The sequence below is a fragment of the Dreissena polymorpha genome, chromosome 14 (assembly GCF_020536995.1).
Source record: "Dreissena polymorpha isolate Duluth1 chromosome 14, UMN_Dpol_1.0, whole genome shotgun sequence".
In the NCBI taxonomy this organism is placed as follows: domain Eukaryota; kingdom Metazoa; phylum Mollusca; class Bivalvia; order Myida; family Dreissenidae; genus Dreissena; species Dreissena polymorpha.
Window position 1 is genome coordinate 11,929,191 of NC_068368.1, and position 72,089 is coordinate 12,001,279.

The 72,089-nt window shown below is 36.1% G+C and overlaps 1 protein-coding gene across 1 annotated transcript; it reads right to left on the minus strand.

Annotated features, from left to right (window-relative positions):
- Positions 1-7,050: 7,050 nt before the first annotated feature.
- Positions 7,051-35,737, minus strand: LOC127858691 (uncharacterized). Its single transcript, XM_052395915.1, has 31 exons — positions 35,641-35,737; positions 35,164-35,351; positions 33,410-33,554; positions 32,932-33,030; positions 31,255-31,359; positions 30,925-31,118; positions 30,669-30,810; positions 29,992-30,093; positions 29,092-29,742; positions 26,918-27,643; positions 25,508-26,236; positions 25,045-25,185; positions 24,263-24,477; positions 23,441-23,626; positions 22,417-22,503; positions 21,901-22,093; positions 20,358-20,587; positions 20,025-20,104; positions 19,530-19,593; positions 18,667-18,960; positions 17,651-17,753; positions 15,429-15,504; positions 14,794-14,933; positions 13,862-13,971; positions 13,021-13,161; positions 12,472-12,679; positions 10,966-11,153; positions 10,239-10,472; positions 9,687-9,801; positions 8,599-8,737; positions 7,051-7,572 (listed from the first exon to the last, which is right to left on the minus strand). Exons 2-31 carry the CDS (start codon positions 35,221-35,223, stop codon positions 7,434-7,436), a joined length of 6,036 nt encoding a protein of 2,011 aa, XP_052251875.1. The 5' UTR covers positions 35,224-35,351; positions 35,641-35,737; the 3' UTR covers positions 7,051-7,433.
- Between the last annotated feature and the right edge of the window lie 36,352 nt (positions 35,738-72,089).

A 72,089-nucleotide genomic window follows, 5' to 3' on the forward strand; every position in this document is an offset into this window, starting at 1 on the left:
GAGTTGGTTGATGCCCCTATTTATCTCGTAGGAAAAACAATTTCGCACTTTCTAGAATGCAACGCATATAGCGTTTTGGTGGTACACAGATGGCCTAGTGCAGCATTTTGGCCATTCTTATTTGAGGCTGGTAATGTACAAATGCACTTTGAGAAGTATATTATTGTGTTTGACAAAGGGCAAACTATTTGTATGAGTAATAACCACTCTGTTTCAGTTCAAGACCTTTTTCAAGAAATGTTCTTGCTATTCGAATTTAACTCTACTATATGTCGTTTATATGTGAATTGGTGATATGAATGTTTTGATTGTTTTGCTATACTTATGGTATAGTTGGGATTTTTCACGTGTTTATATGTGTAGAAATGATTCAATGGATGTTGTTTTTGTATGGCCATTAAGTATGTATAGAAACCATGTTGGTGTATGTCCGTTTGCATCTGGTGCTTACGAAGTCGTGTACAGTACACGAGGAATGGAATATTTGCAAAAAAGAAAGCAAAAACAGTACTTGCAAAAAAGAAAGCAAGGTTAAAAAATAATAGTTTTAAAAGTATAATACTTGCAAAAAAGATAGCAAGGGTAATATTTATTTCAAATTGGAAAATACTTGCAAAAAAGAAAGCAAGGGAAACGGTTTTGTTATAGAAAGTCAATTTAAAATGTTGGTGTGTGTGTTTCGTGTCTGTCTGCCTCTGGGGTAGACGCGATTGTGTGTGGCATTTCGTGGGCTCTTGTAATTCTGGTCTGGTTGTGTTTTCTGATGATGGATTGAAAAGGGCCAATTCTGGGCCGCTGGTTCGGAGGTGCTTAGTGACCAAAGCGGATTTGTAGAGGCTTTGATTCTTTGATTTGAGATTTGTAACGGTTTGTTTTGTGCGTTTTTGGGGGGGTTTGGCGGTTTAGGAACTTTGAATTGAAAGGATGCGATACAAGTTTTTTTGAGGATTGTTCTATAATTATTATTTTCAATAGTAAAACGGTTCAATTGTGCAAGGGCGAACAGGTATTGACATTTTGTAAAACAAATGCAGTTTTATGCCCTGTCTTCTACTTGAAAAAATGTATCTTGGCAGCAACTATTCTAGATATTGCAATATATGTTTTGTTTAGAAACATAACAAATTATAAGAAAATGAATAAATACATTTTAGTTGGCTCAAAGCAGATGAGTTACAGTAGACAATTAGATATTTTGCACCACATCTTTCGTGAAATTTGACTTAAACCTAATGTGTACGGGTTGCATGCATTTCGGTCATGGGAAGCAACTGCTGTTGCAAATAGCGGTGTATCTGATAGTGTTAAAAAAGCATGGGCAGTGGAAGACTGTTGGCGCTTAGGATGGCTACGTGAGAGATTCGGATGAAACACGAACAATTGTTTCTTCTCGTTTGGATTTGTAAATATATATGGTACTTGGTGTTGTATGTTGTTAGTTGTGCGTTGTTTTTTTGCCCCGTTCTTTTTCTGTCGATAAAATACCCTGCTTGTCATGACACCTAAACAAATGTGTTTGTTTTTATTCTAAATGGTTAGATGATAAATAATTTATGTTTGTCATAAAATGTAATGGAATATAAAACATAAATGAATTTATTATCGTTGTGTGAATGAATAAACTGGTTATACAGGTTTTTGAAGGTGATATATGTCCAATGATGCGGAAATCAAGATTTCCTCGTGCACAGATTTGTAGGTTTAGTCATTCGACAGGCAAGCAGGGTAGAGCGAAGACTTGATTTAAATCGTTTTATTTAGTTATGCTCTGTTTGTGTGTTGATGTTAATATTATGTTTTATGTGTTTCAGTGAGTTTTATGAGAGCAGACGGATGACTGACTTGAGATAGAAAGGGGCATTTATTCCGGACATTTTACCATTAGATGTACATGGCTTTCTAAAAAGAATACTTAACGTTTATGATATATAATAACAGCTGATTATTTGTAGATTTCTCTAAAATTAGAGGTTTCAGGAGGTGATTAAGGCACCTAGACACCGGTCTTGACCCATGGGTCCTCATACGTCCCCCTGCCATTAAAAGAAAATTGAAAAATGAGCAGTAGGGTTGCGTATCCCGCTCGCGGTTACACCCTAATCGTTCGTTACCACCGATTATTGTTTGGGGTGTACGTGAAGTCATGTGCACTTCTCTTAAGTACTGGTAAAGAATAAATCTTGTAATTATCGCAGCTGCTTTTATCAAAACTGATGCTGCACTTTATGTACTTTTCGCGAATAGGCGTTGTGGATGGGCATAGGGGGCGTCCTCGGTGCGCTTTGGGCATCGGCGGCGGACGGGCGGTTGTTAGGGCCGTGGCGTCATTGGTTGGGCTTGTGATTTTGAATTGTGTAGTTAAATTGTGTAGTTGTATGATTTTGAGTTTCGGCTTGACGTCTGATGGGTATTAATAATATTCAATTATTCACATGTAACGCATGAGCATTTTTAATGATACGTATAACGACGTGTTCTACAGAATGGATTTAGTATCGTTTCAGTTCTTAAATATATGAGAAGGATGTCGCAACGTTTACTGACGTCTCGAGACTCTTCAACTGAGCGGTGCCATTGGGGTCGATATCTGTTGCACATTGAACACATACGATCGTCAGAAAATTTGTTTCTTGCATTTATGTGTAGAAAGCCCTGTCAGATACAAACACCCACTCCGTGCGTGTGTTTCAGGAAATAAAATACCCTGCTTGTCATGACACCTAAACAAATATGTTTGTTTTTATTCTAAATGGTTAGATGATAAATAATTTATGTTTGTCATAAAATGTAATGGAATATAAAACATAAAACAATTTATACCCGCTAAAATCCGCAAGGAAATTGAATGTCGTAAAAAGCTGGCACACATAAGCTATTTACACGTTTTTTGCACGTGCTTCACGATTATATCCACGAAATAAAATCTAAACCTGTTGTATGTGTATGTAATCGACTAGCACACAAAACCCCCCACAAAATATAGTTTAAAAAGGTGTTCGCTAGCATGCCACGCTTGCTAGAACATGAGCGTTCAGAGGCTGTTGATATGCTGAGATCCGGAAGTGGCGTAACCGACGTCGCGCGTCAGTTTAATTGCGCAAGATCCACGGTTTATCGCCTTCGGTAAAGATACGACGTCACTGGAAGTATTAAAGACCGTCCAATCCCAGGTCAGCCTAAGATAACAACGCCTAGACAGGACGCCAACCTTCGACGCGTTCACAGACGTTAGCGCTCCCGGTCTGCCACACAGAGTGCCAGACAAACAATTGGTATGCGTGGGTAAGTTGTGAACCATATTTTACCATTTTATGATGCTTGTACAATATTTGACAATCCACCGAAGTTAGAGACTGTTAAGTCACTTTTATTTTTCAGGCGACCAATCCATGCCCGAACCGTGATACGTAGACTGCGTGCCGTTGGTTTACGTTGTCGCAGACCTAAACAGGGATACATTTTGACCGATAGACACAAAGCTGCGAATCTTTTTTGGGCACGTATACATCATCAGTGGACCCGACGACAATGCGGTACAGTTCTATTTTCAGATGAATCTAAGTTCAATGTTCAGAACTGTGATGAACGTGTTAGAGTGTATCGTTCGAGAGGTGAGAGGTTCATCGAACAATGCATACAGAAGTTTAATCGTGGCTTTGGTGGCAGCATTCATGTGTGGGCTGGGATTTCCCAATTTCACAAAACTGATCTTGTCATTCTCCATGGCAATGTCACCGCTAGGCGATACATAGACACCGTATTAGCTCCTGTTGTTGCTCCATTTATGCAGCGTAATCTCAGAGGATTATTCCAACAAGACAATGCGCCTGCACAATCAGCTCGACTTACAAGAGCTTTCCTTGCCACGAGTGGAATTGCTGCGTTAAACTGGCCATCGCTATCGCCTGACATGTCTCCCATTGAGCATGTCTGGGCCGAGTTAGGAAGACGCTTGAGAGTCCATCGTCCAGCCCCTAGAAATCTCAACCAGTTACTTCAAGCCTTATTACGCGAGTGGAATAACATTCCCTAACAACAAATTACAAACATTGTGTTATCGATGAAACGTAGATGCACTGCCTGCAGTGCTTCTAATGGAAGTTACGCGCGTTATTGATTTTTGTAAAATTGCGAATTTCAATGTTAAGGGTGTTACCCCTTGATTTGTGTTATTTCCTTTAATTGGTATATTTTTTTCAATAAAAATTTCGGAAGTTGCTTGTAAAAGATCTTTGCTCATTATTGCCAAATATCATACAACTTGAAAAATGTATACTTTACCATTTCGTTACTTTTACAACTGGAGCGTTTTTAAAGTCTCTCAGTGTATATTACAAGACGATGGTACAGTAACCTGTTTTTCTGTTTATCATACCACATTTTCCTAAAATACTGCAAAACAATCCATTTTTTATATTTAAAATGTACGCTGATTTTGCTGATCCGGCTTTTAGAACTTAACATACATGTAGCAACGGCGTTCGAAAAGACGACACGAATAATCACTTTTTTTAAACATCGTATAGAGAAAAAAAGTTGTTTGCGCTACGAATGGGAAGAGTACAACAGATTTAATTATAAACGTCTTGAATTGGAGATCAGGAATGGATTGCAGCGATAAATTTAATCGAAGAACACACTTCACCGAATAGTTTTGAGACGCCATTTTGGAGATGTGTATTGAAATTGACATTTTGATGATGGTGTCAATATTGAAATAAGCTTGTTAAGGTAGCGCACCTCTAATGGGCACATATCCAAATATAATCTAATTAATTAATTTCTTAATCAGCATCATTTCACTGAACTACATGCAAATAGGTAGGCTTTCCATGCTTTTTTAAAAATATACCGTTTTTTTTCATAACCACCCTACGCTCAGCTTTAGTACAGTTTATTTTCACTCCAGGGGTATATAAAAGTTCCATAATTCATTCAAATTTCCAAATATGGGCATGCTGTTGGTGTGTATAGATGCAGTAAACGTGTTTAAAATTTAAACAAGATGAAATTAGTATTCTTTTACAGACATTTTTTTTACAAATTTTTATCTATGGAAGAGCGCCATGAAATGTAAGTGATTTCAGCCAAGTAAAAATTGGGTCGGTTAGAAACAAAGTGTCATAAAATTCAAAATAGTGTCATTTAAGTTATATTTTAAACATAGTTTTTATAGAAACACTATATACAGCAAAAATACCAAGAAATAGACAGATTTACCGTTTACTTTTTGTAAAAAAAAGCAACATGCATCGTTCGTATTTTCAGCAGTTAATCACCCAATTTAGCCATAACGTTGTTTTAATTTTAAAAATTGAAGGATGTGCATAAAAATTTCAACATATTAAACAAAAAACATAGCATATATGCTACATTTAATCAAATTACGCTAGAAAAGAAATAAAACGTGTCGCAAAAAGCATGCGATGTCGGCAGGATTAGAACCTGCGCGGGAAGATTTGTAGTCCATCGCCTTAACCACTAGGCCACGACAACTTCAAATTTGCTTAAATTAGATATTCATAAGTAAACAAGTAAAAAGGCTCGCCAATCTTTGAAGAAATCGCGAAATCGTATTTTTCATATGATATTTGGATCAAAGTCAATATTTATTGTGAAAATAATGTTTTCTAAAGGAATTACGTTTACATATAAAAAATTCGAACTTTGAAAAAAATAAAATGCATCTCTCGGAAATAACCGATCATTGAAGATCGGCAATGATCGTAAAATAAATCGCGGGTAATCATTAGAGGTGCGCTACCTTAAATCGTCTGTTTAAATAGCTGACGATTAGCATACAGTTCTCATTTGTCTTGACTTTCTGTGCATCACTTGCTAGTGCAATGACAATATCGATATTTAAGATTTATTGGCCCATTGATGACGTATTTTAACTTCTGTAATGCGGACCGTGGTTATTTGATAAAAAATTGTGATTAATGACTTTAAACTAGAATAAAATATGTACGTTCTTGGTATCAATTGTTTGTTTTGTTGAACCTGATTCGTGTTGATAGAAATTGTTGACTTTAGTGCAAATCCCACTTAACTCCAAACATTGACCTGATATAAGAACTTCCCGTTGACCATGATATAATTTTTTTTATCAGGCAACGTTAAATCAGGCAGATATCAATGCGGTGGTATGATAAAGAATACAAACTAGTAAAGAGTTTGTAATCAATGTTGAATTTCATGACAGCTTGGCGATCTGCAAATCCCATATTATATGTTGATATCGGGTATCATAGTCATTCAATAAGTCACAAAATGCTCGAAAACATTTATAAAGCAAAATGTGGCTTACATTGATTACTAAAAATACCAGTATGCCATTTTTGCCGTGTCAAGCTGTCAAGATCCAGAAAGTCCTTCATTCACATCGAACATATCCTTCGAATTCCATCCATTGTTGTCATCAGCGGAGATTTAGTGAATAAATAACTCGTATATCATAATGCCAGTTTCTAAATAGCCAAACAAGCCGATTAATGCTGTAAGAAAGTTTTGACACGAGCGTTAACATTCTTTCAAGGGCGCGGCCATCGTTGTTTACATGTTGGTATCACGTGGGCGGACTACTTCCAATCCGTACTTCCCCCTAGTCGATTATTGATTATCTGCGAGGGGTACCGAATGGATTTTTTTCCTGAACGCTTTTGGATACTTTCCAAAATTTAGTTGTGTGACATTCCAAATGTTTATTGTGTATTGTTCATTGATATTTGACGAAATTATATGGCTGTTGTGCGGCTTTAAAGTTCAGAAGGGGGCAATGTGTTTCACAAACACAGCTCTTGGTAAATATATTTTCTAGATCGGAACAGTTTTTTCCTATTAGTATTAGGATCGATTGGTCTTTTTTTGTATATTTGTATCTTTTGTTTATATTTTCATTTATTATCTTAGTTGGATTAGGTTTTTTTTTCTCTACAAAAATCGTCCTATGATTGCTTTTATAAACCAAACATTGAAAGTAAATTTCCGGAATTTTTTTACAAGTTTGTTTGGGGATCTGGAAAAAAAACAATTTAGGAAACATTTCACTAAAAGACTTAAGTGTTTATTAAAATATATTTCTGTTTATCGGAAAAGACATAAACACGTTTAACAAATACAATGAGACATCATTTTCACTCAGCAGAAAACAACGCTTGCGATCGACCTTTACATTTAAAATTATAACGATGTTTAAAAGACCAAAACATGGCTGACATAATTTATTCAATAAAAAAATTATGTTTTTTGTATTGACCTTTTGAAATGACACACTTTTTAATAAGTTCGATATTCGTATTGATGTATCACTTATAGTCGAGTCTAGTATGCAGGATTATGACAAGGGTATTGAAAATTTTCATGCATAAAGCTCTCTCAGTGTGTCGTTAGTAAATGTAATAATGTGTTAGTGTTATATCCAAATGTTACATCTATAATTTTTCTTCGTAGGTTGGATTTGAATGAGGATTGTCGAATGGATTTGCTGACTTCCGGCTTTCCCAACGTTCTACGTCGGCTGCGGGGCTAACGTCATATTGCCCGAACTCTTTCTTCTTGGGGCTCTTGGCTCTGTAAATAGTTATAAATAGTCAGTTGTTAAACAAAGACAGACGAGTACTCTATCAGAATACACAACTACAAGTCGCTTTGTTTCATAAGCATATCTAGATCGGTTAGTATTGGGAAAACTGGTAAATTGGTCAAAACAAGGCCAAGGTCAAGGTGAAAAAAGAGTTTTGGCAGCAGGCATGTGAGAGCAGTGTATATGCTTTAGTCATCCGCCTGGCCTTAAATCAAGGATCTGCAGGCATATTTTGACAAAAGCAATAAAAGAAAAAGAAAAACATGCTAATAAGATAATAAGTTATAATTAATTTGAACAAACCATGGTACACAACGCTAAACAAAAAATGTCGATGTAAAGGCAGAAGGATTTTTTTATTCATATCTTTTTTAAAATGAATGGCTTTAATTACTTATTTTATAATTTCATATAAGATCGACTTTGTTTATAATTGAATAGGTTGTATATTAGCGCTTTTATAGATGGCCTTTCAATATCGTAAAGTTATCAACATGAAAGTTTTGCACTCTTTATTGTGATATGAAATATAAGAGCTAAAGCCTTTACTGTAAGGAATTAACACTTAAACACCTTAACATAATCGAGATATTGGTGTTAGGACCGATCTTCATAAATCTCGTTCGGAAAATCTTAGTTAAATCCTAAAGGAAAGTTCAGATTAAGTTTTCTGTAAGAAGTCTGATGTTCATTGCCACCCCATAGTAATATTTCATACAAATAAACATACATACAAAAATTTAAATAACAATAAAAAAGCCAAATACTTGAGGTTTTTCATGAATTTTAAAAATTCCGTAGGTTGACCTTAAAGAGCTTTGTAAATGCGGACCCTCATTATAACAGAAAACACCTCTACGAATTACTCGCTCCTGCAGAATTAGATGAACACGACTTATCTGCCCCTGCAGGCGTAGACCATTTCCACGAGGATAATGGCAGCGAACACGATTTACCTGTGCCTTCAGAAGTAGATAAGTCCCACGAGGATCATGGCTGCAAACATGAATTACCTGCTCCTGCAGAAGAAGATCAATCCCACGAGAATAATGGCAGCAAACACGGCGCAGACGACCGCTAGGATGATGATCTGCGTCTGCTGTAGTTTTTCTGATTCTGTCCTGGTCATTGGCACCGCAACACAATCAGACGCTGTGGGCAAACAAATAGTCACTCTATGAACATATTCAGAAAAATAGTTAACCAATATTCACTTTATTTCGACAATAACACATTTCAAGACAGAGCTGAGCCGGACGTGTATAATTGGCCCGCGGCCGACATAATGGCCCGACGGCAATTTTCATAGGGCCGAGTGTTTGAGATTGGAAACTTCGATAGGAAAATAATAAATCGCTCCGACCAGACATTCGAAATATTCAGAATAGCTTACACTCGATACAAAAATGTCAAACAAACTGTGTGGTTTAAAATAAAATTAGATTCCGGGATGGAAGAACAGAACATGCAAGTGCATATCGTTCTATTTAATTTGTTATATGAAATTGGATAACGTTTCATTGAGATAAGCTTATCGTTTACTAAATTTTGTGTGTTGATGACTCCTTTTAAATGTTAAAAGGTCCATGATTTGCTTTCATAACATAATAGTGGGGTTTCAGTTTCAATCGATTTGTGTGCTACGTTGTATAATCATATTTTCGATTCTTTCGTAGATAAGTGGCTTCGTTTTTTAATCAGTTTAAGCCGCGCGATCCGATTATTTACAGATATATGAACCCGCCAGTGACACGAATAACAGCCCGCTCGCGACGTCATTTTGTTACTTTATATAGTAACAATATCATGTAATATGAAAATATACACGTCATCGCCACGCAGACAGACGCTATGCGTGAACAAATAATAACTTTTGACACTGACGGACGGACGCTGTGTAAACAAATATTCACTTTGTGCACATATACACGGCACCGCGACACAGGCAGACACTGTACGTAAACAGAAGTATCTTTTAAACCAAAACCTGTAGGCGGAAAGTTTCATACCTGATTAGCCTATGCGGGCTGCCCAAGGTAATCTGGTTCGACACTAAAGGCACATGCATTAAGCCCAATTTTCTAAGAACGCGACTCATTACCTTGACTCTGCGTCCACTCATGGTTATTCACGTCCGCTCGGCAGATCTGACATTGATCCCCGTATTTGCCTTTGCCATCTTCAACGCACAGGTCGTCGATGAAACAGTTGGTGTTCTGAAATTGGGGCGGGGATTTTAGTTGCAATTTATTAATTTCAGCTCTATTACAATAAACGATAGATAGGACATTAGCAGGCTAAGAAATTCTTGTCAACATTCGCTAGTTTTTTATGTAAAACAAGTGCAATGTTGCCTACACATCGAAGGACAAAAAATAAACCATTAAAGATTTAAAGCTGAGGCGGCGTCATTTAACAGTCAATGCAAAGCACAGGAAGTCCAAATAGGTGAACTTCCCCGTTAATTCAGAGTTTTATCGCAAGTTTCTAAGTACATGTATGTTTATAAACGTTCCGTAGCTGCGATGATTAATTATCATATTTAACTTTGCACTTTAGACATCAGTGTTCTTACACACGTGCTCGTAAAGACCTTATCGTTGAGTGTCGTACAGTCATGACAGACGAGCGCTATATATCACATTACACTCACCTTTCGTATACATTTGGTCGTGTACGCCGTATCGTTGAGTGTCGTACAGTCATGACAGAGGGCGCTGTACACAACGTGCACTGACGTCATGGGGCTCGGGTCGCGCCCGTTGTTGCTGATACGTATCCGAGCGCTCCTGGCGACCGGAAGTACGCACATCACCTCATTGATGCTCACGTACACGGCGACTGGAACCGTGCCTCTTTCGTTGGTCGGTGTGATGACGTTGGATACCTGAACAGACATATGAACTAACTAAATGATTGTCCTCTCCGCGGTTGTCATTTTAAGCGCCAAATCAATGGAGCGAATTGAGAACAAAACACCAAAATGAGTTTTTACAATATATACAGACACTTATAGAAATAAGAACTTAGCACAGCTATGTGCCATTAAGACATTTTGAGAAATAACAACACTGCGCCAATATGTGGCTCAACCGTATGTCAATACATTTTGCGAAGCCATTACCACTGTTACTATATAAGCTTTTATAGTAGCGTTCGAACCATAAGAAATAAAACCATGACTATATGTACTTCCTCTGATAATACTGAACATGCAAATCTGGGGCGACATTTAACGTACATTCAGTAAGCCCGGTATTTGTAGACCGATGTTTATGTATTATGAGGTCTAATAGTCCTTAATGCATCACTCGTTTATGAAAAAGTAAATTAGGTCAAATCATTCACGATCTGTCAATAAATTCCAAACAAAAACATACCTCGACGTATTCATAATGACACGTGATCTTTTCGGACTGGACAAAGTTCAGACCGAATATTCTGGCCGCAATGCAATCCTGCGTCTGCGACATGTCGCATAGCAACGGAACGATAGACACGGTGGGGATGGTGTCGCTCGAGATATCGCACTTGACCCCCGAGTAGCCATCATCGCATTGGCACGTACCTATCCGGTAACAATAAGATATATGTACGATATGTGTACGATTATACCGAACAGGACATTATTGAGACTTAACCAATTTATGCCTAGCGTCTAGAAAAAAAGGCCTTGGCAAACAGCGTAGACCCAGATGAGACGCCGCATGATGCGGCGACAGCGGCGTCTCATCAGGGTCTGCGCTGTTTGCTTAAAGGAATTTCTGTAAGAAATATTCTAAAAACAGAAATAAATATACTAGACATCCCTAGTTTTGAAAATAAATCGATCCAAATTAGAAGGATGGAAAAGTCCACTAAGAATATATCGGTTACATTATCGTTGTTTAGCAACACAATAGTCAATTTAGAAAAGTCCCGATCCTTTGCGCAGCATATTATAAATAAAATATAATCATTATTTAAGTTGTAAAAAGAAATCTTCTCATGTCATGTTAGACTGAACGTAATTGTCTTATTTCTTGTCTGTGTTCGCAAATATTTACGAACAACACGTTCGGTCTTTCTAATTAATTTCTACTATCCAAACGACCTAAGGCTCTTGTTGCTTAATTAATATGCATCAGACCTTCAAAGCGATGTTTAAAGGCCGATAACCAACAATTATTTGAAAACGATAAATTACTATCAGTTTTATACGTACCGCATTAAACAGTCAACATATATTCGAGTTAAAATGTAGTTACATCTTGCGGATCTCACGAAAGTTACGGCATTTCCTCACTAATGTTTAGTATTGGCTTACATTACAAGTATGCCTCGCTCTGGGAAAACGGGGCTTAATATAGTGTGCTTAAAGTGTCTTCTTTAATTAGCCTATGCAGTCCACACAGGCTTATCAGGGACGACACTTTCCTCGTTTATGGAATTTTTTGCGTAAAGGAAGTCCCTTAACCAAAATCCAGTTAAGGCGGAAATTGTCGTCCTTGATTCGTCTGTGCGGATTGCACAGACTTATTTGGCACGACACTTTACGCACATGCATAAAGCCCCGTTTTCCTAGAGCGAGGCTTAATTGAATGATTTGTACGTATATTTACCATGGTGTGTTTTGTGATTAATACTTCGGTGATGTTTGGTGCCACTTAAACTGCTTCTAACCCTTAAATCCATGGCAGTTACCGTTAATGGTCGGTGGTCTCAGTAGGAATATGTTTTAATGTTTAGTTTTGTGTAATATGTATTGCCCTATAGTTCTATGAATAAAATACTAGCGCCGTTGTAACAAGGATTACTCGCCAGAAAAAAATGTTCCAGGGATTTCGTTTTCCCTGTATTTAACACAGGCTAACGGATAGCGTAGAATACATGTCGACTTGACTTACCAACTACACATTTTCCATGGGCGCCACAAGGCTCAACACAAGCGTCGTTCAAAACGTCATCGAGGTTGACGTGATCGGGAATTTCCGGTAGACCCGGATTTGAAGTGTTTCTGCTTTCGTTGAGCGCCTTGATGACACGGATGTTATCGACACACTCTACGGAGATGTCCCGCAAAGCGTCAGCGGAGAAATTGAAGTTTCCGGTTTGCTGCCAGAAACGAAATCGTGTATAAAGATTATTCATTTTGTGTGATTAATCATACATGATTTCTACCATTACACAGGCAACGTTGTAAAATCAAACATAATTTTTCGGTTAAGTTTGAATTATTTTACATAAACATTTGAAGTTAATTTCGTCGACCAATATCGATACAACTTGAATTACATTTTCCGATTTAATGGAAGTTTTCGTTTAAATGAGGTCTCTTCTAAACGAGAATCCGGTCTGTGCGGACTGCACAGGCTAATCTGGAATTACACTTTACGCACATGCAATAAGTCCAGTTTTCCCAGAACGGGATTCAATAGTTCGTATAAAGTCATTACCTGATAGTCATGGGCGCAATTCTCGAACTGCTGTGTGAGGTTGGGGCTAATTACTGGCATACAGGACTGCGTCATCTTGTTCTTAGTGATGTGGTCTTTGCACTGCCGCAACGCCTCGACAAGAGATAATTTGTTTTCGTCCTGAAAAAATGCATATACGTAATATTCTTATAACAGTTTTAGTTATGTATATGTAATATGTATATCAGTTCCTTACTGTTAGTTTCCAATCAATGGCGCTCATCAAATGCCGTCAACATTCTTTGTAATAATCAAACATCACCCTTCACTCAATGAAACTGATCACAATTACTATCTTCATTATCATTATTATTTTCATCATCACATCCATCATAAACATCACCAGTAGCATCATCAATATCATTATCAATCAACCAAAATAGTGGTTACACCACCACCACCACCATCAACAACATCCGCACTACAACGAACATCATTATCATCACCACCACCATCGATACCACACTCATCATCATCATCATCATCGTCATCGTCATCATCATCATCACCATCATCATCATCATCATCATCATCATCATCATCATCATCATCATCATCATTATCCTCCTCCTCCTCCTCCTTCTTCTCCAACTCCTCCTCCTCATCCTCATTATCATCATCATCATTATCATCATCATCATCATCATCATCATCATCATCATCATCATCATCATCATCATCATCATCATCATGATATCCTTCGTCACTATTTTCATCACCGACAGCTTCACCACTATCATCATCATCATTATAATCATCATCATCCTCATCCTCATAATCAACATAACAACCACCACCGCCATCACCGCCCTCATTGTACCTCGGGTATATCCACGTTGTCAAAGAGTTCCTTTTGCGCCTGTCGTTTGCTGCGGGTGACGAGCACCGGGAGTTTCGACTGCTGTACGAGAGCTGTCGTGATGTCGTCCCCTGAAATGCGCATGCGTTCAATACTCAAAACTATACGATAATTAGCTTTATGTACATATATGCTGATTATTTTATATTTCTTGCATATTTACACACACTTGTGTCTTCTTATTGTTTGTTAAGAATGTCGCAACAACTTAAATTTCCGTAATTGTTATAAGGGCGTTTATTCGAGAAAAAATGTCATTTTGTAAATTATACAATTTAAACCAACAGTAATTCTGATACATGGTATTTAGAACGATTTTCTAATAAAAAATGCGTGAGCTAAAATATACATTCCCGTTTGAATTTACTAATTTTAATAATAAGTATACCAACGTACTGCAAGATTAAAGTTGTAACATGATACGCGTTGATTTATCTATATTTTTTTCTTATGATACAAACAATATCATCGCCGTTGAACTACTCAATAAAAAAGAAAGAAAAGCAGTTAGTATTCGGTACATCATTCTTGAATCGAACAAATTTTCGTATTATCGTTGTTTGATCGACCAACGCACATCCCACACGCATCAGAGCACCACGTCAATATTTATTGGCCGACCGATAAGCAGCGAGAAATATAACGTTTAGTTTAAGCCTACTTTATTTGATCCCACACCCACTCAACAACCGTCTTATGTATTTTATCCGTTTATACTGGTGATACGGTGCTTAATAAATAAATTGAAAAAAAGTGCAGTTAACCATAGATATTCAGCTGAGAGAAAATTGCATAAGATAACGACAAAGTATTTCATGGAGGATGAATACACAGAGTGAATACTAAATGGAGGGCAAGAGATTCCTCCAGGTTCAAGCGCAAGGCGCACTTACTTGATGTTGTACACTTGATGATGCCATATCCGGCGGAGCACATGGTATCCTTGTCCTTGATGCAGCTACAGTAGGAGGGCGTGTTGACACCTTGGGAGGAGGAGCTTACGCCGTAGAAAAAGTTCTGCTGACCATTCACTCTGCGAACAGACAGGCTCATTTAATACAGGAATATAGATTGTTTCTTAATTATTTGATAGACACACATAGAACCCATTGCCTCTAAAATGTGTGTCAAACCGCTAAATTGATACGTTACCTATACACGAGATCACTGAAAGAATAAATGTGTGTGGTCAAACTATCGCTAAATATATCTGTTAGCATGGTTGCTATGAAATTGAACTGACAAACGCTTGTGATGCACTATGTTAAGCAAACAATGCGTTTATTTTTTAGTGGTAAATATACGTATGTATACTGGTAATGTCGTGTATACATTTATATTAACTTTGTATACGATTAAAAAAATCGCACCAACCAATTTTATAGCAACTCTCAATACATTGAGTTTACTAATCAGAAAACGTTCGCCTTTCTTAAGTATATTTAAGGCTCTTAAACGAAAACGATTTACGGACGTTTAATATGAACAAATTATGTTTATAAATTTGTAGAGATAAGTATTTACGTACTGCCATGTTGCAGAGAACGAGTTGGCATTCGGTGTTAGGTCGTTTCTTCCATTGCCATCGAAAGAGCCACACAACCCTAAAATGTCATAAATGTATACACATTACAAACGATTGAAAACCATACACGCCACATACCCTCCCTCCCCCTCCACTTTTTTTTCAGATTTCGAACATTGTAAAGATACCAACATTTTACAAGAAATCCAGAGCGGTGGCAATAATTTGTCTAAACACCAACCACGTGTTTGTATCATCCATCACCCCCCCCCCCCCCCCCCCCCACACACACACACACACTCAAAACACTCCCCGCACCAATCACGGTAATCACCCTCAATATTCTTCCAATCTGCCGGTTTTCTGGTCACTTTAATTAACGCTCGATTGGTCATTGTCGGCTCGGTACTACTTACATGTACCCCGGGTACTCTTAAGTATACTTACATGTACCCCGGGTACGGTAAATATACTTAGACGTACCCGGTCGATATTACACTGTATCCGAGTTGTGTTCCCGCCCAAAATCCGATGTCGTTACACGCATTACCGATAACCGTAAAACGATATTGTTTATCATTGAAAAATTCTCTTTTAAAAAACTGCATCAACATGCTTTTTTAATATGGGTTTCGATAATAGAGAGACCATTTAACAGAAAATTGACATACACGTGGACATACTTAATTTAAAAGTATAGCTGACAACGACCGATGTAGCTTTAAAATTCCCGAGTACATTTTAGTATATTTACCGTACCCGGGGTACATGTAAGTATACTTAAGAGTACCCGGGGTGCATGTAAGTAGTACCCGAGTCGACAATGACCAATCGAGCTTAATTTACACATCAACAATGCCCACTCAAAAGCCACGCACATTCACTCTTAATACGCCTGCACATATAAGTCACACGCACAGCAATCCGGTAAACCCACATTCAGGCAGTGAGGTGGTGATCCAGATATTGAGGACAGGCATCTACCGGTTACACTCTCTCTGTCAATAACAACACTTAAATACCGCCCACGAACATAAACCGCGCCCCAAATACAAAATCCACGCACCACCTCGTCTACATATATCCACTTTAATCGTCCTGTCTATCAATCATAGAGACGGGTATTTGTCGCTCAATCATAAAACCAACAATATCCACTCATTAAGCATGCAACTGCATCGGGAAGACTGTGATGTTCACCAACGGCTTGTTTATACATGCTCTTTAAATTACTATTCACAAAAGGCCCCAAACCCTTAAGATATAATCACACTCAGTCAGCTGCTAATTCAATGCGGAATCAGTGATCCATATGTTAATGAACTACTTCTTACACCAGCCCTGCAAAATAATCTCACACGCCCACACCGCACCTCCCCCATCAAAAGAGAAACAAAAGCCACGACATAAACCCCAAGGTATACCCACCCATAGAGTTCTGCCAATCCAGAATGGAGGCAGTGACTCAGATGTCGATGAACAGCTAATAACATTTACTTAATGAATATAAATCAGCACTAAATCACAATCACATTCATCAAGGTATACCCACCCGCAATGATGTGCCACTCAAACCACGCCCACATTTATCAAGGTATACGCGCCCTCAGTTATGTGTCACGCAAACCACGCCCATATTCACCAAGGTATACCCACCCTCGGTGTTGTTTCACGCAAACCACGCCCATATTCACCAAGGTATACCCACTCTCAGTGTTGTGCCACTCAAACCACGCCCACATTCACCAAGGCATAGCCACTCTCAGTGTTGTGCCACTCAAACCACGCCCACATTCATCAAGGTATACCCGCCCCAGTGTTGTGTCACGCAAACCACGCCCACATTTACAAAAGGTATACCTACCCTCGGTGTTGTGCCAGGCAAACCACGCCCACATTCACCAATGTATACCCACTCTCAGTATTGTGCCACGCAAATCACGCCCACATTTATCAATGTATGACCGCTCCAGTGTTGTGTCACGCAAACCACGCCACATTTACCAAGGTAAACCTACCCTCGGTGTTGTGCCACTCAAACCACGCCCACATTCACTAAGGTATACCCACTCTCAGTGCTGTGCCACTCAAACCACGCCCACTATCACAAAGGTATACCCACTCTCAGTGCTGTGCCAATCAAACCACGCCCACATTCACCAAGGTATACCCCTCTCAGTGTTGTGCCACTCAAACCACGCCCACATTCACCAAGGTATACCCACCCTCAGTGTTCTTCCAATCCAGCGTAGAGGCGGTGATCCAGATGTTGATGAACGGTTTCCAGCTCTGTTCAACCTTGATGATCATTCCTGTAGGGAGCTCGATCTGAAAATATACACGTTGTCAACAATCACTTGTAAGGCTCGCTCTGGGAAAACGGGCATTAATGCATGTGCGTTAAGTTTCGTTCCAGATTAGACCGTGCAGTTCACATATGCTAATCTGGGACGACACATTCCGCCTTATTTGGATTTTCGCCTAAGAGAAACTGTTTTAAAACGAAAAATACCATAAAAGCGAAAAGTGTCGGTCCTGATTAGCCTCTGTACAGGCTAATCTGGGACGACATGCATGCGTTAGGCCCCGTTTTCCCAGAGCCAGCATTGATGATCATGTCTGTAGGCAGCTCGATCTGAAAACTGACACATTGTCGACTATCGAACATAGTATCCATTTAGAACAATTGCGTATTTTAAGCGATCGTGTGCGTTCCGACGACTATTGTTGACGTTCCTTCGAATTGCATTGTTCATTTTGTTTGCTTTTTTACCGGTTCAAAGGTATTTTATCGATATATTATGCAAAAATCGTCTTTGTGAAAAACACATTCCACCAGCAATTAACAATGCGAAAAGCAAACAATAAAAAATAAGTTTTTTTATATAAATGAAATAAACTCTTTTTGTTTATAATCTTACAACGGTCTTGGCGTTCTTGTTGGAATGAATAAAAACACAACGGAGTCAGTGCACCAGAAAGACATGCTATTATATGTGAAATAAATCATCATCGCAAATACCAGAACAAAAAGACGTATGTTCCAATAAACGATACAACGGATATTGTGGAAAGTAAATGAGTCGCATTCCTATATAAGACACTTCCTTTTAACGGAAAAAAAATAAAGCGAAAAGTACCGTCCCTGATAAGCACGTATAAACTGCACAGGCTAATCTGGGGCGACACTTTACGCAGATGCATTTAGCCCAGTTTTCCCAGAATGACGCTAAAATAGTACCTCGTATCGCTGTCCACAGCCGTATCTTCGGACAAAAGTGCCCGGGGTCAACTCGCCGTTCTTATACATCTGAATAGTCATCGGTGTCTGGGCCAGATCACCATTGTTCCCGTTTCCATGGACACCGAACAACTGCTGCAGAACGAGGCCGATTCCATGACCTTGACCCGGGTGAGACCCAGTGGTCGTCTGACATCCGGTTATCGTGATGACGTCATCTCCGGATTTCACTGCGACTGCGCAATTGCAGGTTGCCGCAGAATTCTTGCTGCACTTGTGGTAAATTGCCCTGACCTGATTTCGAGAATGAACAAATTATACAATTAATAAGGATATCAATCAACATCGATGTTTATATACATCCATAAAACTTAAACTTTATTGTTAACGTTTTGTTATGGATTTTGTAGAGGGTCACTAACATGTGATCTATGAGGGGTTGTCTGAAGTATTCATTTTGGCTCAAATTAAGTATGATATAAACAATAAGTTCTATTTAATATTGTAAAAGAATGAAAAATATACATACATATATATTTATACATGTAACTCTTGACAATCATATTTAAATTCGATCCGGTGAATACATATATCGTTGTCATGTTACAATAGACAAGTTTAAACACGCCGCAACAAAAACAAAATAAACATTAACTAAAAATGCAAGTATTCCGTCAATAATAAGCATTCGGGTGTCATAATAATAATAATAATAAACAGCAAATAAAGCCACCTTTTTATTTACCATTGTAATCGGTGCACAAATAGCTTTTGGTAATTCATTTTACGTATATCTTTATTATGCCGCACAATTAAATGTGTTCAAAGTGTTTAACATGTTTGATATATTTTCAAATGCATACCTCAAATGGTAGAGAGGTGTGACGATACAGGATAAACTCGCCCTCCTTATGCATGTTGTATGCCCTGAACACAAATACGCACATGATTGTATGATATGCACATACGTGATTCAAGCTGCCTACCGCCCATATAATTTAAATTTGACATTTCTTTGTATGAACTTAAATACGGCACATCGAAGATATATATATTTAGCCTGGGATAAGTGGGCTTTATATATGTGCTTAAAGTGCCAACTCATATAAGCCTGTGCATTCTGCACAAGGTTAACTGGGTTGACATTCTACGCTTGTATGAAATTTTGCGCTGAAAGGTCTCTTCTAAACGAAAATTTAGTGAAGGCAGAAAGTGTCGCCCCTGAATAGCCGATGTTGACTGCACAGGCCTATCTGGGACGATACTTAACGCACATTTATTAAGCCCTGTTTTCCCAGAGCGAGACTTAATTGATTGCTACGCTGCGCTGCGTTTAATGCACGTTTGAGTGTACTTACAGGCCATCGAAGGTGGTCATGTGTGGGTCATTTATAGACTTGCACTGAGATGGGCTGTGGTCGTTATCTTTCACGTGCACCTGCAAAATAAATAAATAAATAAATAAATAAATAAATAAATGACCGACGCAAATTCCTTTTTTTTCAAAATCAGAAATCCACAAATTTACGATAAGTCTATTGTGTAAACCACGAAATTCAATGCGGAAAATATGAATGATCTAACCGTAATAAAGATACTTCATTAATAATTATGTCTTATTTACTTGCTGATTAGTACGATTTCTTTCATAATAATATAAACTAAGATATGTTATGTTATTGCAGTCTAACCTGAATGGCGGTGGCGGTGACAGATATCGTTTGACTAGGCTGCACCGCGATCTGCGCGTTTATTGGCTGATTGTACACATGCGCAGTGATACCAAGATCGATCCTATGGTCGCCGTCTCTAATAAGGTCAATGGTAGCCTTGACCTCGACCTTGTTGACCTGATTCCAGTTGGCCATTGTAAGAGCGAAGCCACATATGGGCTTGTTAGAGTTTGGAGGTATAGTGCTTCCTATTGTAATGTTAACCCATTATTCAACTGCGGTTAAGTATAAATGCTAAGCATTAACTCTTTCAGTGCTGGAACCGAATTTTGAATGCCTTTGCAAACAGTTTGGATCCAGATGAGACGCCACAGAACGTGGCGTCTCATCAGGATCCAAACTGTTTGCTATTCTGATAGTATTCTTTGAAAAAAATCGAAGAAAATGCTAATTTTAGAAATTCAGCAGACGACATTTTAGCAGATGACAAATTTCCCAGCATGCAAAGGGTTAAAGCTGTATTCCTGTACACTAGGCATAATGACAATTGGTGTAAACTGATACAAATAAATAAATGCTATGCAATTGCCTTTAACATACAGTTCAAATAACATATATGCGAACTTTAACATAGTTTCTATTAAATATGTTTGCATACGCTGTAGTATAATATGTATTGTTATATTGTAATTTATCGTGACCGCTAGTAACAGTTCTACAAATAATTACACAACAAAATGAGTGCGTTTTAATAAACTTAAATTGTCATATAGCCTATGTATAATTTCTTATGACAAAAATACTTAACTGATACAAGTATGTAACTTAAAAAGGAACGGACTTCAGAACTATTTTCTTCACATAAGAGCGCTTTAAAATTTGATTTCGTTGGTTATTTATTGCGTTATTTCTGACATCTTTTGTAATGATTTATCAATTACAGTTTTTGCCATATGATATCTTTTGATCCGCGAAAACATAATATCTGATCTTGTGAACTCACCAATGACTTTGAAACTACAAAACTGACCTAGAGAACTCACCAATCGCATTGTAAACTCAACAGTGACTTTTGGAACTCTCCCACGAATTTTAAAACTAACTCATGGCCTTTTGAACTCACCCATGACCTTGCCAACTCACGAATGACCTTGTAAACTTGCCAATGACATTGTGAACGTACCAAGACCTTGTTGGCTCACAAATGACATTGCAAACTCATACATGACTTGTGAACTTACCCATGACTTTTTGAGACAATTTATGACCGTGTAAACACACCCTTGACATTGTGAATTCCCCCATTACCTTGTGAACTCATCAATGACCTTGTGAACTCATCAATGACCTTGTGAACTCATCAATTACCTTGTAAACTCATCAATGACCTTTTGAATTTATCTATTACCTTGTTAACACACCCATGACCTTTTGAACTCACCCATGACCTTGTGAACTTACCCATGACCTCATGAACACACCAATGACCTTGTTAATTCCACAATGACCTTGTGAACTAACACATGACCTTTTGATCTCACACATGACCTTGTGAACTCACCAATCAACGCCTGCGAGTAGTACTTTCCCTCACACTTCATGAAGTTCCGGTACAAATCAAAGATGCCTACAATGTGTACTTGACACTGCCCCTTGCATCCGTTGCAGCAATAGAACGGGGGCGGAGCGGTGGAAGTGATGGTGATGAACTCGCTGGAGTTTCCCTCGATCACCAACAATTGGTTGGGTGTTACCTGTACGAAACGGTATGTAAAGAGATTTGTATAAAATAACGCGGATTTGCATAAAACAATAACAACGCAAAAATGGAAATCCTTCCGGAACTGTCGTTACACGGCAGGTTACACTCACGAGTTTCAGCAAATTAAAAAAACAAACAGCAAAAACATCGAGTGACAAATGTAAAAAATGAGTAAACCTTAAAAAAAAGTGTGAATTAAATAAGAGCAAAAGGATGAACTCACTAAACCTAAGTTTGCACAAAGAATAAATACTAACTAAGTGACAAGCTATAAAGTTTAAGAATATAGTTTCTAGTTAAAAAGTGTAATCTCACAGTAATCAGCGGTGTGAACACGTTGCTGATGAACGTCGGGGTCGTGATCACACTTCCGGTGAAACTTGCCGTCACGGTACATTGAATCTGTGGACACAATCACGTATTCAATAAATAATGTTCACACTTTCGTTGTGTATCGGACGATCAGCAATGCGTGTGATTTTCGGTGCCTGGGAATATTAAAACGGGCGGGCCGTGTAAAAAATTATATTACATTTCTAACTGGACTATTGTCAACTCACTCTACAAGTTGTATTGAACGATTTTTTCGAATGATTTTGCGGATGGGGTACCGAAAAGTTCACGTCTTAACCAAAGATACACCAATTTACATTACTAGTAGAACAAACATATTCGGAATTTCCTTAATTGATATGATTCGCGTACTGAGAAAACTGGGCATAATGCATGTGCGTAAAGTGTCGTCCCAGATAAGCCTGTGCAGTTAGCACATGCTAATCAGGGACGAAGCTTTCCGCCTTAACAATATTTTTGGTAAGAAGTGACTTCCTTTAAACGAAAATACTATAAAAACGGAAAGTGTCGTCCCTGATTAGCCTGTGTGGACATGCATTTTGCCCAATTTTCACAGAACGCGACTCATATGTTCTCATTTAAGTTGTAGAGGATGGGTAGCTGGGGTAGCATACATTTAATGTCCACACTACAACGTCACGTGTTCAACAGTTAATTAAAACGCTAGAATATTATGTCACAACGTCACGTGTTACAACTTTTAAGTTTAATTAAAAAACGGACGTTAAAAATCAATTTTAACCAATACACATAATACAGTTGCAAAATTGAATTCTCAAGACTATTTAACTTCGAACAATTTTATTTTGTGGATTGTGTGGTCATACGTTGTAAACATTTGTGTGAATAAAAAAGACGTCGTCCGCCACAAGATAAAATCAAATCCGCATATTTTTATGAATTAAGGTTGAGTTCATACCGGTGGCAACATTTCCTCAATAAAAAGACTTTAAAATGAACTGTGTGAACAGGTCACGTGCTTTACCTTTTTCCCATACAGGTGTAAGTTCACCTCGGAAACGAGCCACATAACGACGCCGGTATCGCCAGGAACCACCTTAGAGAGGACGGTCTTCCCGTCCACGATCAACTCCGCCTTGATCTCAACGCCCGTCTGCGCGGAACCAGTAAATGTGCAGGCCAGGAACACCAGACTTCCGGTCACGTGAACCTGAATGACAAGAATGAGTAGACGTTGATGGTCGGTAAGGTCGATAAGCCAACAATTCAGTCTTTCTGATGCTTAACCAGTAACGAACCAGCCTTACGCTATTGGTGCTTAATAACGCTATTGGTGCTTAATACCGCATATGCATTAGTCCCAGTATTCCCAGAAAAACGCCCATAGGATTCTATATTTAGCATTCCAAAACTGGTAGGATTTCACACTTACGCAAACGATTTAGAAAATAAGAATACTTTCAGTAAGAAAGTGTAAAACAAAATGAAAAAAAGTAAACTTACTAGCTTTTAAATAATCTGTGTACACAATAGTGTGCAACTAGTCAATTGACATGGTTAAAACAGTGTACTTCAAAGGGTTCCGTAAATGAATACGATATGTGAAGGTTTGCGAGTAAAAATTTGCAGAAAGATGTATAACTGCCATTAAAAACTTGTGATAGAAAATCATATTTTCAGATTTTTTTAGTTGCGATAACTTTTCTGAAGACTGATTTTTTTTTTTTTTTATATCGTTATCATGTCCTCCATGCTATCGTAAATATCACGTTTATTTCCATGCTCTTAAATAAGGCCATAATTTAAATTCGTCGTCAGATTCTTAAGACGTTTCTCCTAACCGAACCTGGATGGTAGGCGTCGTCTGATAGTTCGGTACTTGACTGCGCGTCGTGGTCGGCAATGTCGTCGTAGTCGTAGTTGTCGTAGGCGTGGTCGTAGGGGTGGTGGTAGGCGCCGGCGTCGTCGTCGGTGTTGGGGTCGTCGACTTGGTGGTCGGGGTGGTGGGAACTGGCGTAGTCGGCGGCTTGGTGGCGGAAGTGCTGGTCGTGGTGAGGTCACCTTTGTTGGAAAGGAAACAGATAAATAAGTGTATATTTAACCCATTTATGCCTAATGGACTCTACCATCCTTCTTAATTGGATCAATTTATTTCCAAAATTAGGAATGTCTAGCATATTTATTTGTTTATTTAGAATATTTCTTACAGAAATGCCTTTAAGCAAACAGCGCAGACCCTGATGAGACGCCGCATCATGCGGCATCTCATCTGGGTCTACACTGTTTGCCAAGGCGTTTTTTTCTAGACGCTAGGCATAAATGGGTTAATGTCGAAGCAAATTGAGTTACAGTAAAATGTCGTTTAAATGCAACAAGTTTGTATTAACAGTGGGTTAAAATATTATTGAATAGTGACTTAAACTCAATTGCAACATTATTTACTTGTGAAAAATATTTTATACTTGACCAAGTTTTTTTAAGAAAACCGTGATGAAGTACATTTTAAATGGTCAAAGCGTTCTTGTTTTTTCTTTCATTCACTGAGGCTGAAACCAAAATCGAATAATTCTTTAAGCGTCATTGAATTTTTGCATTTCTACACACATTCCAAAACGTTCCCTGCCCTACCTATGCTGATGCATCCGGCGGGACACTGCTGTGGGCTGGTATTTCCGGTGATAACTGAAGATAGGGTCGGCCTGGTGGTTGTCGCTGCGACTGTTGTTGGTGTTACTGTTGACGGTGGTGCTCTGGTTGTTGTTGGCGGCTCTAAAATAATAATATTAACTTTAACACCATCATATGATTTCGAAATAAAAAAAATATAAATTCTTACCGAACCACTGAAAGCAACCCCGAATACAGTACAATTTACTTATAAAAAAGAACATTTAATCATGAAAGCAAGTATTTAAAAGTATATTGATATTAATGACCTGTAAATGCTATCATTAATTATTTTGGCAGAGGTGGTGCTGGGATGGCTAACAGTAAATGCTCATAAAAAGGTACAAGTTCAAAACAAAGTAAACTACAAACACAACACTTTCTCATTATTTCAAAATAATAAGTCTGTAAACAATTGTGTTACCTGTCGGCCTCACAGGGGGAGGGCAGATTCCTGCGTCCACCAGTATCTGTATGTGTGCGTACCAGAACGTAAACACTTGCAGCGTCAGATCAACGTTGACGTTGACGTTGGTATCCGGCTGTTTACCGATGTAGATCGCGGTAGCGTTGACGTTGAACGTCGGGCGGTGAGGCACCGGTGTGTTGTTATGGTCAATGAGCACGTTGTTGACAAATATCTCAATGCCCAATGTGAAACTCCACGATATCGTGACCGTGTGATTACGCTGCGGATGAAGCTCATTGCGACCGATAGTCGCGTACCATGACATGTTGAATGTGGTCAGAACAAACTGGATCTTTCCGAAGCGGTACAATATCGCGATTCCGACGCCGTCGGGCGTCTGTCCCCCGCTTGTGAGGATGTACGTGTTTTCTTCAATCTTGTGGAACTGCATGGTGATCTGGAGAGTCAGCCCGAGGGTGGGGCAGGCCGCCGGGTTTAGCAGACAGCTGCCCGGATGTGCGGTGATCTCCACGAACGAACCGGTCGTGTTCATGTGCACGCCAACGTTCTGTACGGGCTGCGTTCCATGTACAGTTAGGTTGAAGTCGACACCGACGACGAAAGTGTTTGTGATGTTGAGCAGGCTCCAGCTGTAGCTCGGTATCGGCGCCGGAGTCGGAGGGGCCGGCGTTGTTGTTGTGGTGGTGGTGGTTGTTGTTGACGTCGTCGTGGATGGTGCAGGCGCTACAAGTACATCACAGTAAAGAAAAGTTAAAATAGATATACACCATAAAGTTTGGCGTAGCAAGAAATGTTACAAATTGACCAATTTTGGAGTTATTAATAACGTTTGTACGTTTTATCATAAGTATTTTCTCGGATCTACAAATAAAGCCATATAACATCTACTATTTTTTAAGCGTTAACTATTGTACAACAAGTCTTACGGAAGAACATTTTAGGTGTTGCAGACACATGGCATGTCCTGAAAATCTGATACAAAATGTAACTAGCTACTACCACTAAGTACAGAACGTAACGAAATGACAAAGAAACAACTTAAATAAAAAACGCTCGCCTTAACCTCCGCCAATTTAAGTGCAATTTAAATTTGACAACAATTATTTTCCCAGTGATAGGTTTCGTCGCTTGCATGAATGTCCAAAATAATAAAACGCCTTTTAAATTGACTGGTTGGAGACGATAACCTTAAGCACCATCTTCAGAATTCTGGTTAATTAGTTGTTTTTTTTTTATAATTCCCCTACTCCCAACAACAAAAATTTTTTGTTAGCAAAATTATATAATCCGTGCGGATAGCAGACGTTCACACGCACAAACAAACGAAATACCAAGGCTAAAATTCTTAAAACCTGTTGGCGGAGTCTTTGTTTGACAACACAAAACATAAACGTAAGCCAACACCTGGTAACACCCCGATAGTGACCAACACCTCTCTGTGAATCGTCCACGTGAAAAGGTCCCGGATGTTCATACAGGAAGTCGCCTCCTCTCCCTCCGTCTTCCCGATCAGAACGGCGTTCGTCTTGGTTACATCCGGCGATGGTGTCCAACTACTTTCATGTATCACCTGGTAACCATCGATAAGGACTGATATACCCTTGGTGCTGTCCCAGCTGATCTCAAACTTGTACCAAACGTTTAGCTTGAGGATCCCAGTCATATTATACTTCCCTGCCCAATGCTGGGTTCCATGCTTTACGCCGAAGATCAGGATATTGTTCTGTACATAGATTGCCATCCCCGAGCTTGATGCGCTGTCGCCTCCGCTTGAAAGTATGTACGCCTTCTGGGACGCATTAAGCGCGGTGAATTCGAGCTCCAATTTGAACGTGAACCCTTTTTGGCATGTCGCCAAGTCCTGCATGCACGGGATTCCCGTGTTGGGCAATTCGACGTACTGGTGTTGCGTACAGTTCAGATGCAATGTCGTGTGGCTGTTGTTTTTTAGTTCCAGGGTGGGCTTGTTGTGTAGTGTGAAGTTGAACGTCGGCGTGATGAGGATGTTACCGTTGACGCTCAGGAACGTCATGTTGTATTGCGCGTATGGTTTCGGCGTGGTTGTAGGCGGTTGTGGTGTTGTTGTTGTCGCTGTTGTTGATTTTGCTGTGGTTGAGACAGTGGTCGTCGCTGAAGAAAATCGAGCATATATTTTTATACTTGCTACATGTATTACTTAATGCTTTGTTATTCCATTCACCTTTGATCCGCTGTATGTATAGTCATAGTATATATTTTGGATATACACGTACAAACTTTTATGTACACGCCTACACCACTTTCCCATTTATAAACGGTCCCTTAATATTACATCTACGCATATACATTACATTATATACCAAACAATACCCCATGTATATAAACTATGTATTATACATGTATATTCCATCACCAATATATCAAGACACGAACAAAGCACGGACGAACGCCGATAAATAATAAACATTATACAGATTGTCCGTCAAACAAACTGAACGTAATAGTAAAACAGACATATACATAGCTCTATTATTTATTTTTTCGTTTGATTATATTATTTACGTAACCTTTAATTTTGAAATACGAATTGATATTCGCATCATTACCCAAATAACACCTGAGAGGTGTTGTGAGCAAGCAGTATTACTGAACATTTACCATGCTCTAAAATATCCATTATTATTTTATGCCTCTTTTGACGATATAAAAACCTAAAAATTATTAAGCGTTGCAACGCGAAACGATTGCATAATTTGGAGAATAATATTGTTGTCTTTATATTTTGTAATACTACGAGGATTGCTTATATAAAGTATAAATTACACCACTAATTGCATGAGCACGGGTGGCCGAGCGATCTAAGTGTTAGACTTTTACTCCATGGGTCAGTGGTTCAAGCCCAGATGAGAGTTACTTTTTTTTCTTTTTTTCATTTTATTATTGTTTTTTATTGGAGCTTTTTAGATCCAATGCTTCTATTATCAATATAATGCATTTACTGACAAACTGTAACACATGCCAACATTGTGAAAAAGCTCCTTTTAAGAGTGTCCCAATAAACAGTATTTCGATGCAATTGATGTAATATTAATAATATAGATGACTTGCATATGCGCCAATGTCGTCTACTTACGTGCAGGGGTTGTCGATGCCGCAGTTGTCGTATCTGGTCCTATAATGTGAAGACCAGTTTGCTTATTTAAGAAAGGTTTATGGATCTCAAAATGGGATTAAAAATATATAATTGACAAAAAAGAATTAACGACATATTAAAGAACACCTCACATATGTTACAATCCTGGTAGTTTGACAATTGTTTACAATTTGACCAAAATATTAAGATGGTACTTGTGTCTTTTCTGCATGATAATCTATATTGATAATTCTAGCTTTATAACACTGTAAACGGCACCTGTTTCAGTTATCCAGGTGATTTCTTATATTTTTTATACTATCTCAACAAAGTTAGTGACGTTAGTATTTATCTAATTTTGCTTTATTTCACCATTTTGCATAGATAAATAGTGTTGTCTTATTCAAATGAACCGCCATTAAAGAGAGAAGTTATATATATCAGTTTCTATTAAATTGACACTTACCTGGTTTAATCCCGGCATTGACAAGCACAGTTCTATCAAAGGACCAGGAAATGATGCCCGTGACCATCATGTTGACATTGACAGTGAACTGCGAATGACTGCAGGCGATACAAAGGGGTACAGTGATGGAGCCCCCGCTAGGGTTTGGTCTACCATTGGTCCCAAGAGAATGTCCGTTTACCAGAATATCCACACCCAAATGCGGGTTCCATGTGATCTCGAAGTGTTGCCAGACGTTTAGAGCAGGCGTGTAGGTCACAACTAGCGACCATGTGAACGTAGACGAACTGACGATATAGTAGAGGTGGTTCTGAGAGTAATACAGCGCCACGCCCTTGTGACCGGGCAGATTCCCGCCGCTGGACACGATGTACGTGTTGTCCAGGAGTGAAGTAAAACTGACGTCAACGGCGAACGTGAAACCGGAAGTGCAGAGGTCGATGTCGGTGATGCAAGAGGCCGAGTTGGCGGTGACGTTCATCTGAATGTAGCTGTTGGTTCCCTGGATGTTAAGAACCGGATCCGGTTTGCCGGGAACCGCAGTTAGGATGACGTTACCATGCACTGCGAAGTTTATGGAGGGGACGGCGGTGATAAGAACGTTGTTGGTGATGTTGACGAACGCCAGCTGAGTGGCCACGATCTGGGTTGCTGTGGTAGGGAAAAATGGGAATGCTATAGATAACGAGGACTACTAAGGCGTTTGAAAATGCTGTAAATTTTTTTTTTAAAGGAGTATAAAAATTTGTCTTGCCATGACTGTTACCACTGATGAAAACTGGATAGAGTGTCTTTAAAACCACTGAACAGACAGAATATGACACTGACAAAACAAGAATTTATAATGAACCTCTGGTAAAAACACGTATAATGCCGCGGGAAAGAATTGTGAAAACTCACGTGTCTGGTCGCACTGATCTCCGAAGTATCCTGTCGGACATTTGCAGACGTTCTGGCCGATGCACGTGCCGTTGTTCTTGCACCAGTTGGCCGTGCACATCCCTGATAATGAACAGAAGACACATTGTATTTATTTGTAATACAGTTCGTAAGTGATTTTATCGTTATCATTGAATCGTTAATATAACAGTGAAACAACACTGAAACAGATGTTATACATTCAGTTAGGTCATGCATTTAATTGCATTCAATGTTTGTGGATAGGCACTATTATTTTATCATTCATGCCTCATTTAGACAGATGATACACAATTCCAAGCAGTGTAATCGCCCAATGCGGGTTCACAAGTACAATGCTTTCAGATTGGTGTGTACGTTTATTCTGATGAAATGAACATTTGGGCTTTTTTTTTTTTACAAAACGTCACGTGATACATGTTTGAAAGAAAATCGAAATGAACAATTTGAATAGTGTGCAATAACAACAGTATTTGAATTTACCATTATTGACCATTCAGATGAAATCATAACAATTAGCTTTGTAAAACCAACAACATCATAATGCAAAAAAAACAACGATCCTTTTGTCGTAAAGAACCACATTGTTGTGTTTTTGCCGATAAACAATGACTGTTCGTCGAAAATATTCCTGCTTTAAATGTCATATGTATGTGTACCTGTCGGGTCACATCCTTTAAGTTCCAGTTTGAAGCATGCTCTGATTTCCTGATTCACTGGAACTATCCTGATGGTGTCGGTTACTATCACGGGATTGGTGCTCACTGTGAAATAGTGCGTCCCATTTAGAGCCGGAATGTTCTGAAAACAAAAGAGATAATACAAAATATACGCAATCTATGCACCAAAAATAGAACAAAGCGTGGTAATAAACGAGTTAACAATATCAGGAAATAAATTAGAAAATGATGTTACGTCTGCAAAAGTCCGCAAGCTTTTTGTAGAGTCCACCGGTGCGACATACTGAAGGTTGAACTCTTTGATGAACAATTTCGGATCTCCCTCTGCGCGATCGAGGTATCCGAATTCAAACACACTGACGGCCATAGGCTTGTCCAGCGTAATTTGTACCCAGGGCGACCGATCGACATCGGATGGACACCAGCCCTCTGAAAATTCGAAAAAAGATATAACGTTGCTCAAATGACACACATTGATTTTATTTAGGAAACAATAGGTTTTTTAACGCCTTGTGTAGCTTGAAACCCATGGTTATCGACAAACACTAGTTCGTGTATTACTCACTTGTGCCTAGCTTGTCACTTGGATGATTTGGGTCCTGTGAGGAGACCTTGATGTTGGAAGCCGGGATACTGCCGTCCGCCAAACCCAGGGCCTGTGGGGTGCACTCTGAAGTCAATAAAATGAAAATTAGTCGGCGACATTACAAACAAAAAATAGGAACTGATATAAGAATCAATTAAATTAAACCAGCGTTCACAAATGGTATAGAGGATATTTGTTCATGTTAGTGTAATTTCACGAATGATCATAGAAATTATATATTTTCACTGCTGCTATTTCACTGCAGAAATGTCATATTTTATCATTAGGTATAAAAGAAATTCATTGTGATACATGAACAGCCGCGAAAAATATTAAACGCCTCTGGTCATGCAATGTTCAGTAATGTACTGTCAATCAATTATTAATTGACAAACTAGGTTTAACTTTGCAGGGGTGCTAAACAGTAAAGCGTTGTTTCACAATGCAACAATTTTACTTCAAATTATTGGATTAAATTATTAGACACACATACTTATAGGTTATTAGACGTTTCACTGTACAATACGGAGATATATTTGGACTCGCACACAGTTTGAAGTCATATTGGACGAGCCGTTAGGCGAGTCCAATATGACTTCAAACTGTGTGCGAGTCCAAATATATCACGTATTGTACAGTTAAAACGTCTAATAAACTTTTTATTCTATATCCTCATTACCAAACCAGCTTTCCGTATTTTTATTTTCATTCATTGATTACGCACTTTATGACGTATCTCGTGTGACGTCATTTCTCTGACGAAACATACTAGTATAAGCAAGACTCTGCATTTTAGGGACAACAATATGGAGGTGGTAGTGTTTAATAAATCTAGTAGCAAATTATACCATTTTGATAGCATTGAACGAATCCAAAAGGCAAAACGTATTTCGGATTGTGTGTTTGTCATGCATAATTGTTAACTTCGAAAGGAATAAAACAACTCGCTCCGACAGGATTACGAATTCGTAAATTGTGTTTTGGCCTTTGGGTCAGAATGGTGAGCATGTGTACAAACGCTATCAACAAATACTGTGGTTTAAAATACATTTCGATAAATGGATGGAAGAACAGAAAATGGAAAATGGAAATGCATATCATTGTTACTTAGTTGTTATTAGGCTAGCATTGGATTAAAGTTGTCATTGAGGTTAATAAAATTGATTTTTTGTTTTGTTGTTGCATATTTGTTTTCAATTTCTAGCAATAACAATATCACTTGCTTTTGCATTTTTTTTAAATTTCTAACAATAAAAATTAATTAAATATCACATTCTCGATTCGTTTTTTTATTTCCTCTCATATTTTCAATAGGAAAGTATTAAAAAGAGACATACAAGCAAAATATCGCCTGTGTGAATCGATTATAGTACATTCGGATACTTTTTCTCGGTAACGGCTTTTATCGTTATAAAACAATTGCTTAGTGCACTTGTACTCAACTGTCCAATATGGAAAAAATACAGACTTTTTGGATCCAATACCGGAATATATTGGACGATCACGTGGTACATATGAAGAATGCCGATTGGATGAATTTATTGGATATAGAATAAAGATCTATATTCGCATACTGGTAAATTTAGTTGCTAAAGAATCATTCAAGCATCCTTTGCATCATAATTAAGTATTCAAAGCCTATTAAGTTGTACATACGTTTCATTTCGCAGTTCTTCCCCTCCCATCCTGGTCGGCATGCGCATTGACCTTCATACTGACAGATACCGTTGTTTTGGCAACCTCCCGGACACAGCTCTGCACAAGTTTGAAATTTGCATGAATATCGACGCAAAACTGTGTTCAAGTTACAATACCAAATGAATTCACATGTTGGAAACACTATTAATGATATGTTTGAGTACATAGCTTTGTTTAAATAATGTGTAATAAGTACGTAGTACTTTCTGAAGTCTTTCTCTATATGTCTAATAATCTAAAAAACTTCATCCATTTTTATGATCTATGATACTCTCAGTTTGAAAACACTCTGTATTCCTCCATTGAAAGTATAACTAGGTGTGACCATTAACCGTCTCGTAATCAACTGATGACAAAAGTGAGTTGCAGATCATAAATCCATGAACGCATTCATTTATTGATAGTGAGAGAATAAGTTTAATAATTAAAAGCTAACCGTCCAGTGGGCACCCGATCAGTTCAAGTCTCATACAGGCGTTTGGTCCCTCGTGCGACAAGACTTCAAACCTCAGCTGGGTGACGGCGATGCCTGTACTGAAACCCATCTGACTGGACGCTAGTGTAGAATTGAGTTCCATCACCTGCAAACATTGTCTCATGGATTGTAAAGGTTTAGTAAATATTTTTACGAAGAATTTCTATTCGAAAAACTATATGAAAATTAGATATTGATAGGACTTCATTGATCCTTCTTGAAACAAATATGGCGTTGCGTATTCGTCTATAATCAATCGTGTATTTTTTGCATGTTTGTGTTAAAGTAAGGGTAAAAGGTATGAAAAAGATAGTTCACTCATTTGTGTTAGAGCAGAGGTAGATTTGTCCATGTAATTTTTAGCAAACGCATATTTGTCAATATATGTTTGAGCAAAGGTGTGTTTGTCCATGTATGTTTGAGCAAAGGTGTGTTTTTAAATACATGTTTGAGCGCGGATTTGTTTGCCCATGCATGTTTGAGCAAAGGTTTGTTTGTCAGGTATGTTTGACCAAAGCTGTATTTGTCCATTTTTATCAAAGATGAAAATGTCAATGCATATTTGAGCAATATGGGAATTCTCCATGAATGCTTGGCATAAGAAGGGCTTGTCAATGAATGTTTGAGAAAAGGTGGGTTTACCCACCCATGTTTGAGCAACGATGGGGTTGTCCATACATGTTTGCGCAAAGGCGGGGTTTTGTTCATGTATGTTTAATCAAAGGTGTGTACGTCCATGCATGTTTGAGCAAAGGTGTGTGAGCATAGCGTTTTGTGTATTTATGGAGGAACAGAAATGTGTTTGTTCGATCATGTTTGAGCAAAGGTATATTTGTCCAAGTTTTTTTTTAAAGAGGTAGATTTGTCCGTTTAATTTTGAGTGGAATTGGGTTTTTCATGTATGTTCGAGCAAAGATGTGTTTCTTTATGCATGTTTGAGCAAATGGGTGTTTGTAAAATCATGTTTTAGCAACGGTAGATATGTCCATGCATGTTTGAGCATATGAAGGTTTGTCCATAGGCGCATAAGCAAGTTTCTCTAATTTCGATGTTGATGTTGTTTAGGCTTAGATTATTGTTTTAATAAAAATCCTCATCCACATGGTAAAACCAACCGTATTTTGCTAAAACAACCAATTCAAGAATTGATGGCGTGTTATCTTTACATAATACATAATAACAATACATAATAATAACTGACATCATATAAAACGCTCTGCGTTATAAGTTAAATGCAATGTACACATATAGGGACAGGTAAAAAGTGGAATAAAAATAATTAATTTTAATGCACCGTTTTTTTTTCCAAATCATTCCCACAATGGTAAAAACGAGCCGTCAGTACGGTTTATCAAGAGGTTTGGTTTACCTACGTTCAAATATGTTTGAGATTACCATAACTTATATACACACTCTGATACAGAGAAGATTTTTGTAAGTATTGGTGGATGATCGATTTTAATTCAATAGCGATTATGGATTTTTTTTTGAAGATTTCAGCTGAATATTTTCCATCCAAAAATGACAACATGGTGTCAAAAATCAACGACATTTCAAACAAATGTAGTGAAAATATTAACTAAATTTCACTGTTATTTTAATATCGTTTGTAAATCACTAATATTTCCCTTTAAATCACAGAAAAGCATGAAATAAATTCCGTTCAGGCAAAGTGAAAACAATAACTAAGCGGCATTAAGTGGTAATCATCTTACCAGCTGACCGGCTGGAACCGGAAATTCCTGGATCTGATTCCCGCCATTCGGACTGAACATCACGTGCACGCGTTTGGCGTAACTGTTCTGGTTCAAAGGATATATGATAATGCCCTTGATTCCATATCCGTTCCGGAAGTGAACATTGAGTTGCGCTGCTTTCGCTCCGGTATTGGCACACCATCCCCCTTTTGAAACAAATTAAATGGATAGAGTATTTGAATATTCTCTCGTACATAGGCCCGAGTTATGTGGTGAATGAAATACATTTATAAGTAACTTATAACGTAATTTCCCATATATAGATCTTCCCGGATTAATGTACAAGTATCTATGATGCGCAGTGCAAAATAAATTGGTAGATAAAGTAAATAACGTTAATTTTAATACAAGTTGAATATCAAGCTTGTTATTTGTACTAGAAATTAAAATGACATTAGGTGGGTGCACTGTTTCAGGTGAAAACGTTTGGTTTACCTGCAAACACTTGAGACGCAGGCTGTGTCGGCGACTGTGAGGTGGCGTTGATGTCATTCTGAAGGTTAAGGACTCCATCAGACGACACTTGAGTTGTACAACCTGAAAATAGCAGACGACACTTGAGTTGTACAGCCTGAAAATAGCAGACGACACTTGATTGGAACAGCCTGATAATAGTTCGTTGGTAAGAAAATGTATGAGCTAAATTGACAAGAAAATTACCGCAATATTCGGGACATGCTGAAGGACGAAATAGTTCGACATTGGCGATATACAACATTAGGCTACCCGGTTATCCATTTGTAAAACATGTGAAATGTCGCACAATTTGAGTTATGTGTATGCTGTAGCATTCGTTTGAAAACCATTCTTACAAGTTAGCCCTAACATACATTATAAAAACAAGCACATTTACGTGTGGATACTAGAAAGTTGCGAAAGTATCCCTATATTCGTATTGTCAGTAAACGGTAACAACGTGTGATACCATTCATACCCTTGGCCAGAGGGTGGGGTGGGGGGGGGGGGGGTAGCGTTTGGTGCCTTCGCACCCACATTTTTTTATCAGTAACTGAGCATAGTCAATGAAAGTGAATTTTCATATAAAAATGCTCTATAACTTCAGTCTCTAAATACAGATAAAAAGTCACCAGAATGTAGGATTTTACGTTCCTTTTTCAAAATTGTCTAGGGGAAGGACCTCCAAACTTCCCGATTGCAGGAGGGGGGCAGCCTCTCCCGCACCTACCCCCTTCGCCACTTCGTTGCTCAAAAACAATCGTTGATGGGAAAATTCGCACTCCTTTTTCAAATCCGTGGCTACGGGCCTGCCATTAGATACATGTACCTACCATGTTAAACATTAAATGTCCCTGTAAAAATAGACGCGTCGTGTTGTGTTTTGCCGTGCAAAGCTTACATGTAAAGAATCAGACTCCTCGCATGTGTTACCTATCTATGCTGGTTTACTGCATTTACAAGTGAAAACGGCAAAATCTTAAAGGATTTTCTTTTATTAATTTTTGCTCATGAGATGAACATTAGTGACATTTTCTAGAAAAAACAACAACTACACTTTGTATAAAAAAATATATGGTTTACTGTAAAAATAAAATTGAAAAAAAATCATATTGGTACATCAAAAGAATCGACAATCATCAAGTGGTGCAAAATAGCGACATGGATTTGATACAAGATATGTTCGGATGCTCAAACCAGTCTAATCTGTGCGCAAAAGGTGCTTTAGAATAAACATTTTTAGATATTGCCATGGACCGTACTAACAACCATTCGACAAACTGAGCGACTAACAGCTTCACAACGATATATTCTCGTTCTTCAAAGGGGCGGGAAAGGAGTTTAAAATATTATCTGAAAATTTTGCACTGACGTCTGCATTAAAACTTGAGCAATTACTTTGGTCATTAGATAACTACAAAAATGACTGGCCATGACAATGCAACTCGCTTGGAGATCTTATCAAGTCACACTATATAACAATTGCTTACAGAAAACGGTGAAGCTTTTAATTATCATAGATGCGCTGCAAGATGTAGAGTCATTGGGGAGAAAACAATGTGTGGAATGTGCATCGTCACTTTATCTGCAATCACCGCCGGTTACATGCTACTCAATGTGTGATAATTGACCAGGTGTTACATCCGGAGAAAATTGAAAACTTTAATTGCACTTTGTACATACTAATGCGTTTGATTATCTCAAGTCCATGTCTGATTGTGTGTCATCCCGCAGTGAATACAAACAAAAGCCATTTTAAAGAGCAGGTACGCGGAAAATAATGAATGCAATTTAAAATGGCGACAGTTGTAATGAAAATACGTGATCAATTGATAGCAAAAATTAGTTTGGTTATTGTGACCAAGCTCATTTTTTTATCTTCTAAACGGGTGTGCTATCTTTAAAATAATTCATCCCCCAAGTAAGCATTAATGGCATTCTTCGAAAGACACAATTTTCATTCAATTTATTTGTATGAACTGTCAAAGCCAATACAATGGCGGACTACTACAGCGCTGCCATTATCGCTACCATTTGCACTATTTCTTGTTTACATTCCTATCCACCAGGCCTGTTATCTATGGGTTCAATCACACTCGCTTGTTAACGAGGCGCGTTAAAAGTGTCAAACGACGATCTGTCTCTGCGATGGCGAAACCCGGGAAACGCTTAATTCCATAATCTCTCTGTACATTAATGACGAATTGGCGCAAAGATCACTATGTGGCAGAACCAAAAGAAAGGTCGCCCCGAAATCCTCTAGGGCTTCAAGATTTAGATAGCTTTCATGGCTATAGTCATTTACACCCATTAATAAATAGGTACCTCCCGATTTTGAAATAATAGATGTCACTGGTTTAAGCTCTGCCCGATATTAAATTTTACTTCGTTTCTTGAAATTACATAACGTTGCTACGCAGTAATGCTTGTTATAAAACCAAAGAAAATTTGATATTAAAACTGAGCCAATATACCGGGTAGTTTCAAAAACGCACCACAGCGTGTTATCACTTGTTTTAAATATTTTATACAAGTAACTCTGGTCGGAATAGAATGCAAAAATGTTTCGATAATTTTTAGTTGAAAGTTAAGAATGATCGTTTGCAGCGTAAAAGAAAATATATCCTTTAACATCGTTTTTTGAAGATTTGTTAAAAAAATAAATCCATTGCTTTACGTGCGATTTGTAGCGTTTGCAACAGAAAATGGATCAAATGCATGAATTTGATTTCAAATTTTATAAATTTCTTGTGTTTTTTTCCAGTAATGTCTTTGAGAACTGAAATCAAGATAACTATTTATAGATGTACAGGTTAAAATGCACTAACAATCCCCCCCCCCCCCCCCCGATATTGTATATATGTTTTGATAGAAACAAGGAGTGCAACTTCATTTGCCGTAAAATTACACCATCTTTACTGTAAGCCATGTAACTCGAACAAAATAATTTATCAGGAAAAATTAACATCAGAGCAGAAAGGAAAAAAAAATACGATGATTCCTTCTATAAGTCGCTGTGCTGGTATAAGGTTAAATACATGTTAAACAACAACAACAACAACAACAACGAAAACTAATCTCGTGCGTTCAAATAAAATGTGATTTTGTTCGGTAAAAATAGCGCAAATCTCTCCGTTCCCAGTAAACGTAAACAAAAGAATATAACGAAGAGAAAAGTTGAGAAACATCAAATGAAAATAACGATAATGGCATCCTCATAGTGAGCATGTTTGCTATATTTAACAAGGTTGAAATGCTATTAAGTTTATTGTATTGAGTCCAAGTGTCGCATAAAACACATTTTAAGAACGCCAATACTCATACATACATTTTATGATTTTAAATGTAAGTTATAAAAGGGCCTTATAGATTGCATCATAATTTAAAGATTTTCGTATGAGAATGAATATACTTGATAACCTTTCTTATGCATCATGGACCCTATTTGAACCTTATTTGTATAAACGTCGAAAAAAAACATAAATGACAATTATTGATGCAATTGTATTATTTATACAATTTATTTATTTATTCGCGACAAAATGGTAAGCAAATGCGCAATATGCTTTAAAATATGTTTGCATATTTTTTATTGTATTTATTTAAAACAATATACCAATCTCAAAACCCGAAATTTCATTACCAAATTGTAAATGAGCCGTGCACTGTGAAAAGGAGGTTTAATGCATGTGCGTAAAGTGTCGTCCCAGATAAGCCTGTGCAGTCATCACTGGCTAATCAGGGACGACACTTTCCGCTTTTATGATATTTTGTGTTTCAAAAAAGTATTTTCTAAGCAAAAATCCAGTTTAGGCGGAAAGTGTCGTCCTTGATTAGCATGTGCGGACTGCACAGGCTAATCTGAAACGACACTTTACGCATATGCATTAAACCCCGTTTTCAAAGAGCACGTGTTAAATATTTTACATAAGACTATTTGATTTGTACGCATCCATTTGTTAAAATCATATAAACGGGGATAATACTCAGGCATAATAATGCATTTATTTCGAGGGCGACTGGTAAAACATTAAACAAATAATGCTTTAAAAAGGTACCAATAATATAACTTTTATTTACACAAAGATTTTCGAATAATATAAAGAAGAATAGAGCTCAATAAAACGTACCATATCCACTGGCGAACGTAACCGCAGCATTCAACAAGAACAGACGTAAAATAACACGCTGCCGTAACTGCATGACTTTTTTGTGCTTAGTAATGTATTGTATTACACTTTTTACACGGTAATTGAAAGCGTCTTTCTTAAGTTCTTATTACACAATAAAATATTTAGGCGCACTTGCCGAAAAAACGTAACACATAATATATAAATAAGTGTAAATCGTTATTCAGAGGTTACTATCAAAGGGCAACGGAATAAAGATCGTCCGTTTATATCAGCGCTCTAACAAGTACGGTAAACTTATAATTTATACTTCAATAGAGTTCTTAACCATTTTAAGATTTTTAATATTTTACACGAGCCAAATTAAACAATATCAAACTATCACTCCTGGTAATCGATCAACTGTCTAGACCCGGGTTGGCCACTCAAGTGATCTCAAATCAAATACAACCTTCTTTTAAATTATTGGTGATGTGTGACCTCCGGTTGATACCGCAACTTATCTATGTGATTAGTTGTGGGCAGCTACTAAATCTGATGACATCACTTTACCATCAATATATCACCAACTGGGTAGCGGGGTTATAGTCGGCGACGCCTTTGAAAGTGCACACAGGGGCTCGGTACATTTGAGCCGCGCTTTTGGAAAACGGGGCTTAATGCACGTGCGTAAAGTGTCGCCGCAGATTAGCCTATTCAGTCCGCAAAGGTTAATCATGGACCCCTCTTTCTTTTGTTTGGTATATTTCGTTTAAAGGAAGTCTCTTCTTAGCGAAAATCCAGTTTTGGCGGAACGTATCGTCCCATAGCCATATTAGCCAGGTTTGACTGCACAGGCTAATCTTGGACAAAACGTTACTCACATGCACTAAGCCCGGTTTTCCCAGAGCGAGGCTCATTTCAAAGTCTGACCCAAGCAGAAATGTGGATTTGAGGGAAGGGTGGCCACAGGGAAACTTCGGAGGTATACGCGAAAGGCGTTCAAAGTAATGCGAGTTCAAAGTGCTCGGTCAACCGTGCGTGGTGCGGTGTTAGCCGGTGAAGTTTAGCAAATGGCATTGTTCAACTCCCTGCGCATTTAACTTTTTTAAAAATACAAAAGAAATATTCATTGTTTGGCTGCAATTTTGCCATTAATCCCCTTCTATAAAGCAGTAAAAGTGCTATTAACATGTTATTGAGTTGTTTCCCTTTTGGTTGAATAGTCGAAAACGGATTCGAAGAAAAACCTTGAAAAGGATGTTTTTAAACCTGAATTCATTAATCAATTCATTAATTAATTCATTTATTCTTTGATAAATTAATTCATTCATTTTTCTCTCACTTACGCATCCATTTAATATTTTATGATTGATTGACTGGTTGATTGATTGACTGATTCATTCATTTATTCATTTATTTATTTATTTATTCATTCATTCATTTTTCCATTTATTTCTTTTCAAAGGTGCCACAGCCCCTGTGGAATTTTTGGGTTTATTTTATTTATTAAAAACTTGTTTGCTTTCCTGTCGTAACTAACAATAAAATGTTATCTCTCTTATGATAAGGCCATTTAAAGAAAAAAAACGATACAAGGGTTATCACAAAATAACTACGGTGCTATGTGGAGTGCATGTTAAATGCTTAGGTGTTCACGCGTGGGTGTTGAAATATTCAAAAGTGGGTATTGGTGAGTGCGGGCGCCCGTGCGTGCGTCAAACCGACTCTGTGTGTCTATGAATGTCAAAACTATGCGGACAGTTCGATCCCATTAACAGACGCGTAATTTAACTTTTATTTACAGAAACAGTTAAATCATAATCATACTCCTGCTTTATTTTAAGTGTCGAGCACTTGTTTAATTTTGACGCGATGTTGGGCAGTAGTGTTTTAGGGACCAATATCAAAAACATCCTTCGAGACGTCGTCTTAACTCTGATTATTTAATCAGTCACCTCGGTCAAGAGTAAAGCGAAAGAAGCGAACGTTGGTTCCGCCGATCAAGTTCGCTTCTATTTTGTAAAATAAGAGGAGGTGAAAGTGAACGATACACACGTAGGGTTAAACAAAAATTCAGATGTCTATTTAGTAAAAATGGCCGCATTTTGTACATTTTAGTGAGCGATATATTTTCTTTAAATCAAACATAAACGTGAAGCGAATGTGTCACTGCGATAACTCTCTTTCTCTGAGGAGAAATGTCCAAATATGGGGACAAATCACGATTGTGCGGAGGCGTACAAATAATGTTATCGCCGAAATTGATTTGATGTATCTATCCAAAACATATGAATACCCATGGGCGGGAATGAAGCCGCGCTATCAATGCCCTGAACGATTTGAAAACGCATATGGAAGTATGAAAATCAGCCTGATTCTGGAAAAAGGGGCAAAATACATTGTACGTTAAGTATCGGCCCATATTAGCCCGTGCATTCCACCAGGGCTAAGCAGGGACGACACTTTCCGTTGTTGTTGTTTTTCATTAAAATGAAGTCTCTTTTTCACGAAAATCAAGTAAAAAATATATGTCCCAATTAGCCTGCGCGACCATTTACACACATGCATTAAGGCCCGTTTTCACAAATCGAGGCTCAAATGTATCGATGCATGCGCAAAGAATATACTTTATGTATTTGTATTTTAGCCCATAGCTTTTTAAGATCTTCATATAAACAAAGATAAACAATCAGAAGAGATATATCCATTATCATAGATCATTTAGCATAAATGGATCGTTGTTTGTAAATAAGATTGTTCAATAATGCTATTAATTACCTAAATAAAATAATATCGCATAAACGAGTTGGCAGTCAAAGTAAAAAGCAGAACAGCACTATAAAGCGAAGCATAACACGGAAAAAGCCATGCTATTTAACTTCGAAAAATTAACAATTATTTAATAGCATTACAAACTAATGCGATTAAAAGATCCAGGAGTGATTTTTATGCTGGTTTTAAATGACTTTACTTGATGTTATTTTTTACTTAACTTGACTGGACATATTCATCAAGGTCGTAATTTAGTATTTATCTCCTAACCGGTTTTCATGATTTGTATACGCATGTGTCTCTTTTTGGATAAATGGACTTACTGCATGTGCGTAAAGTGACGTTCCAGATTAGCCTGTGTAACTAAAACAGGCTAATCAAGACGACACTTTCCGCTTTTATGGTATATATTATTTTAAATAAGATAAATTAGCGAAAATCCCGCTTAGGCGAAAAGTGCAGCTTAAATCTGGGACGACAATTTTCACACATGAATTACGCCCAGTTTTCCCAAATCGAGGCTCATATAATTTATAATGTTATTGACATTTTTCATACTCACATTCTTTTGTCATAATATAAGGATCACTTCAATTTATGTATATGGTTCTTGGTGTGGTTATTTATTGCAATGTGTTTAATTTAAGCCTACCGACAAAATAAACAATGTACAGATGCGTATTTTTAGTACATGCAGTCCTGAAAAAGTTACAGTATCAAATTTCAGTGACACAATCGCCATCATGGACAATTGTATTATTTAATGCTGTTGGAGTAATAAATATACACAATTTTATATACTTTAAAAAAGTTTTATCCGTCGGCATTTACATTCGTGGGTTAAAAAAAGACTTTTTGTGAACACGTAAATTTGTTGTTTAAGGATTTTGGAAAAAAAAATCTAATAACGTGAATACTGCAGCTCGCGCGAAGGAAGTTGCACCTTTTAAAAATAATCTCTAAAAGCCTTATCCGAAAATAAATAAGCAGATGCAAAATTTAACAGGCTTCCAAATATACTTAACTCACATGCTCGAAAGACGTTTGCAAACATCGCTCCGTAGGGATGATTGCGTCAGGGTTCTTTGTTCAAACTGTTGATTGAAAGGGAACTCGATGGACCGCAGTGTAATTGTAGGATACTGGTTTAGGAATCAAAAGTAACATGGTTCAAATCAAGCTCCGACCACGGAATTTTCCTGAGTAAAAATTAATTCCACGCCTGCTACTCTCCACATAGTATAAATGTGTATATTTGAGGGAAATTAGCAAATGTTCCGCAGCTGCATGCTGTGCCGAATGTAAACGGTCGACGTATATCCCAGTGATCGGGTGGGGGGGGGGGGGTAAAGCCAAAGTCAGTTGAAGATGAGTCTAGTATCATGATCAGACTATAAACCTAAACCTATGCCTTTACCTTTACCTTTAAATGGCAGAAAAATATAAATAAATTATCAAACGAGGAAAGTTCCGAGCATTGTATCAAAGCCCTGCCAGAGCGTTTTCTTTGCCTAAAAGGTCATAGTTTGGAAAAAGAATTTAAAATTGTAAAATTGATTTTGTTAAACATAACTAATTTGCCAATTATAACAATAAAGCGAATGGTGCAGTTCTTGTCCAAAAAATAAATTAACGGTCAATAACGTGTAGGTTACATATAAGAGTAAATATGAATAAGGAATATACAGAAATCATCAATTATTTAACCACCCAATGAAATGACTAATCTCCTATTTACGAAGAGAGATTCAGCTCGTATATATAAACAATGCGTTGCGATTTACTATAGGAGTCTCGTTCTGAGAAAACTGGACATGTGCGTAAATTATCATCCCAGATTAACCTGTGCAGTCCGCTTCTGTGGATTTTTATTTGTTAAAAGGACGCCTCTTTTAAAAGAAAATCCAATTCAGGTGGAAATGTCGTCCTTGACCAGCCGTGCAGACTGCACAGGCTTATCTGGGAAGACACTTTTATCACATTTATTTTAACCTTCTCTTCTCGGAGCAGGGCTCATATTATTGTTATAAAAACAAGCATGGGTTGGGGCAACCTTTCAGAGATCACTTGAAAAAAGTCCAAGAAAACTGCACCGATCTGTCCTAAACATCCAGCAGCCGTCTCTTGCCTAGCAGTCTTAATCGACTGCAATCTAAACAAATCAGTCCAGGTCTCAACACGAAGCCAAAAGTTTAATTTTCTTCTTTACTGCTCAACAACTGTCTTTTTATAAATGCTTTACTGTATGCACGTAGCAGAAAAAGAAATTTACTAATTCAATTTATTAAAACATATTTTTTCACCAATGACATTTTTTTAGTATTTAACATGTAGTAATTGTTGCTTCCGTGGGTTTAAAAATTTGGTCGTAACAAAGATATGTGAAAGGTAAACAAAGATAAACACTTTTTATTGATAGATCATTGATAGATCTTTGATCGGAACCAGAAAAGTCCCTTTGCAGTTGTTTGAACTGAATATTAAATTGACATTAATTACCATTGCAGTCTGTTCATTCACTTCACGAGTAATACGTACCTTAAATTTGCACGGCATCTATCTTCATTTGCAGAGCAATTTCACCAAAATACAGATTGAGATAAAAGAAGTTAACCGCCTACATGGATCATACATCTGCTTATCGAGGCTTATAAATACATCTTAATATAAAACCTCACTTGATATTTATCTTGGGTGGAAATCAAATACAAATTCATTAGATATCTCTTTCACAGTTCCACATATTTGCTCAAACATCAAATACACCTGTTTTCAAAATTTCAAAAGTGTTTGTCAACGGAATGCATATAACATGAGATTTGGGCCCTTTTTCAAGCTTAGATGAACCTCCCACGCGAAAATTTTAAGGTTTCGGGTATTGCTTAATCTCCGCCCGGATGTTAGACTGGTTCCAAATATTGCTTAAGCTCCTCGCGGAGATTCGACTGGTCCCGTGTATTGCTAACTCTCCGCGCGTAGATACACTTGTCCCAAGTATTGCTAAATATCCGCGCGGATATTAGACTGGTCCCAAGCATTGCTTAAGGTCACAATATACTAAAAGATTTCTTTAATAAATTCAATGTTAAAGCAATAACTTTAATAACAAAAAAGTCAAACTTTTTGCGCATAAAGAAAATCATAACAATAATCTCAAGGCAAATATTAGACTTGTCCTTAGCATTGCTGAATCTCCGCGTGGATATTAGACTTGTGCCTAGCAGTAATAAATCTCCGCGCGGAGAATAGACTTTTCCCTTGCATTGCCGAATCTCCGCGTTGGGATCCGACTGGTCCCAAATATTGCTGAATCTCCGATCGGAGATAAGTCTGGTCCAAAGATTCGACTGGTTCAGAGAATTGATTTGGTTGGTCCCAAAATGTGTTGAATCTCAGCGCAAAGATTAAACTGGTCCCAAGCGTTAATGAATCTCCGCGCGGAGATTTGATTGGTTCAAAGCATTGCTCGACCTCCGCAAAAACTGTGCATTGAACAAGATTTTGTTATCGTTTCTTTTCTTCGTGGTCTTCAAGATATTACGCGCAGCTTATCGTAACATGTCGAAAAGATAACAGTTACAAGAACCTACACATTTTCATATAAGGACGGAAATTTAAATTGTCATTACAGAGGTTACGGCTACCAATTTAGTTACAGTGGTTCTGTTTGCTTAAGGTGTTGAATCAATGGGGCTAAGTTTTAAGTTGAGATTTTTGAAAGAGATACTGATAAGCGTTTCGGATTAAAACCAAAAAAACAATTCCGGTATTGACCCCGGTATCATAGAATGTGTTCGAAAACTAAGAATTTAGTCTATATTCGGCTGTTTAAAAAACCCCAATTTAGATATAATTTATGTAATGAATGTGATGTAATTAATGTAATTAACTTAATGGAAATCATATCATTCCTATCAGAGTCGCTGTAATTTATTTCAGCCCCGTTCTAAACAAGAATATCAGTGAAACTGATGGATGCTCCCCGATGATGCGCTTTGTCAATCTATGTGTTAATAACCACCTAAAAAAATCTATTATTAGCCTCGGTGACCTTGACCTTGACCCCAGTGACCTCAAACCTCATCAAAAGTGAGAGATCCATGCAAGGTACCTACCTGCCAAATATGAAAGAGATCGGTAAAGTATTGAAGGTGCTATGAGAAACTGTTAAAAAGCGTGACGGAAAATATATTAATAGCCTCGGTGACCTTGAGCCCAGTGACCTCAAACCTCATCAAAAGGTAGAGGTCCATGAAAGGTACCTACATGGCAAATATGTAAGAAATCGGTAAAGTATTGAAGGCCCTATGAGAAACTGTAAGAAAACCGTGACGGAAAATCTATTATAAGCCTCGGTGACCTTGAGCCTAGTGACCTCAAACCACATCAAAAGGTAGAGGTCCATTCAAGGTACCTACATGCCAAATATGAAAGAGATCGGTAAAGTAACAAAATCATGACGGAAAATCTATTATTAGCCTCGGTGACCTTGACCCCAATGACCTCAAACCTCTTCAAAAGGTAGAGGTCCATGCAAGGTACCTACATGCCAAATATGAAAGAGGTCAGTAAAGTATTGGAGGTGCTATGAGAAACTGTAGCAAAAGTGTGACGGAAAAATCTATTATAAGCCTCGGTGACCTTGACCCCAGTGACCTCAGACCTCATCAAAAGGTAGAGGTGAAAGAAAGTATTGAAGGTGCTATGGGAAACTGTAACAAAAGTGTGACGGAAAAATCTATTATTAGCCTCGGTGACCTTGACCTTGACCCCAGTGACCTCAAATCTCATGAAAAGGTAGAGGTCCCTGCAAGGTACGCAAATGCCAAATATGAAAGAGATCGGTAAAGTATTGAAGGTGCTATGAGAAACTGTAACAAAAGTGTGATGGAAAAATCTAATATTAGCCTTGGTGACCTTGACCTTGACCCCAGTGACATCATAAAAAGGTAGAGGTCCGTGCAAGGTACGTACATGCCAAAAATGAAAGAGATCGGTAAAGTATTGAGGGTGCTATGAGAAACTGTAACAAGTGTGACGAAAAAATCTAATATTAGCCTCGGTGACCTTGACCTTAACCCCAGTGACCTCAAACCTCATCAAAAGGTAGAGGTCTATGCAAGGTACGTACATGCCAAATACGAAAGAGATTGGCAAAGAATTGAAGGTGCTATGAGAAACTGTAACAAAAGTGTGACCGAAAAATCTATTATTAGCCTCGGTGACCTTGACCTTGACCCCATTGACCTCAAACCTCATCAAATGGTAGAGGTCCTTGCAAGGTACCTACATGCCAAATATGAAAGAGATTGGTAAGGTATTGAAGGCGCTATGAGAAACGGTAACAAAAGTGTGACGGGAGTGAGGAAGTAAGGAAGTATGGAAGTATGAAAGTAAGGACAAACTGGCAACTATATGCTCCGCCGAAATTTTATTTCGGGGAGCATAAAAAAACGTGACAAGCATGTGCGAAAAGTGTCGTCCCAGATAAGCCTGTGAAATCCGCCTAGGAAAATCAGGGACGACACTTTCCGCCTTAGCTACATGTAGATTTTTGTTCAGAAAAGGTTTCCTTTACAGGAAAATTATCAAAAAAACCCGGAAAAATAGAACCAACAAGTTTAATTTTCATGAATCATGAATGAAAAAAACACAACAAATTCGTCATCACTTACGCAATTAATATCATAAGGTGATATTTGTATTTATAAAATTACCTGTATATAGGCATGCATATTGGTTTGTACATACCGATATATTTGTAATCAATGTTGATATTCTAAATGACGGCTCTTTTACATACATTTTACACGTCAAATTAAAATATATATGGTCCTATGGTCGTTTGTGAAACAAATATAATAACTTTTTTCTTTAATGTCAAGTTCGCTATAAAAAACTAAATCTTAAAATTATGAAGGAATATTGTTGGATTTTTTGACAAATTTTTAACATGTTTACTCATGCCACCATTTTGTGTTGAGTATTAATCGAGATCCGAGTTACTTACCGGTTGTTTTCGTTAAGGCCAATTAAATACGGCGTCTAGTAATTCCGACGAAAACAGAGTGTTTGTAATTGGTCAGTACATTACGATAAACCGCTCTCTTTGATGTCAGGTTATAGTGACCTCTTATAAATCACTTTTGTTGCTGTCAATAAATAAATGAATGAAAAATGAGAATAAAACATGACTTAACATTTACATAAAATGATCACATTCAATGCTCAAATGGCCGATACGAATCGCAGTAGTATACACCAGGCAAATTACAGATAAATTAAAATGTTAAAATTGTCTGATGTTAATAAACAAACGATTTTTAAAACGTATCGAAATACAAAATATTGAAATAAATGCATAGAGGATATTGGTTGGATTTGGTGGAATATCGATTTAAATTAACGAGTGATTATATAAAATGATATTATCACGAGTGGCGTATATTCAACCAAATCCAACAAATTTTCTTTTTATTTTATGCTTACAAATGATAATTTTTGTAGTTTTCCATTCCGTACAATAAATGCCCCTTGTGGCGCCCCGAAATGTTATTACATATATGTTCAAGGGAAGCTTTATCGTATGTTTTTATAAACATTCAATGCAGAGTAATCGCCCTATGTAATATTGGGGGTCACAATGGGGGGAAACCAAAGATATCTAAAAATAGTTCTGGTCAAACAATGAAAGTTATCGATAATTTGTTCTGTTATTTTTCACTGTTTGAAACAGTAATATATCAGCTTTAATTCACTGATATTTCGCTATAAACCATCGGAAAGCAGAAAGTAAATCAAGTTCTTCGAATATATCATTAAGAAGGCAAATCTTGCAAGTATCATCATTATCAATATTATCAACGTTACTGTTACCAACAATATCGTCCACCACCCTCATTATTTGTTGTTTATTTGAAGTCAATATCTCTGTGATTCTAATGACATCAGTTGTGTCTGCATTGGTAATACTGAAAACCATCGCAATAAAGTCGGTTTATATTTTCAACATTTCAACAATGAATTAACGTATTCTTCTGTTTGTTTGGTGTTTTCCACTATTTTCCGAGCGCGCCATCATTCAAAGGGCCTACTACCAGTATCGACCACATGTATATAGATTTAGAGATATGATTGATATGTATGATATGATAAACTATTGAAACCATATTGAATTTTTCATATAGCCAGACGATTGTCCGATTTTGGTTAAGGTTCGGTGTCACTTTACGAAGAAAACATCGCCGCAATATCGAACAGTGCTATACAAGAAGTAAATACAGATATTAATTAGACCTGTGTTACTTGGAATTTGACTTTCGACGACGGTAGAAATATATGTTAATATTTTACATGACCTGTTCCATTAGCACGTGAGATTTTGTTTGGAATTACATGTGTGTTATTGCTTTCTTACACTGATTTGTAGAGGATTTTTTATGTTGGGATTTTGAAAAATGCAAGGTTGATGTAAGGTATGAAAGACACAACAAAGCTAACAATTTATATGTTTGTTTATTCAACTAAGAATAAGATGTCAAGATTACACTTTGTAACAAAAAATAATTTTTGGTGTAAATACATTTCAAATGTATTATTCTATCTTTAGATGTTTCTTTGTAATCCTTATACTAATGTATTCACATTATTTTGTTTATGATTAAAAAGTTCACATTTTATAGGAACATATTTAACTTTAATGCGATTTTATAGGAAATTTGTAATGCAAGTACTTGACTTGTGTTTTTTTCTTTTCTTCTAGATTTCTCTGTTTCATTGGTGTGCTTAGGAAATTTTTTCATCTAGATTCGAAGGGGAAAGGTCCGTTTGTTGTAGAAATGTACGAAGATTACCGAACACAGGACGACAGTTGCCGAGCGCGTCTCGCCGCCTTTCGCGCTCACTTCAAGACCTATCTAATTCGTCAATCATGATTTGCAATCTTTACGTAAGAAACTTAAAACGAAACTTGATACTTTCCGGCGTTTAAAACCTTTCAAAGTCGTATCATCATAATGTAAAACAATACGTAAAAACTACTTTGAATAAAGAAAAAACGTCTTGTTTGAAGTATGTTTCAATTGCATCGTCTTTGAAGTTAATGAATGCAAAGATAGGTTGAAGTGGTGAAAGAATATTTATGATAGACAATTTTATAAAATCTTAAAGATCTAAACGCATTTTAAAATGAGCCATCTGAAACAATTTATCAAAACTTTTACCGCCCGTTTAGACAAAAGTCTTGAAACTTCAGACCCAATTTTTTTTTATTTTAAAAACAAATGTAATTATCAGACAATATGCAAGGTATTCGATCAAACAATTTGTTTCTAAAAACACATATATTCAAAGTCAAGAATTAATTAAGTCGCGTAAATAAGAAATTTAAATAAAAACTGTAATGGCTGGTAGCTTAACGGCAACCAGGCCATGTTTTATACAATTCTTCGTATCATGTGTTCAATTTTTGAAAGAAGGATACCTGTACATTATGATGGTCAATTGTCGATGAGAAAATCTGAACTAAGTGTATATTGAAGTTATACAAATTCATGTATTTTCAGACCTCCACGCGGATGCAATCCTCTTTCCTGCGGACCCTAACCATATCATATACGGACACAACGGTCAGACCTATGGACGCTATTAACGGACATGTTAGTACGAGCTAAAAGAGAAACAAATCGTGTTCACAGAAAGAAATTGTCACTGAATCAGAAATGAATTTACATGTAAACATTATATGCGAACATAGGATGTAAAATTCCTGACTTAAACATTTGTAGAAAATAAAATATCGTTCCTTTAATGATAATCATCAACCGAGATCAATAATTAGCAAAATGCATGAAAGTGTATATCTAAAATAACGAAGTCAAAAACGCGTGTTAAGGCTTTAATGGTCTAGCGAAAGCGCGTAAGGCCCGGATTCTTGCTATAATACTTGCTTAAGTTTGTTCCAAATATCATAATCTTGTTACTCAATATATAAATGTAATTTTGTTTAAAAATACAAAAATTCTGTAATCAAACCCTATTAGGTAAGCGTATGAAGTCTATGAATTGTAGAGCTCATTCAAAATCTGTTCACCGTTAATTGTATGATAATAAATGTTTGGTCGCACGAGAACAAACTGCCTTATTCAACGCAACGGATTTAAATAGTCAGATATAACCTTTATCTTGCCTTTACTTTTGTCTTTGAGTAACACTACGCTCCGGGTACTATAAATACTGAATGTTTGCAGAAAATCACTCTTTCGCTTTGGAACACGACGAGGTGTCAGTCGCATTGCATTGATTACTGTAAAAAATAAAAGATTCCCACCCTCCACAAAATTAATGTACTTAGATACTGGCCAGTGTTTATATAGTTTCAGTGAAATGCGCACAGATCCGGAAAACAGGGTCCTGTCAAGGCTTCTTCCTTAAGACCATTGGATAGAGTACACGGAATCAACCAGTTGTCAGAGAATGTCTACCTAAAAGTTGTGAAAACAATGCATTCGCCATGAACTTTCAATCTTTAATTCCGGAACAAATTAATAATTTTTGTTTTATGTTACTATTTTTAATCAAAACTTATGCAGGATGAGACCTAACATCAGGTGGTTCAAAGACAATAGCCGCCGAGGCTGCCAAAGTGGTACAGGTTTCCAATTTTTTTTCCATGTTTCAGGCACATATAACATGGTTAGTGGTTTTTCCTGGCCGACTTGCCACATTTGCAGAATATTTTTACCTTGTTATATTACACCTTTTTAATATTGCTGCGCCGTTTTAAATAAATCGGCAATATTCTAAAATTAGTGGAATATGCAACATCGTGTTTCTTTATTGTAAATAAATTAACGGTGGTCGATATAGAGACAAAATATCAGAATATTTCGTATTTTTTATAATTCTTTCAAGGTTTAAAAAATCTCGATAAACACTCTGGACAAATGATAAACGTATCATCCGTTTTATCTTCAATCGTTGACGACAAAGACGAACCGATTTTCAAAAATCTCATTCGATACCTTAACAATCTAGTATATTACGTCATCTGCCGAATGTACCACGTGGAATATGACTTCCGGTATTTCACTTTCGGTTAGTTTTACCGCTCCGGAAATTGCAATCGAATTTTCAAACGTCAATTCGATTTGCATTTATTGGAAGCTGATCAATAACATTAAAATTGTAGCAACTATATTGCGAGAAAAGTATACTTATTGATATATTGATAGTGTGATTTTCGGATTTTTCATATAAAGTTATTTAGACTTGTTCATTTCTTTGGTGTTGCCCAATAGTTCTCCTGCTTTAATTGTTTTTCTCTGTTTTGTGTTCTGATAATACTTGTGTACAAATTACACTCAGTTTTGTTTAATCTTGTGTATGCAATACAACGTGTTCGCTGATTTTAAAATGCAATGATAGGTCTTAAATGCTTAATTTTAAGCGGTTTATTTAATAAGGAAAGCGAAGACTAAATATTATAAATAAGACTGAGTATAAGAAAAATACTGCCAAACAATGTCCATGTAATAACGTTAAGAAAAATAGATGCTTTTTACGTATTAAATATGTTAATTTAACTTATATATCTGCCGATGTTTATTTATTTGCGTGTTTGTTTTATTATCAATACATGATTATAATGTTTTTATTTGTTTATATTTGAATGTTATTTAATACACGGTGAACTATTTCTTCTAACGATTAATGAATTGTTTTAAAAGTAATATCCTGTGCAATTAACTGTTAACATACTTTCAAATATTTTTTCTTTACCCATTTGCTCACACACACATTTTCAAAGGTTCAAAGGTAAGCACTGCAAAGGTATGCTTATTTTAAAATTCCTTTGTTATATTGTTATAGAAACTTCGTTTATAACCAGTCTATGTTTTATCTCAAAAGAACGTCCCATGATGGGCAATAAGACACGTTTGTTTAATATTGTTCTATTGCTGATTTAATATTTATTAACATTTTAAAACATGAAAAGTAACCTATATAATATTCCTAATAGTTTTAGCAAGTTTGGGGTTAAATACATTTTCTTTAATTTAGATAATATGCGTTCACAGTAAAAAAAAGTGCCATTTAAGCAAGGGCACTGTAAACAATTGATTTCATTGTAAAGATTATTCTCTGGTTTGAATACACCAATAGTACGGAGGCGGTTATATTAATCGGGTTATTTTGCAATTCTATGTAATACGCATTTAGACTGGAATACTTGATCGTTTCGTATCGTCACATTACAAAAGATTCATATACCATACATCATACATAATACCAAGCACACGTACACAATAAATTATTGTTTGTATTCAATAAAGTGCTGGAAGATAAAGTGCGCCAGGATACAGTTTTGACAGTTTATCTGAATAATGAAACTGCCCGTACAATCTGATAACCGTCATTGGAACAGAGAATGCCCGAACCATGTCCAGGACCGGAGAGACAGCACATCAGCTAATCAAGATGGACTAGTTTGGAGCAACAGCGACTGAATTCCGACGAGTACCTGCTTTTCTCGTGACATGAATTCGGCACGCGTCAAAAGAGTGGCCCCGAGGCTTTCCAAGTCGGCAAAGAGAGCGGTTATAGCATAGCAGGCACACATACTAAGGGTAATGACGGCTTCTCTCCATACAAAACAGAAGAGGATCATCATCATGCAGTTTTACACCCCGACGCACGACATTTAAGAGGACGAGAACATACTGTTTAGCAATCATACAAATACATGATTAAAACCTAGTTACATATATAAAGGCTATTTAACAAGTCTATAACGATAACATAAAAAAACATAAAAAACAACAAAGACGAATCTAGAAGAGAGCGAGAAGTCAGTCAAGTTGGAGTAATGAATTATATACAATTATTTATAATAATACTATTTATACAGATGTCTTTGACTAAATGCTTTATGTACATACATAGCTTAGTTTATATTGGTACCTATAGTATCCGATTGCATTAGTTCAATAAATTTGATCATGTTTGTTTTTTTTCAAGTCAGATTTATTAATATACAATTTCCTAATATCATCATATAAGGAACATTCAAATAAAAAATGATACGTTGACATTTTCTCCCTTGAAAACGTATAGTTCAGGTTTATGCCATCTGCCTGATTCGATTTCTCATGTATGAGATGAAACCCTTAATCTGCAAAGACAAGATCTAAACTCATTCATACTCACATTTTTTAAGTAAGGTTGCAAATCAAATTAACAAAACTGCCTGTAGCGTATAGCTCTTGAAGAATAATAACGTTCTGACATACAATTTTGGATAAATGTATCATTTAATCTAGACTTTACCAGGGATGAAGAACACTTCTCATCATTGACACCTTGGTTTAACCATCCATATTGAAAGCCTAATGTCTGCAACAGTTTACAAACAGATGTTGCCCAAGAATGTGTATTTGGTTTATTACTTAAATTCTAACATATGTGGCTTTAAATACACTTTGTATACTTACGATCTTGTAACTGAATACTATTCAACCAATACCGTATTACATTAATGGCTCTTTCGGTAATCAATGATGTTCTTCCAAGTTCCCCATATTGTTATGTGTTTGAATTTTCACGCCAAGTAGTTTTTTTTCAAAAATGTAAGAGAACTCTTTCAATTGCCATTGACTGAATTAAGTCCCAGCTTTCTGACCCAAAATTGGTAAAACAAGCTGATCAAACAACTCTAATTTGGGATGTATTTAAATTGCTGCATAATTTACTTAATATGAGTTAAGCTTAAAAAATATGAAGTGATCATGGGACAGTAGGGGCTAGGTGGTATGAATGACCACGGCCAAGGGATTGCCGACATGTGCACCACAAGTAACCTGCTCATTAAAAGTCTTTTCAACAAAAGATGGCTACATAATGCTAATTGGATGTCACCAGTCCTATCAACAGAGTTTGGATAAAGTTTCACCCCATTATTTTTGCCGAGATGTACGCGTCAAGCGAGAAGAAGGAATTGCTACCGACAATTATATCCTTGTCGCCCGATAAAAACTGAAGCGGAAGAAGAGTTGAACTGGGGTTTCAGAAAACAGCGTTGAAACGCAGCTTCGCTGAAATAATCATGGAAACTTAGCAAGGAGAATCATAAAATCATAATGCATACGTGGGATGGATTAAATATGAATATTAAATGAACACAAGTAACCGTTTTTCAGTCAAATGAAGCATGTGTTCTTGTAACAGGAAATATGCCAGAAGCGTTGGCAAACGGAATCCTCAATCGATATACACAAACAAGGGTGACCCTACAAATCCGGACAATTACCGTACAATTACACTTTAAAGCTGCCTCGGTAAAATATTAACATGCCTCATTAATGATAGTTTGACTAGTTTTATCGAAAATAATAGTTTTCTTGATCCATGTTAAGCGGGGTTTTGAAAATCGTTCTCAACATCAGACAATACGTTTATTCGCAATATCGTATGCAGATCTAAAACAACACCAGAAAAGGTTATTGTGCATTGAGTGATCTAAACCAATCCTTCGACCTAGTATGGAAAGCGCACTAAAAAACTTACCTTATCAAATAGCAGTTGAACATTTTTCGAACTTATAAAAACACGAAATATAAATCGTATGTAATAAAACATAAAATAATTTCTAATCGAACTTACAGAATTTTCCAATACATGCAATTTCCTTTGCAAGTGTTGGGTTATGCAAGGGTAAAAATTCTCCCTTCTGCTCCTCTCTTGTCTTTGATGATCTCAACGACTTCTTCACCCGCAATGAGAATTATAATGGAATGAAATTGCACTTTTAACTATGTGATATTTCGAAATATCGTAAGTATAACGCTTTCAAAAAGTTCCGTTTCACAAACTCAAGACAACATTTGCATATCTACGTTAAAAAAAATAATTTTAAAGTAATGTGCACAAATAAGAAGGATACTCTATGCTCAGCACGTAGTAATTCAATATTATTTTAGCAAACAATTAAACGTGCAACAATCTTCACATTCTAGTTATCAGCAACAAATCAAACAAAGAGATTGGCTAAATTATTTCGAGAAAATATTTTCTCCATTAGAACTTCTGCAGAAGCTGCTTTACCAGAATATGATTTAGTTCTAAATAAATAGCCCTGTAACACACGAAGAAATAACGATAAGTATTAATAAATTAAAAATGGGAAAGGCACAGGGGTTTGTTGGTATAGATGTTACATGTCCAGTATTTTGCTCGCTTTTTAATCACATTCTAAATACAGGAGTATTTCCTGACATGTTGGACGAAAGCATTATTGTTCCGTTACACTAATGCCGTTCTAAACTGGAACCAACAAAACAGAGTTATTTCACTAATTAATGTAGTGCATTAGATATTTGGAAATATTTTAAATTCACGACTGTGTACTTGGTCCGAAGAGTTTGGCAAATTAGACGAGTCGCAATCGGGTTTTCGTAAAGGTTATTCTACAATGGATAACATATTCGTCTTACAAAGCATGCCATTGATTAAACAAATATCTAACTAAACCAGGAGGAAGGATTCGTGTCTTATATGCTGATTTTCAAAAGGCCTAAGATGTGATTTTGCACTACAAACAATTTGACATAATGCAACAATAGGGTTGAAAGCAAAACTATATGAGATCCATGTCTCTATGTACTCAAATTTGCGAAGTCGCGTGCGTTTCATAAATAACAATGTCACTACTGAATTAGGTGTGACATTCGTACAAGGCAAGGGGACGTAACTAGCATAATCATTTTTAATTTATTCATAAATGAGTTATCCCTTTACCTACGCGACCGGGGCCATCAAGGGATTACTAAAGATATGCCAAATATACAATTTATATTATTTTCGGATGATGTTGCGAGTTTCTCTGAAACCGCTATTGAAGTACAGCGTCAATTGAATATTTGCAAAATAATTGGCATGCCTGTAAATGAAAAGAAAACCGAAATAATTATATTGCGGTCATGTGAAATTGGTTCTATAATAATTATCTTGTAAATGTTGCGTCAGTGAACAAGTACATGGGTTTACTCTTTACTCCTAAATTAAGTTTGTCCAAAGCTTAAGCTAAGTTTGTAATATAAGCGAAAAATTCATTAATGCGATAAAAAGCTACAATTGCTATTTTGGAAAATTGGACATTCAAGAGTATTTAAAACTTTTTGACTCAATGGTAAAGCCAACCCTTGCATACGGGGCAGAAATTTGGAGCCATACATTTTTTGAAAATATAGAACAACTCCAGGCTTAATTTTGCAAAGATTTTCATGGTCTAATTCGGATCAGCTAAAAATAGTATGGCTCTAGGAGAGGTTGGTAGATTATAATGATGTGTAGACTTTTTTTAGTATGTTAAATATTGGTGTAAACTTATTCACATGCTTTGCAAAAATACCCCCCAAAAACCTGTAATAATATAATGGAAAGGCAAGAATAACATCGGAAAGACATATTGAGCTACCTCTGTAAAAATCGGTCATTTAATTATGGTTTTGGTTATATCTTGGTTTATCAGGAAGTTTGTAATTTTATGTATTTTTACAACTTTTTAAATATCGCCTTATTTGTTGTAACACGCAAAAATGGTCAGGGAATTTATTCGACTGTTCTAGATGTGAAACATAGATTGTATAAATCACTGATTGGACCAGAAAAGTATCTTTTGCTTAAAATACCATTCTACTATAGAAAAGCACTTGCAAAGTTTAGATGTTCCGACCACAAGTTCTTATTGGACGATATCTTGGAATAGAACATGATCTTAGATATTGTACACATTGCCTAAATGTAGAAAACACTTGTGTCATTGAAATTTTTTTTCATGTATTTTTTCATTGTTCTAAATTTTACGAAGAACGTTACACCTTTTTTCAGGTATTATTGGAAACAGAAATGAAATCGATTTTATTAGTCTGATAAAAACGACAAAATAGCTAAAACTTACGAAAATTGCATTATTCATTTATTTCTTAATGCGCAAAGCATAAGTAGGAAACTGTTCACAACTCATGCATGTATAATATGACATGTATGTATATTGTATTTTTTTGGCCGATGGTCTTTAATTACGAAATAAATTGTCTTGTGCTGTCTTGACTTGTATTTGAATAAATAAATACATATAAACCACGAATTAATCTTTGCATAACAACTCCACTTTTGATGTCATAGTGCCCAAAACAAATCGTTGCAGTATACATTAGACGAAAAACAGGCTAATGGATTTGTTAAAATTATCGACGTTTAGTATCAAAATTTGAAATAATGATATAAAAAATAAGTTATTTAAACATAAAAGTAAATAAAGCAGATTGGGCAATAAATATCAGTAGCATTACCATAACTATTACAACGAGCATCATCTACCAACACCAGGTAGGGAATGCGTATACGGAAGCTTACCGGCTTTAAGTCAGGTTAGTTGGAACTTACTTCCAAGATGGCGTCGTTTTTGTGCTTTTCGTGAAGGATTAGCGGATATTTTCAACCAGTAAGCCACTTTGTATTTATATTTATTTTATATGAATAAGTTCTTTCGGCTCTGCGGTGTTTGTGCTTCATTAGGATTTGTGTTTCAAGATTGTAGACGTCGGGATAAAAAAGTTATTGAAGGAAAACCGTTCACAAACCTGTTATGTACTTACGGGACGTTCGTGAAATCGGATGCACAGATATCATTTTCTCTTACAATACACAGTATTGACACACGTGAACTGTTAACGATAACTAAAATCATGATTATTTCATTCTCCCAACGCCGTTTTATCTCTGATAATTAATTTTTTGCCAAGAATTATTGGTTAAACCTCCCCTTTTGGAACTGACTTCCTTTTAAGCACATTTTGGGACCTGACTTTCAAATGAAAAACAGCTCTTTCATATGTATAAGAGCTGGACACGAAATACATACCCATCTTTAATTAAGTTTATATATGTACTTCAATATTATAGTTTAATGACATGTTTTGTGGTGCAATATAAGTGTTTTCTTAATCACGTTACTTACTGTAGAATTATAATAATGCTGTACGAAAAACCTGCCGACCAATCGAATCAATTCACCCTTTTATCAAGAAGTTAGATTGTGGGGTGGCTGATGTACTAGTTCTTCTTGAATGCTCTGAGCTTTTATGAGTACATACGTACAGCAGCCGGAGGGTCAATAGCAGAGAGTTGGATTATTGCAACTAGCTGATGTACGAGATAATAGAACGTTTATCAGCCCTTTCAGTAATATTATAATCAATTTAATGTATTTTATGACGTGTCGCCCTTATTCTGATATCAACTTTTGCTTAACCATTCTTTTACTGTCTTTTCAGATGATGCAGGTTAAAGGGCGAAATAAGTGCATCTTTCGTTGCAGTATATGTAATGAGGAATTGAGAAGGATTGATATACCATGCCCCATCCATGGACCACATGAGTTTAAATGAAGAATATGCAAGAAAAAATCCTTCAACAGAGCCGGACTAAAACAGCAAATAAAAAACACGAACCAAACAAAAACATGTACAGCTGATGTTTGTAGTGTTCTTTTTTTTTAAGTCTACATAGACACGTCTGACATATTATTGCTATGAGTGCTACTTAAGTACACGTTTTGTTCCGTATATGAAATGATTCTAGTTTCTCACGTTTTTTTTTGTTTTATGTTTTTGCGTTGTCCGTCCTTACGTCTTTCCGTTCATCCGTCTTTCCGTCCGTCCGAAGCCATATCTTGGAAGTGCTTTGGCGGATTGTATTGAAACTTGGTATTAGTATATTTATAGATAAGAGGATGATGCACGTCAAATGGCATTGCACCCCATCTGTTAATAACAGAGTTATGGCCTTTTGTATCTTGAAAAAATGCTCACTTGTGCCCGGAGCCATATCTTGGAAGTGCTTTGGTGGATTTCATTGAAACTTGGTATGAGTATATATATGGATAAGAGGATGATTCGCGCCATATGGCATTGTACACCATCTGTTAATAACAAAGTTAAGGCCCTTTGTATCTTGAAAAATGCCTTTTTGTGTCCGGAGCCATATCTTTGAAGTGCTTTGGTGGATTTCACTGAAACTTGGTATGAGTGTCAAGAAGCATATTGGCGGGGATATCAATTTAACGAATTTGCTTGTTTATAATAAAATAATGGTAAACCATTATCTGCGTTACGTCATTTCTTCCCACGATGTCAGTTTCTGCATTCATTTTAAAGTGTATTCAGCACTTACATACATGATTAAAAAACATTTGGGTCGGAATGAATTCGTTATGCATTTGACAAATTAACATGACTTAAGATTAGAAGGCATTTTTAGGAACAAACGAAATAACGTATCTAAGTGAACCAATACTTTATTTCCTCAATACAATAGTCTCAAATAATATGTATTCACATAATTATAAAAGAGATTTTTTTAACATGTATATATAGATCACTTCTACTGAAATCATATCGTGTATTGCATTTGCACAAATCTTTATATCCACTACAAGTTCACTTTAGCGATTATAATATATTCACCAACTCAGAACTTGTTTAAAAGAAGGTCGTCCAAAATGTGTCACATCAAAGTCACATACATGTATTAGTAATGTTATGGAAAACGCGTCAAATATCATTGTATTAAACAAATAATAAATATTTAAAAAAACAATAAAAACACTTCCACTAATATGCATCTTCTAAGCAAGCGTCAGGTATTCCAAATTGCTTCAGGCATAACGAAACGCAATAATGGTAGTATTTGGTTACACCAATTTTATAATAGTATCGAGCCGGCTTTACCATTTTCTGTTTTTCATTACACTAATGTTGCATGTATACTAGTATGTGTTTGTTTTGTTTGTTTAACTGGCGTGGTACTTTGACGTTATCTTTTTGTTTTATTGGTGGGTTTTCATGGTCCTTTCGCTTTCTAGAGCGGTACACACTTCGTAACGCCTTCTTTTTTAATATTGGCATCCTCAACTCCTTTAACTGGTGTCTTGATATCTGGAATTGTAAGAATAGTATTACGTATAGCAAGCATAGCACATTCCATTTGAGGCATATTCAAACATAAGTATATTCATATGTGTTAAAATATAGAGGTAAAATTTACACTGTGTAAACAATACCGTCAAATGCCTTATATTACGCACACTAAATGTTAGCGTTTATTATGTGAGAAACTATAAAAAAAAAAATAATACTATCACAATTAATACAAATATTAAAAAATGATAACTCTTGATCTCTAAAGAGAAAATGTCCTCCAAAACATTCGCACCAAATCGTTCATGACAGTTATTTCGTTTAAAACCTCTAACATAGGACGAACAGTTTGTCATTTGGAAGTCAAGTCCCAAAATATGCTTAAAAGGAAGTCGGTTCCAAAAAGGGGGGTTAAACCGTTATAATTCGGCATTAAATAAATTAATAGACATAAAAACGCGTCGAGATAATAACATAATCGTGATTGATGTTATATTTTATTGTAAACGTGCACAAATACTGTTTATTATGATACAAACTGATATTCGAACATCCAAAATATCGAAGGTCAAGAAATTTAAAGACAAATTTGTGGACGGTTTTGCTTCAATAACTTTTTAATTCCGACGTCAACGGTATTGAGACAAAAAAACGAGGGGGGAGTACAAACACCGTAGAGCCGAAAGGTATAATTCGTTAAACAGAAATATAAATTTAAGTGGCTTACCGGGTGAAAATATCCGCTACTCCTTTCCGAAAAACACAAAAAGACGCCATCTTGTAAGTTCCAACTAACCTCACTTAAAACCGGTAAACTCCCGAATACGCATGCTCCCTTGCAACACTCATAATTACCGGATTACTGATTATTAGTAGTTCTGTCATTCTTATGACATCAGTTGTTTCTACATTGGAAATAACTGAACATCATACTAATTAAGTAGGTATATTGTTTTCTATATTTCAACAATCAATGAACGTGATTTTTGTTTATTCAACTATTTTCCGAGCGAGCCATCATTCAAATGACGGGGTTTAAGTTTCGACCACAGGTAGTATCGGTGTGATATCTTATATGATCTATTATTGTGTCTATCGGTGTATTGTGAAGTTGATGAGGTTCTTCCGGGCCGGAGGATGCATTATGTGAGGATTCCAAGTATTTTCCAACATTCCAACCGAATTAACATACTAAAAAATTACAACAATCACGAAAGTAAGAACGAATTTCAAAGTATAGCTGTAATTTTCAGCTGTTTACGGAAAAGATTGTCAATGTCTTGATATTCTGCGTGGAATGCACCGGGGTAACCGGATTAAAACACACCCATCCGGTATGTTGACCACAACCAAACTTCCGGGAACGGGGATAGAATCCTGATGGCTTACGTTAGAAGCGCCTGTATATACATCTGCGCGTACCGGGCAGTCCTCTTTTTATTTCCACTCTTTTCCTTGCTTCTTTGACAGTTTTGGTCAACTCTTGCAAGCATTAAGCAAAGTATTCTAGAACTTTCCGGATGTCCGATGCTGGTTTAATATTAGGGATGCAAGAGGTTACAAAAAACATAAACCGGTTAACCGTTTGCCATAACCGTTTATAACATGTCATATCGCTCGTACACGTACTACAAAGAAACGAAAGTAATTTGAGATCACTTGCGTTGATAAACTATCAGTTTCTTAATAATGTGTTATTTCAATTATTTTGTAATGTAGCTTTGCTTTGTATTTATTTTTCCCGCGAAAATGCATATAAGTTAAAAATCAGAAGTACTACACAATGTTCATTGGTGCGTGCCATTAATTTATCATTTGTTGGGCTGCTTATATTACGTTCGGGTCGTATTGCTCATAATAATATTGTGTTTCTTCTGTTAATTCTTTAAAATTAACTTAACATAATATAAAAATGATTTTAAATAATTATTTAAACTAGTGCAACACTATCCCACAGTTCAAACAACTCAGCAAAAATGCATGTGTATGCAGAACATGCAGAACACAAGAGTGTTCATTTGAATGACTACTAGCTTGTGGCTGATGCGGTTGCCAGCCTTGATAACACGACGACCTCTTTTGGAGAACCCTCGCTTCCGTGGCACGGATGTCAATGAAATGGACAAAAGCATCCGAACCACGTGCGCAATTGTTGGGAATCGTTGTTTATTTTCACACCACCATGTCAAAGGGTCGCCATCGGGTTGACAATTCACTCGCATGATTGTTAACTTACCGTACCGCGAAACTGTCAAGCAATTGCACAAATGGTTGATTTCATTATTTTATTTATATAAATTTTTGTATTGATGTTTATTAATTAAATGAGTTTAATAAATTGCTTTCTTTAATAAAACTTGTCTCACGCGTTAGTGGTGGCAATATTGGTAACATAAATTATTAATAATAACATTAAATTATGATAAAACTAATACGACGTTAACTCGACAATTTTTAAACTACGATTTACAAATCTTCATAAAATAGTTAGTTATACACACTTTACTTTCGCAAACAATCAGTGCTGGATATTAGTTAACAAAACATCCAAATAAGCCGTCCAATGTCCCAACTAATTTTTATCGCGAGTTAGATAACGGTGGCAATTACTTCTTTGCTAATATTCGCGAGTAAAACAAAAATATAGCGCCAATTAACAAAAACGGACCCCCTGTTTGTAACCACAAAGGTACTGATTTATCGCTGCACCTCTTTGTTTTACCGAGAAAACCAAACCGCAATAGTGTAGTTTACTATGCTAGTTATTGAATGAAACTTTGCCCTGTCATAACATTTTAATAGGATTTTGACTTTTGACGACCGTCGACATATGTGTCATTTAACAATGACATGTGGAATAAGAAAATTAGATTGTACTTGACATCACACGTGTTTTTCCTTTTTTCTTATATTTCTGATACTTATTTGTCTAGAATTTTTAAAGTAGGGATTTTGATAAATATAAGGTATTTATATTTTTTTGTATTTTCCCCAAATGCATGTTAAATATGTTTGTTAATTACGTTGAGCTTTATATGCTTAAGTCAAATACACTATCACATATATTTAAAAATAATTTTAACAATTTGCATATTTGTTAATTCAAAGAAGAAAAATATGTCAAGATTACACTTTGTAACATGTAATGTTTTGTTTTTATTCTTGGAGTATATACGTTTTAAATTAATTTATTTAACAGAGTTTTCTATTTAAGATATTTTGTTTTGTGACTTCAATAAAAAACGTTTTTCAAATATATTTATTTATTGACATCTTTTTGTTCTCGATTTTTAATTTTACATTTTATAGAAAGATATTTTACTTTAATGCGATTTTGTCAATTAATTTTCCAGAATACTGAATTTGTTTTCTTTTATTGTCTTTTAGATATCGCTGTTGCTTTGGTGTGTTTTGGAGTTGGGTCATCTAGACTTCAAGGGGAAAGATCCGTTTGTGGCGGAAATGTACAAAGATTACAGAAAAATGGCGGAAACCTGCCGAGTGCACTTCGCCGCCTTTCGCGATCACTTCGAGACGTATCGGACATGTCAAACATGATTTACAATCTTTATGTAAGACACTTAATTTGAAATCTGATACTTTTCGGCGGTTAAAACCTTTAAAAGATGTATCATCCAAATGTCAATGAATACTTTGAATAACAAAACAACTTCATTGAAGTGTGTTTAAATAGCGTCTTCTTTGATGTACAGATGCAAGTAGAAATTGTGAAAAGAAGTTGACAGAATATCGGTGATAGACAACTGATATAAAATAAGTTTCTAAATGCATTTTAGAATGAGTCTTTTATTGTGTAAATTATACCATTATACCATTCTCAAGTTTTCGAAAAAAAAAATTATTATGGTACATTATTAAGGTTAATAGTTAATTAGAAAATCTGTGTATATGCAGGAAAAAAAAAGTTAAGTATTTTCAGACCACCGAACGGATCCACTCCCCTTTACTACGGACACTGACCATATCATGTATGGACACAATCGTCAGTCCTTCGGACGCTCTCACAGGACAAGTGAGTATTTACTGAAAGAGAAAATGGATGTGTGTACAAAATGAAATGGTCACTGATTCAAAACATAATGTACGTGTAGATTATATGCAAATAAGCGAAGTGAAACTTCTTACTTAGGAAAGTTAGATATTATTATTTCTTTTATGGATGATCCTAAATCGTAAGCGACATTTTTGAAATAATATGCACGTTTATTACTAACATAGCGTTCAGAATACATAACATTACATAACATAACATAGCTTTATTCTGGCATAAAATAGCACAATGCAAACATATAGCCAACAATACAATTATAACGTGAAAAGTGTACATGTATGTAGGAACATGAAATATAATAAACATTAATCTGAGAAAGATTAACAGAGATGTAAGTGTCGTGCACATATTATATTTATTCACAACAATAACAACAACATTTATTTGCAAGTGGGTGACTTTGAACTTCAAAGCATTTTAACAGTATGTATTCTTGTGTGAAATAATATACGTATACAACATCATATAGGGGTCCAAAATATACTTAAATATTCTTTGTAAGGTTAGAACTTAAATGGAGTAAATTTAAATAAATTAAAACAATAATTATGGAGACAAAATGTTGTAGTATAGATATAAAATGAGTAACAAATAGTTTATTACACATCAATTAGAGCTAATTGTTTGCGTTAAAGGTAATGTGATCTTAAGAAAAATATGTAAGTTAGTTGCACATATCAATGCCAGTTTTATTATAAATAAATACGTATATTCTTATACACGATGCAAGAGACAATAATGCGCTATTTACTAGGGTACATTCGAAGTAAAACAAGTTCGTGATCTTATTGAATAATATATGTATTTCGATAGTTTGTTTATAACGTTAGTGGATTTTGACGACATACGTGAACGGAACTTGTTTATTAATGGCCAGTGACAGTAATATGGTCTCAAATATTGTTTTCTGGTTGTGGTATAAGCTGGACATACAAGTAAGAAGTGGTATTCACTTTCGATTAATTTCATATTACAATATGTGCACAATCTATTTTCTTTTGGGATATTTTCATGTCGTCCTTTCTCAATCGCAAGATTGTGTGCGGATATTCTGAACTGAGTTAGGGTGATTCTAAATTTTGTTACGTTTATGCGATTAAGATATGTCTCGAATTCAAAATCTTCCTTATAGGTGCTATAGGAGGCTAGTCTATTTGAATTATTAATGTTTGAGTACCACGACTGTTTAAAGATATCATATATTCGATTTGATATAATTTTTAGGTCGTAATCATTTGGTAAAACTTCATTTTGATTCCACCAGAATCGGATATTTTCTAAAAGAGATTTTATTTCAAAGGCTCAGTTTTTAGTTCCGTATGTGATATTTTCATCAGCGTCCTCTTTGAACATATGATAAGTATTTCTGGTTAATACTTTGTTATTCGGATTTATTGTTTTTTTATCCACAGACACGTGTTTATCCTTAATGTCCCATCGATAGCGCGGTAGAACTGGTGTCCATAGTCCCGGGTTAGAATCCCAGTTAAAGATAGTTTTCTTGCTATCTGTTTTACTTTAAATTCCAAATAACATAATATTGTTGCCCAATACATTAATTTCATTTTTTTTCCCTAACATTCACAAATTTGTGAACAAGTTTTTAAGTTTATTAAGTCGGGAACATTTAACTTGTGCGCGCATGAAACATTGAAAAATATATGTTAAGCGCTTATTTTTACGGGCATTTTCATCATTGATAATTTATAAAAACATAGATTGCTTCACCTGCATGTTTGCCCAAGATTTTGTGTCAAACGATTTAAAGGGACTTGTTTTTTTGTGTGGAAAATATCGTTTTATTAATTCACTCTTAATACTGTAGTTGTTTAAAAATAGTTTCAATAATAATTATAATAATTTAAAAGTTGTTTAACGTGTCCTCCCTTGGCAAACGTGATAAATGGCAAAAGCTAATCCGCCAACACCACACCGCGTTGGCTGTTGAATGTTAACAGTAGTTAAATCCCAATACATGTTTTTGGTATAGAAATAATCGATTAAAATCGTTACAGACGGACAGACAAACAGATTTTCAGACGTCAAAAACATACACAAGCTTTATATTGTTTACTATTTTAATCGATGATAATCAATAAACAAAACTTTTTTTTTCATTTTTCTTAGTCCGATAGTGTTATTTTGCATGTTTGAAAATATTGTAAACTAAGAATAAGACAATGTTTTTGAAACTTGTCATTTTGCCATTCTGCGGAGACGTCCCTTTAAAGTAAACTGAAGCAATTATGCAACAATGTCTATGTTATAGACTTATCAACTGTTAATTGGTCAGCTCAAAACAAAAAAATTAGACGTTCACATTAATTGACATTTTATAAGAAATTTACTGTATACAATACCTCTATATCGATATAATATTAACAGAATTTGTCTTTTTTCAGGGTTTGACAAACCTCGGAAACAACTTCGGGCAAATGATCAACATATCTTCCGTCTTATCTTTAATCATTGACGAAGAAGACGTGCCGATTTTCAAATACTTTATTCGAGAACTTCACAATCTCGTATATGACGTCATTTGTCGAATGTATCACGTGGGCGTGGCTTCCGGTATTTCACTTCCGGTCCGTTTTACCGCTCCGGAAATTGCAAACGATTGCGTAAACGTCAACTCGATTTTACTCCACACAAAATTTATTAAGAATATTGAACTAGTGGCGACTATATTTCGTGAAAAGTATGCCATATGATAGATTGATACTGTGATGTTCGGATTTTACGTATAGATATTGATAAAGATGTTCATTTCTTTCATGATTTACCATAGTTCTTTTGTTTTTCTCTGTTTTGGTGTACGGGTAATACTTGTGTATGGGTTATACTTATTTGTTTTCTGACGTTCGTGTTCATTAACTCGTTTTGTCTGATATAAATATGTATTACTGAATATATTTTTATGCTAAATTTTGTGCCGTTCAGGTAAATAAAGAAAGCAAAGACTGAATATTGAACTAAGTCTGAGTATAAGAAAAATACCGTCAAACCAAATAGGCCATGTAATAACGTATAGAGAAGTACATGCTATTTTCATTTGTGCTTACATTACTTGAACATCTGTCTGTGCTATTTATATGAATGTTTTATTTATTATTTATAAGTATATATATTACTTTTCTCACTAACGATTAATCAACTGTTGTTAATATTAATATCATGTGCAATAAACTTTTTAGGAAGTGTTGACAAATTATCATATTTGTGTTCCTTTTCCCATTCGCTCACTCACGCAAACACAAACAAATCAAAGGTTCGGCCAGAAATGCAGTCTACATATATACGGGTTTGCGTTAGTTTTGAAATGACCACTTCATTTGAAACAAGTATGTTGGCATCACAGGAACTAATCGTAACATGTTGGAGTAGTATGCACATTTATTTAATATTTTTTATTAATTATAATTATAATAATATTGTGTATTTAATATATATTGATATTCTTAAAACAATAACATTCACCTAAATAATGATAATACTAGTGTCTGCATTTGGGCTTAAATACCCTTATTTAAATAAAGGTAATTCGCATTCAAATTAAAATAAAATGCCTTTCTAGAAAGAAAATGACATACAATTGATATGGGGCGGGTCAATTTATCCGGATTCATTTGTAAATCTATATATACAAATTAATAGTTATTAAGACAAGAACACTAAATCGTTTCGTTTTTTCCATATTCAAAATACCTCTATATTTCACACGCGACCACATAAACACACAAAGTAAATCATTGTTTTATCTTACTAAATGCTATTATTGATCCGAAACAACAGATCGATACACTTTGAAAATCTGTACACTGTTTGTCAGGAAACCTTAATGTTAAACACTGTAGGGCATACCTTAATCACAAGAAAATTTTAGCAGCATCAACATTGATTACTGGTTTTTATTAATTTTATTTATATCTCACGTTTATAACGATAACAATCGTAGGTTTAAGTGCCCGTACAGTTAAGACGTAACTTAAATTTGTCGCAAAATATTTTACCTCAACCAGGGCTATACTGACTGTTATTTATACCCCAATAATACCGCTTTGACAGATAGCAGCAGTGTTGTAGTTTGATCTTTAATTGCAACGTAGCGACGTTGCTTCTGCGTGCGAGACATAGTATCATAATATACGTGAACATATGTGCTGTTTTTTTCTAATTCCTAAAATTCATGGACATATTCAGTTTCAAGATAGAAAGACCAACAGCTTAAGGGACACACTGAATTTTATCATACACTCGTTTTCTATGGGTTAATTCAGGCTAAATGCATACATAGTATTTTTGTTCATCAGTTTGGCAACGTTTCATATTAATTAAGTAACGTTAATTGACGTTGCATAAGTGAACAAGAGGCGTAATACAAAACTGTATAACTAACTAAAGGTATTCTCCTGTTAGAACATTGATGCTGTAGAAAGAATGGTACAAGGTAATATAAATTTAAATCACGGCTTCTTCCTGATCTGACCGAGGATGTCTGATACTAGGTAGCAAATTTGTATTGTGTTACAGCAGATAAAAATAATGATGTCAGTCAAAACAGCATAAATATATTGTATCGCATATATCGCATTTATTCATAAGCACTGTCAAATACACATTCGGGTTTGAACATGTCTTAAACAAACAGTCTCAATCAGAATTACCTAAATGGTTTTGCCCCGATTGCAAAAGTGCTCGTAAGGGTTTTCATAAATTAAAGAGAAATATTTATACCAAAAAATGAAGCGAATACGGCAAATCATAGTAAGACTATAATAATAGTCTTAATAAATATATTCTAGGTATATACAAGCAACATAACTAAGCTTAGAGCTTTAAAAAAATGCAGAGTCGTGGTCATTTTAGGAAATAATCAAGGGCAAGAGCGAGGAAGCTGAATTACCAGAACTGTTTGATTTTTCAAATCTTATAATGTAGAAGCAAATGCAGTACCGGAATGACAGAAATAATTATGAAATCAATGCTCCTTTTATAGAAAACCAGATTCGAAAGGCAATCAATTCGTCGAAAATCATAAAGCAGACGGCATGGATAAACATCAAATTAACAAATTAAATCGTCATTCAGTACCATGAAACAAGTTTATGTTAAATTGTATAATGTTGTGCTCGTTACAAGAAATATACCGGAAGCTTGGTTAATAATGAATCAAATATATTAAAACAAGGGTGACACTTCTAAGCCGGAAAATTACAGACCTATTACAATTTGAAGCTGTCACGAAAAAATTTTCACGTGCATCATTAATGATCGTATGACTTGTTATATCGAAACATAATGTTCTTGATCCATGCTTAGCGTTTTTTGAATCGTTCTCAATATCAGACAATATGTTTATTCGCTACATAATCTGATTTACAGAATGCTATTAATTGATATGAAGAATACTCTATGAAGAATTTGGACCTCTCTATGAAGAATTTGGACCTCTCTATGAAGAATTTGGACTTCTCTATGAAGAATTTGTACCTCGGTAGTTAAAAAAGAAAAGTCTTAAATTGTTGCGTTTTCGAAAGGGGGACAACTATAACCTTAATTATATGTTGCAAAAGTTAGCAATAGTTACCGAATACAAAAGCCTAGGTATAGGCGGTTTATTCTATAAATACGTATTATATATTACTTCAAAAGCCAAAACGGCTATGTTTATTTTACCGAAAATCATATATAAACGTCGGCTTAAACTTTTGTGGTTTTTCAAAATATGACTTTTTCAATGACACGTGCATTCTTTTATTTATGGTTTTGGAAAAAAAATGCGTCAGTTATTTTCCGACGTGTTTATGTAACGTTCGTGGAGTCCAACCCACCAAATAAAGGGGATTAATGTCAAATGAGGATAAATGATTTTACAGTAATGAGAAACTCAAATCGCCTTACTCTCCCGATTTATCTTTAGATTTGTCTATTAAACATTAGCAACAAAGTCCCTGTATATCAGTCATAGCGTGTATGCTTAAGGGCTGTGTTCTTACAGTTTACAATTATTTTATTTGAATATGTAGTAAACCTGAACTCTTGTTTGTTATGCATGTCCATTATACATGAAACTAGAGACATGTCATTTGATTTTATTTTATGTGAATAGTGTAATCATAGTTTCTGTTTAAAATCTGACACCCTTTTACAGTGTTTTTAACGTGTGTTTGAATAGATCACTTGATAGAGCGTTTTTGTTTATATTTGATCATATACATTTAATGAAAAAGGTAGTTATCTTGTATTTTTAAAAACGAAAATGGTACTATAGATAAATAGAATGGTGTCGTTTTTTCCACTCGAAAGCTCTTACAGCGATCGTATTTGACGACAGTTTCAAGAAAAATTGCATTAGGTTTTGAAAGAAGTTATTTACACAAACACAAATGTCATATAAAAAATCGTTTAAACCTTGATTGCCGACAATGGTTGTTATTAGTAACACATTGAAAACTGGATTTTCCGGCTACTTTACATTTGGTTCAAATTAAAATG

What these genes read in the sequence shown, in the direction of transcription:
- LOC127858691 (XM_052395915.1), bottom strand. Translation starts at nt 35,223, where the DNA reads ATGTTCAGTCCGAATGGCGGGAATCAGATCCAGGAATTTCCGGTTCCA. An exon ending in CTACTCGCAGGCGTTGATTG is followed by an intron (nt 20,588 to 21,900) that starts GTGAGTTCACAA and finishes ACATTACAATAG; the next exon opens with GAAGCACTATACCTCCAAAC. An exon ending in ACACCTCTCTACCATTTGAG is followed by an intron (nt 18,961 to 19,529) that starts GTATGCATTTGA and finishes TCTCGAAATCAG; the next exon opens with GTCAGGGCAATTTACCACAA.